The sequence below is a fragment of the Nelumbo lutea genome, chromosome 2 (genome assembly GCF_056320005.1).
Source record: "Nelumbo lutea isolate HS-2025 chromosome 2, American lotus-T2T, whole genome shotgun sequence".
Classification (NCBI taxonomy): domain Eukaryota; kingdom Viridiplantae; phylum Streptophyta; class Magnoliopsida; order Proteales; family Nelumbonaceae; genus Nelumbo; species Nelumbo lutea.
Genome location: NC_142685.1, coordinates 70,958,535 through 71,020,380, shown reverse-complemented (window position 1 = coordinate 71,020,380; position 61,846 = coordinate 70,958,535). Strand labels below are relative to the sequence as shown.

At 35.3% G+C, this 61,846-nt stretch overlaps 3 protein-coding genes, 1 long non-coding RNA gene and 2 other non-coding genes across 8 annotated transcripts; 3 read left to right on the top strand and 3 right to left on the bottom strand.

Annotated features, from left to right (window-relative positions):
* Positions 1 to 2,363: 2,363 nt before the first annotated feature.
* On the bottom strand, positions 2,364 to 8,643 carry LOC148871457 (uncharacterized). Of its 3 annotated transcripts, none has more exons than XM_088971040.1 (9): positions 8,321 to 8,643; positions 7,967 to 8,167; positions 7,709 to 7,862; positions 7,397 to 7,473; positions 6,798 to 6,846; positions 6,639 to 6,700; positions 6,402 to 6,517; positions 3,507 to 3,612; positions 2,364 to 2,785 (listed from the first exon to the last, which is right to left on the bottom strand). In XM_088971040.1, the coding sequence occupies exons 1-9, from the start codon at positions 8,433 to 8,435 to the stop codon at positions 2,691 to 2,693; spliced, it is 975 nt and encodes a 324-aa protein (XP_088827166.1). In that variant the 5' UTR covers positions 8,436 to 8,643; the 3' UTR covers positions 2,364 to 2,690. The 3 variants fall into 3 exon arrangements, with proteins under 3 accessions (XP_088827166.1, XP_088827167.1, XP_088827168.1); XM_088971041.1 differs by having other exon boundaries at positions 7,709 to 7,859; positions 8,321 to 8,527; XM_088971042.1 differs by having other exon boundaries at positions 7,967 to 8,206; positions 8,321 to 8,460.
* Positions 8,588 to 8,660, top strand: TRNAR-CCU (transfer RNA arginine (anticodon CCU)). The gene has a single exon. It is a non-coding gene; the product is annotated as a tRNA-Arg (tRNA).
* A 21,568-nt stretch (positions 8,661 to 30,228) lies between these two features.
* On the top strand, positions 30,229 to 30,935 carry LOC148871455 (histone H3.2). The gene has a single exon (XM_088971272.1). It carries the CDS (start codon positions 30,339 to 30,341, stop codon positions 30,747 to 30,749), a length of 411 nt encoding a protein of 136 aa, XP_088827398.1. The 5' UTR covers positions 30,229 to 30,338; the 3' UTR covers positions 30,750 to 30,935.
* Positions 30,936 to 31,663: 728 nt separating this feature from the next.
* TRNAL-AAG (transfer RNA leucine (anticodon AAG)) lies at positions 31,664 to 31,744 on the top strand. The gene has a single exon. It is a non-coding gene; the product is annotated as a tRNA-Leu (tRNA).
* Positions 31,745 to 51,317: 19,573 nt separating this feature from the next.
* LOC148871453 (Pmr5/Cas1p GDSL/SGNH-like acyl-esterase family protein) lies at positions 51,318 to 53,131 on the bottom strand. The gene has a single exon (XM_088973254.1). It carries the CDS (start codon positions 52,798 to 52,800, stop codon positions 51,709 to 51,711), a length of 1,092 nt encoding a protein of 363 aa, XP_088829380.1. The 5' UTR covers positions 52,801 to 53,131; the 3' UTR covers positions 51,318 to 51,708.
* Positions 53,132 to 56,695: 3,564 nt separating this feature from the next.
* Positions 56,696 to 57,814, bottom strand: LOC148871452 (uncharacterized). The gene is made up of 2 exons (XR_016106776.1): positions 57,469 to 57,814; positions 56,696 to 57,147 (listed from the first exon to the last, which is right to left on the bottom strand). It is a non-coding gene; the product is annotated as an uncharacterized LOC148871452 (long non-coding RNA).
* Positions 57,815 to 61,846: the final 4,032 nt, after the last annotated feature.

Here is a 61,846-nt window from a genome sequence, read left to right as displayed (position 1 = left end):
GAGTTCGCTTCGATGCTTAAGTCAGTAACTTGCGAGCTGATGGTAGCTTAGAAAGCAAGAGAGCTAGTGAGCATAGATTACGCGTACCTTTCACCCCCAGGGAGTGGAGCCTTTATATAGTGGAGTCCTCGCAGGTTTTGCAAAGTGGTTCCGGGGTCCTCATTACAATGAGGTCCGTTTCCGAGTTGATTGAGGATAACGCTGCTAGCATATAAGATTTATTGCTTCTGCCCGAATCGGACGGGGGAGATAATGTTAGCTGTTACGATGCATGATCCCATAAGGCGTGAAATCTGGTGGCGACATCTTCGGGGTTGCCATGCTGAGGTCGGTCAATATTACCCGAGCTAGTGCCACTGGATTGAGTCTGAATCACCTACCAACAAAATAAATTCCAACAGCCTACAAAACATGATTTCACTCCGCACATCTCATATATGGTGGGTCCTAGTCTCATGATGAGATGTGCGGTGTTAGATCAAGTTGGTAGAAAGTTAGAACGTGTTTTGTTGTCAAAAGATCCCAACTCTATTGGATTTGCATGAATTCATAGAATCCAAATCCCACTCTGATTCTGGATCTATTACCTACAAACTATGTTTTAAAAAATGACCCAAAAACGGAATCATTCTGGCCACCGGTTTCTGGGTTGACGATCCGACCATCTGGTTCAAACAGATGGCTTGTTCTAACAAACAAATTAAAAAAAATAAAAAATAATTAAAAACAAAAAAGGGTCAAAACTGTTGAATAGGTCGCAGTTCGACCGTCTGGGTCAATGGGTTGTTGACTTTTCAACTGTTTTTTGCCAAAGATAAGGTTTGGGGTAAAACAGAACCGGTTGCCTGGACAGTTCCTGGGCCAAACGGTCCAACCATCCGAATCAATAGCAGTTCAAAAACCATGCCTACAAAATCCTACCCACAGAACACCATTGTGTATTGGAAACATCTCACCATGAATGACAAGGGAGATATTCCCCATGCGTAACTGTAATGTCACGTGGGTAGGGATGCTGGAACAGCCTATGGGTAGCAGATCCGTGCCCTCCAAAGCCAACCTCCCCCCCTTACCCGGTTTCTCTCTTTATAAGATAAGCCCAAGACCTTCCTCCATTTCTTCACAAACCACACATCAATAAAAGTTCTGAAAACTCAGAAAACACAAATCCTCTTTAATCACGATTTTGTTTGCTCTCTCTCTCTCTCTCTCTCTCTCTCTCTCTCTCTCTCACACACACACACACACACATTATTGCTGAAGCAGGTGAAATTGGAGAAGGAATTGAAACTGAGGCCCGAAACACAATATTGAAAATTTGAAGAATAGTGGAGGAGAAAAGCAGTTTCAAACTTTCAATTCAGATAGGAAATATGGAATTTCAATTTCAATTCAGCAGTCTTGCTTTTTTAACCTGCTTTGACTTAAGCACTAAGTTGCTTAAGTCGATAAGTTCATCAATCAAATAGTCATCGAATAGTTGTCTAATTATTAATAAGACATAGGTTGACTCAACAAGTATTGGTTACAACTCTATTGTAATAATGCTACAAGAAACAGGGGAAAAGAAGACCAAGTAACTTAGCTAGCTGCAGCATTATATTCTGAAGAAAAAAGAAACCGATACTATTTAAGGCAAGCAAGTAACTTCAGAAATCTCCAATTAGGATACTAATCAACTACAGTGGTTCAATATTACCATCTACAGAATATCTGTAATAATTTTTGCATAGCCTTCAATATCCAAGTTGAAGGCCATTTTTTATCCTTCAAGAAAGGAGTGGCCTGGAGCTGTCGATGGGTCAGGTCTCTTGACAGAACCAAACCAATCAAACCGATTGTGTCAGTTCTGGATCTATTGTTTTATCCTGATTAATAATTGGGTTGGGACTTGGGACCAGCTTTTGCTGCTTCGAACCAACTTTGGACCCCAAACAATCATATGATGAATAAAATCTAAAGATAAAGATAGCCTAGCTTTTTTGTAGTTTTGTGATATTTTATATCTAAAAGGGTAAATTTTATAAAAGGTATATAAGATCATTATGGTTAAAAATCATATTTAATCAGCATATAAACAGTTTAGTATTTTACTGTCAATTTATTAAGGTTATATTATCAAAAATTAAGTTCCAAGTTATTATTATCATTGGTAATTATAGATGTCAATTGTCAAGTATAATCAGGTCTAATCGGCTCAAACCTGATGGTCTGATTATAGTCCCAATTAATGATCATAATGGGACTGGTACACCATGTCCCAAACCAGACCCAACCCATTGATAGCCCTACTACTTTTATGAACTCAACAATACTCTGTCAACAACACTATTTATCTCATCTTGTTTACAAAGCAAGTCAGATTGGTTGAAACAGAACTTCTGAAGCTCATATACTGCAATTCGATCCCAAGGTTACATTCAATACATACTTTGATAAAGTGACCTTGTCATTGGAAACAAAAGGAAAATTAAAAAAAAAATGTAGTTATCTTTAATACCAAATACAAACTAATCCTTCCAAATGACTATATACATAAAAAAAATAACAGAATTTCTTTCCATTTGTTTCCATGTTTCATATGCTAATTGAAAGTAGTGAGGAAACCCCAATGAAAAAGTTTATTGTACATTACCACAGATACCTTCATTCATTTCAGTTACAGGAAAATCTTACACCGTATACATCACCTACAATACACGATATGCAATTGAACCATCTACAGTCTCCACAACTAACCGATTCATGCGTAACAACAGCAAGAGATAAGATCTTCCTTTTGGCCCTGAAACAAACACGCAAAAATACCAGCTTGAGTTACTAATCCATCAACCCAGTAAAAACTGATCTAGCAATGAACTCAACCACTGATGACTGGTTTTGATTCTTAAGGCCTCATCCAGCAATAAACTCAACTACTATTCCATCGTCACTGCACCACCAAACCCAACAACTTATGATATACCCTTGACAAGACCAGTAACACAAGAACTGATCCAGCAATCAACTCAACCATTGCTGGCTGGTTTTGATTCTTGAGAGGCCTCATCCAGCAATAAACTCAACTACCAGTCCATCATCAACACACGCCTAAAACCAATAATTTATGATATACCATTAATGACTAGAACAGTACACCAAAGGCACCAGGGATAAAAATGACAAAAACTTTTGGTTCACTAGTATCCCTTGGAGGGCCAAGCCAAATGGCAGCCTGGGCACAAGATCCTTAGTCATATCATGTCTAAATCTTAGCTCAGATAGGTTCATAGGCAGCCAATGTAACATGTGTATTACAAATTCAATGTGCATATTAAATCTAGGATATAGATACTAGAAACAGATCATGATCTGAAGGCCGGCTAGTATGCATAAAACAATCACAAACTCCCTTTCTCCTTTCCCACTCTAAATTTGTGGACCAATGTCTGAAACTTTAAAAACAATTTTTACAGTCACAGAAGTATATGATAGAATCTAAGTTTCAAATGCAATGAAATACAGACCTAACCCCATGGATGCAAGTTCATCTTGGTGGAATAAGTTGTCTGCATTTGATTTCTCATGTTTTGTTAGGGTTGAGTTCATCTTCATAACGGCTACATGCAGATCCTGAAAAGATAACATTTAGAATGTTGTAATCAACATAAAAAATCAAGGAACTGGTTTTACACAATTCAGAAATATAAGAATTTGAGCACATAAGAAATTGTCTTGGGTGTTGAGTACAAGCCGATTTGAATGTGTTTTAATAATGCAACAGTAAGCACCAATTATGCATTATGTTAAGAAAAACCGTGGTTTTCTAAAATCAGAATATCCGAGAGAAAAGTTCTTGGTTCAATCTACACTGGTTTCAGTCCTAGGGTAAGGGAAAAAGAGAATAGAAGGAGAACAGAAAGAGAATAGAATGAGAGAAATAGAAGAGAAACAACTTGGTTCAGCTGGAGAGCACAATAGACATAACACCAATTAATAAAACAAGGTAGAAGGACTAAAATACCCCTTAATTGCCGACTAACAAAAAGCAACTTAATTTCCACAGATGTTTACAGAAAACTATGAAGTGAAATATGGTTAAAATATGTATATAGGATAAAAGGAGCACAATTTTAACCCACAAAACCCCTGTCAGAAAGTGAAAACCCTACCGACCACATACTTTGGCATGCAAATGAATTTCCACCAAAAAAACACTAATCACATATTTAGAATGAAAATATAGTATTTTAGTATAAAACCATAAATATACTTGTTTCTAACCATCTAATATCATCATCATTATCTAACCCTTGTCTGAACTATATGGGGTCGGCAGTCGGCTACAAGGATCCCGTTTTGCCATTCCATTCTGTTCAGTGCCATATCAGCCATTAAATTATGGGCACTTAAATCATTTATTATTAGTTTATTACTTCCAAGTTCCACCCAAATCCTTTTTGGTCCACCCCTAGCTCTTCTAGCATCTTCAACTTTTAACAAATCTTTTTGTTTTTTTTCTAATAGGTGCTATAGATGGTCTTCTATGTACATGACCAAACCATTTCAATATTCTTTCTCTCATTTTATCGCCTATTGAAGATACTACTAGGTTCCTTAGTATGGCTTCATGTCTAACCCTGCCCTTTCTAGCTTTACCACTTATCCACCTAGGCATTGGCATTTTTGCCACACTCATTTTTTTTGGACATGATGTTTCTTAACCACCCAACACTCAGATCCATACAACATAGCTGCCCTTACAACTATTTTATAAGATATTCCTTTTGGCTATGTTTGGTTTGAAAGAAAAGGTAAGGAAGGTAAAGGTAGGGAAACATGTACCCCTCCATTTTGCCCATCCTGCTCTAATTCTATGGGTGGCATCCTCCTCGATCTCTCCTTTATTATGAATTACTGAACCTAGGTAACAGATTAGGTCACATTGAGATATCCCTTGGTCTCCAATCCTAAGTGTAACCTAGTTTGCACTCCTATTATTATTAAATTTACATTGATTATATTCTCTTTTAGTCCTATACTCCAACTTATTTTAAAACCTCTTGTTTCTAATGCAATTATCCATAAACCTAATTTTGTATTTAGTCCACTAATTTCATCAATTAACTATGTCGTCAGCAAATATCAAGCACCATGGGACCTCCTCTTGTATATGTTTAGTCAATCAATCTAAGATCAGATATGAAAATCAGAATGAATTGTAGTCAGCTAGTATTATTTTCCCTAGAACCTAATGTTTGAATATCCAACTTGCTAAATTGGAAAATCTGAGATATACCATAGACCTACATATGGAACCTCTCCAGTCCTAGCAACCAACCACTGGCCTACTTGCATACCAAGAAGAAGAGAAAAAAGTGAGAGAAGTTGTTACTCCACCATCTAGCCATTTTTCTGAAATTTATTATAAAGATTAGGTATCAACCTCTTGGCCCTCTTCCTTAAGCAAATAAAACATCCACCTGGCTCGAGAGTAGGGGGAAGGAGAGCATTCCCTCAGAAGCAGGTGGCAACACCAACAGTTGAAGAATGCAGAGTCACTTCGGGATATTAAAATCTTCTTAACAACCCTCAGTTACTTTTATCAACTTACAATAGTTTGTGCAAACATATTGCAATTGATTTCATCAATGTTTTAAAAGGCATGGGAGGCCTCCAGGCGAGGCGCTTCCAAAACGCCCTGAGACGTACGCCTCTTGAGCTTTTTTCATGAGGCTTGCTAGAGGCGTACGCCTCTTGCGCCTCATGCACACCTGATTTGAAAATACTTGAAAAAAAAAAGAAAAAAAGAAAAAAAGGAAAGGAAAGGAAAGGAAAAGAAAAGGAAAGGAAAGGAAAAGAAAGAGAAGAAAAAAAGAGAAAAGAAAAGGGAAGGAAAGGGAAGGGAAGAAAAGATAAGGGGAAAGAAAATGGTTTGCCCCCTACCCCTTCGGCTGGGGGGCTTCGCCCCCCAGACCCCCCCACCCCCTTTTCAATGCATCTTTATTCTTCTTAATATAAAAGATTCTTATTAAAAATAAATAAAAAATGAGATCCCCCCTTCCTCTTCATCCTCCTCCTAACCCCCCTCCTCTTAGGAAGGCTTACGCCTCCTTGCGTTCTCAATTACGCCTCACGCCTCTAGGTAGTGGAACGCCTCGCATCACGCCTCTAGATAGTGGAACACCTCGCATCACGCCTCCACATTTTAAAACATTGGATTTGATTGATCATTGAATGAAATGGAACTTAGTTAAGTTGTAGCAAAAAGTTGTTATCATCTTGCAAGTGAATATATTGAATCATTGATAGAATTCCATCATTGGTAAAGTTTCAAGTGTCCTCTTACATTAACATGAATTTCCTTTTGTTTACATATGCATAAAAACCATGAAATATAAAAGACAAGGGTAAATTCATACCTCCCATGATGCCAAACTTTTCATGTAGGAAGGAAGACATTCGTAGTCATCCTTAGAAATATTTATTGAAGTTCTGGTTGCACTTCCCGCTGACTTAGGGTCATCTTTGTCTCGTCCTGCGTGTGATCATGGATGAGAAGGTTGACCATTCAACTTTGTAGATATCAATGAAGTGATGAACCTAATAGGTAAAGAGAAATTTCACTTGACAAACAAGTAGAGTTAAGTGATCCATACCTCCTGTAGTGCTCAAGATATTTGCACAAGTTTCATATGGCTTCTTTGTTCCATGTACTTCACTGCCATCATAACGTGAAAGATGATGATGAAAAAACAGAAAGAATATAAAGGAACCACAAAGTCATTGTGATGCCCAGAATAACTAATGAAATTTACCTCATTTGGTCATGAAAAGATACCTCTGAGATGGAACTCTTACCATTAGCTGCAAAGGGTATCAAGAATAGGATTAAATACCAGAAATAATGGCATCAATTGCTGACAAGAGAAGGTAAAATTAATTGAAATGGTTCAGATCCTTCAGACACATGTGATGAGGACCAGCAAATGCATCTATTTGGAGGGATATTGATCCAAATTGAAGGTATAAAGAAGACAGGGGAAGAACATCAAAAAGTATGGAAGACTCATCCTTCAACAGAAAATATAACATCAGCGATAGTGGAATCAAGGAATAGGGTGTGTGCAGTCAAGCCACTTGGGAATTACATGAGGGGTGATGATTAAAATGGAAATTATGATAAGACAATATCTGGTGGTAGATATTATAATTTTAAGGGGAAAAAAGAGTTAGTCGGAGAAACTACTTGAGCTGAAGGAAGCATGGCCTCCAATAAATAGCTCAAATGATTACTAGTCTAAATCATAACCATGGGATCACAACACACAAGTCCAATTTAAGTTTGCATACTAAAACAGCACATAAGGAATGCCTGATATAAAAAGTTGGAACATGGTAAATTATGCCTACCGACCTTCATAAGCCAATGTAGCAAGACAGACATCAGAAAGCCCTAGATTTTGTAAACTCAAAGACTCCTCAACTTCAAATCTTACAAATGTCAAGGAACACACAAAAGTTTCATGGTGCACTATCATGCACATTTGGAAGATCTCTGCATTATTGACTAAATAAAATGCCACACTGATGTATTGCATAACATAATCGATCAACTCAATTGATTACTATGAGTTGATGGGAGCCTTCTTTTTTAGCTACTGGTTATACAATGTTGAAATTTGTGAACAGTAAGAAAGTTAGTCAACAATTAGAGCAAGAAGGATACAAGGGGTCCTCTCCAAGCCTCTTCATAATGGACCCTGCAGCAGAAACTGGTCCACAAGAAAAGGAAGATAGATCCTTGGAATTCAATAACTTGGAGTCCAAACCAACAGGAGTAGATAGTCCCGAAACCTCATCTTCGTCATCAATCTCCACTTCTAATGCAAATAAAACGGAAATTTCAAAGTTCAAACTAGGTGGCGGGTAGAAACAAAAGAACATGATAACCCAAATGAATTAATTAGGGTTTTATGTGGTCTACCAGGAACATATCCGAAGCTTCTGAAACGGTCTTCGACTTCAATGAGATCGCTCTGATTCTTCTTGTAAACTTCGTTGCAGTGACCCAATAGCTCTTCGAATGATACCGTTCCAAATGCCATCGACTCGAGCAAGTTGAGGTCCTTGCTTGCAGACGAAACCCGGCGGTTGAGGCACTGTATGAAGGTGGACGATGCCGATTCTAAAGGGGAAATTCAGAAGAGACAGTGACTGTGTGACACTACTCAGGAACGAATGACATAAATGAACCCCTAAGACATACGTGTTCGATAAAAAAAAAAAAAGAGAACACAATAACAATCAAAAGAAAAAGAAAAAAAACAAAGCAACGAACCGAGAGGGATGGGTCGTCTTTCAAGAGAGTCCTTGAGAGCGTTGCTACTAGTTTCGAGGTGTTTGCAGAATGAAGATAGAGTTTTGCAGAAGGTAGATATGGAATCTTCCGCCATTGTTCTCTGTATCAATTCTTTCCCGGAATAGTCTCTTGCTAGCTAAAAGTACTCCCCTGCAGGCTGCAGCTCAGTGTTCTCTTCAAAATTTCAAGGGAGGGGCGGGAAGTAATCATATCTATATTTGAAAATGGAATATCTAAACATATGAAGCGCCTGTAGCTCAGTGGATAGAGCGTCTGTTTCCTAAGCAGAAAGTCGTAGGTTCGACCCCTACCTGGCGCGTTGATTACGTATATTTTCAAAAACATTTATTAAAATTCATAAGTGGGTGGGTTTTTGATCAATCAAAGACCATTCATTAATTTTTAGAGAAAATTTTGGATAGGTATCTTGTAATTTACGCAATCAAACTTTAAAATATGACAATCTAATAGTAGAACTTTCATTTTGTGAAAATCTAATACTCGGCATTAATCAGCCATTAAGTGGCATGCAAAAAGGCAAAAATGCCCTTCAATCTACCATTTCCCCGCCTTTCAGTTGCATAGGCATGTTCTCTCTGGTAACAAATTCTCTAGCTAGATTCCCGACAAAATTTGGCCTAATCTCAACAACTTGGTTCAATTCGAATTGTCGTCAAACAAATTCAACGGATCGATCCCAATGGTGATTTGAAATCACTTTTTCGGGACTCTAAACCTCTCCTTCAATCATTTCTCCGCCCACTCATAACGAATTTGATTTTATTCAGACTGAGAAGGATGTCATCGCCACTACAACTCTATTCGTTGGGGAACCGGGACGATGTGTAGCGGTTATTCGTACGATAGAATTGTGGCAGCAAAAAGCATCGGGCTGTTGTCCAACTTCTATTCGTTGGGGTGGAATTGGGCACGATGTGCAATTCTAATTGCTACAACTGTGTTCGTTGGGGTGTCATCACCACCATCAACCACCGCACATTTTTTGTCGGTTCAGATATGCAGCGGTGACGACACTCCTCTCAGCGAAAAACAGTTGCAGCTCTATTTGTTGGGGTGTCGTCGCCGCCATCCACCACCGCATGTTTCTTGCCGGTTTAGATCTGTAGCGGCGACAGCACCCTTCTCAGTGAAAAACCGTTGTAATTCTGTTCGGTGGGGTGTCGTCGCCGCCATCCACTGTTGGATTTTAATCTCATAAGAGATTAAATCCAATGGGTTTGATTGGTCAATTACATGAGAAATTGCACCTGCACACTTGGTTGAAAAATCAGTTTTTCTCTTACAAAAAAAAAAAAAAAAAACCCAGTTTTGAACTTGTCCCACATTGGATAATTACAAGGTTTGTTTTCAGTATTTCAATAGAAGTTGATTTACACTCCTTAGAATTAGTAGAGGAGAGTATGGGGATTCGATACCACGCCGCACGCACGTGTGCGTGCGCGCGTGTGTGTGGCGCAATGAGGCGCTTTAGAGGCGCACTTTGCTCACACCCGCGTGGCTCGCGATGGGCAACTCTGGTTTTGGTGCATTGATGACCATTGATCACCGTTGATGAGATCAACGGTCACGATTCGATCGGGTGTGATCAAGAGGCACAATTCAAAGTTAACAGTCACCAACTGTTAACAAGTTTTTAAATAGTCACAATGTTTGAAATTGTGACTGTTCAAGGTGCATTCTCTAAACCAGCACCTACCTTTTCTTCATACCTCTTCACAAATTATTTAAGGAGCATGAATCAGACTCCAAAACACACAATTTCGAAATTCACTATCTCTCTCTCTCTCTCAGTCCGGTCTGCTACAGTCTCATAGAAGATTTCTTTGGAGACTCTTCAACTTTGTTGGTTGTAAATTCTCGCCCAAAGCTTTGTTGTATCCTAGGAGCGAATTTGCCTGTAACCCAACAGCAAACTCAGTAAAAATGAGTGGGGACAAATAACGTTCTAAAGACAATGTCTTCAAACGCGCCTCAGAGCTTCTCCTCCCAAGTTACAGCGACTCCATCTTCTCCAACAATTTTTAGAACGTTATTATGCAATGGAGGCGGAAGCAAGCATGACTTCGATCAATATGATGAACCAAGATCTTGTTCGACTAGACTAGTTTGATGGAGCAAATTTCAGCCGATGGCAAGACAAGATGATCTTCTTTCTGACCACACTGAATCTATACTATCTGTTGAACCCGAATCTGCAATCACTTCCTGAACCCACTGACAAAGACTCTGAGAAACTAAAGAATGAAAGAGCAAAACGGGAAGAGGACTCACTTCTGTGCCGAGGACACATACTGAATGCCTTATCAGACCGGCTCTACAACTTCTACAAGGAACTTACATCTCCAAAAGAGATCTGGAAGGCCTTGGAATTCAAATACAAGGTGCAAGAAGCAGGTACGAATAAGTATCTTATTGCAGAATACTTTGACTTCACCATGAACGACCATAAACCTATACTGGAGCAAGTTCATGAACTACAGGTGATAGTCAATAAAATTCGATTCCTTAACATCATCCTTCCTGAATCTTTCCAAGTGGGAGCAATCATTGCCAAACTTCCACCCTCTTGGAAGGATTACAGGAAGAAACTTCTGCACAAGGCTGAAGAACTTATCTTGGAGCAAATTCAGCAACACCTTCGTATTGAAGAAGAATCTCGAATTAGAGACAGTAGGAATAAGACCCTGACCGGTATGCTGAATTCTAAGGTAAATTTTGTGGAAAACGGATCAAAGAAGACTAACCCTACATTACAAGTAAAGAAGAATGATGGGAACTTCAAAAAGAGCAACAATAAGAAATGATCCTGCTATGTTTGTGGAAAGAATGGGCATTATGCCCGAGTCTGCCAACATCGGAAAGGCGGAACCAAGTCTACAAACATGGTAGAAGACAATCTCATGGCCATGATTACTAAAGTCAACATGGAAGAATCGTCTTCTGGATGGTGGTTTGATTCAGGTGCCACAGTCCATGTTTGTAAGGACAAGTCCTTATTCAAGACATATGAAGAAGTGACTGATGGCCAGGAGGTACAGATGGGAAACCAAACATGTGCCAAAGTTGCTGGAAAAGGCAACGTAAAGTTGAACTTCACCTCCAAAAAGACACTGACTCTCCTGAATGTTCTCCATGTTCCTGACATTAGAAAGAACTTGGTCTCAGTAAATCTTGTTTGTAAGAGGGTATTCAAAGTTGTCTTTGAATCCGATAAACTAATCATATCCAAGAATGGGATGTTTGTTGGAAAGAGATATGGTTGTAGTGGTATGTTCAAATTAAGTATTAATGAAGGAAAAGTTCTTGCTTATATTGTTGATTCTTTCTCTTTATGGCATGATAGATTAGTACACTTGAATTTTAAATCCATAAAGAACATGAGCAAACTAGGTGTAATTGCTTACAGTAATGAATCAACTGAAAAATGTGAAATGTGTGTAAAATCTAAAATGGCTAAGAAACATTTCCCTAGTGTTGAGAGAAATTCTCAACTTCTAGAACTAATCCATTCTGACATCTGAGAACTCAATGGTGTATTAATTAGAGGAGGCAAGAGATACTTCATAAGATTTATAGATAACTTTTCTAGGTACACCTATGTCTACCTTATGAGAACTAAGGATGAATCCTTTGACATGTTTAAACTATATAAGACTGAAGTTGAAAATCAACTAGAAAAGAAAATTAAAATCCTTAGAAATGATAGGGGTGTTGAATATTTTAAAAATGAGTTTAATTCTTTCTGTGAAGAGTTTGAAATAATACCTCAGTGTTCTGCTCCCTATACCCCTCAGTAGAATGGCCTGGCTGAAAGGAAAAATAGAATATTTACAGAAATGATAAACTGCATGTTGTTAAAAGCTAATGCACCCTTAAACCTGTGTGGGGAAGTACTCCTAATAGCCTGCCATTTACATAACAGAATTGTTTCTAGAGTTAATAACAAATGCCCATATGAATTATGGACAGGAAGAAAACCTAATTTAGCATATCTAAAAGTGTGGGGGTGCTTAGCATATTATAGAGTTTCAGATCCTAAAAGAACCAAATTAGGACTCGAAGCTAAGAAAAGTATGTTTGTCTTATTTGTTCACCAAACGGATGTTAAAATGACTTTATTAAATGGTGATTTAAATGAAGAGGTTTACATGGAACAACTAGAAGGATTTGTTCTTCTTGGAAACGAGACCTGAACAGTGGCATGAGAAATTTAATTCACTATATGGATTAAAACAAGCACCTAAACAGTGGCATGAGAAATTTGATTCTTGCATTCTAGCTTTTGGTTTTAAACATAATAGTGATGATAGATGCATCTACTCAAAATTCACTAAAAATTATGGAGTAATTGTGTGTTTTTATGTGGATGATATGTTTATTGTGGGTACAAATATGGTTGGCATAAATGAAACTAAAAACTACTTATCCTCTGTTTTCAAGATGAAAGATTTAGGAGAAATAGATACCCCCTTGGGAATAAAAATTAAAAATCATAGTAGGGGTTATGCATTAAGCCAATCACATTATATTGGGAAAGTACTTGAGAAATTTAAGCATTTAGGGTTTAAAGAATATAGCACGCCATATAATTCTACTATAAAACTAGTAGAAAATACCGGTAGAGCAATTGCACAATTTGAGTATGCTAGTGCAGTAGGGAGCTTGATGTATGCTATGCTTTGTACCAGACCTGATATTGCATTTGCAGTAAGTAACTCAGTCGGTTTACAAATAATCCCGGTGTAAAGCATTGGAGGCAATTGGGAGAGTTCTTGAGTATCTCAAGAGAACCTTGGAACTTGGCTTGTTTTATTGTGATTATCCAGTTGTACTAGAAGGGTACACTGATGCAAGTTGGATTACCGGTAATGGAGATAACAAGTCCACATCTGGATGGACTTTTGTCCTTGGTGGGGGTGCGATCTCTTGGGCATCTAGGAGACAAATTTGTATATCTCATTCGACCATGGAATCTGAATTCATAGCCTTAGCGGCTGTTGGAAAAGAGGCTGAATGGATTAAGAATTTATTATTGGATATAAAACTTTGGCCTAGTCCTATGCCTCCAATTTCCATTTACTATGATAGTGAAGCAACTTTGTCAAGGGCCTACAGTGGTACCTACAATGGTAAGTCCAGACATATAAGTCTGAGACATGAATTTGTTAATCAACTGATTCAAGATGGAGTCATCACTATAACCTATGTGAGGTCAAGTAAAAACTTGGCTGATCTTCTTGCCAAGGGTTTAGCCAGAGAATTGGTAAGAATGACAACCAAAGAAATGGAATTAAAACCCTTTACTTAGTCCCTGTAATCGTAACCCAACATGAACTGAAAAGCCATCAGTATTGGGTTTAATGGGTAACAACAAGTTACAGCAATGTGACTGTTAGCACTAACATTGAGAAATTTCCCATCACAACATAAACAGTGTTGTCCGTTATGATGAGAGGTTGAGATAAACTCTTAATGAAATTCTGAAATGTGTCAAATTACGGAGCATATAGTGGAACTTCACCTATGTGGTTTGGGTTTGCTCTTGGAATTGTTCATGAAACCAGGAAAGAAGCACATGGCCATAACAGTGCTGAGCAAAATTTGAAACTCTTGTAGAGACTGATCATTTTTATGTGTATAGGTGTCTCCGGTTTGTTTTGAGAGTAGTTGATTTAATGTCTTATCACTAATAACTTTGACAAAGCTATGAGATAACTATACTAACAAGAGGTTTAAGTTGATAAACACCTTTTGTATGCATAATTGTGTCATAGTAGTTTGGATTGAGAGAGAACTATGTAATTGATCAATCAATGTGGGGGATTGTTGGATTTTTAATCTCATAAGAGATTAAATCCAATGGTTTGATTGGTCAATTACATGAGAAATTGCACCTGCACACTTGGTTGAAAAATCAGTTTTTCTCTTACAAAAAAAAAAAAAAACCCAGTTTTGAACTTGTCCCACATTGGATAATTACAAGGTTTATTTTCAGTATTTCAATAGGAGCTGATTTACACTCCTTAGAATTAGTAGAGGAGAGTATGGGGATTCGATATCGCGCAACGTGCACGCATGCGTGTGCGCGTGTGTGTGTGGCGCAATGAGGCGCTTTAGAGGCGTACTTCGCACGCACCCGCGTGGCTCACGATGGGCAACTCTGGTTTTGGTGCATTGATGACCATTGATCACCGTTGATTCGATCGGGTGTGATCAAGAGGCACAATTCAAAGTTAACAGTCACCAACTGTTAATAACTTTTAAAACAGTCACAATGTTTGAAATTATGACTGTTCAAGGTGCCTTCTCTAAACCAGCACCTACATTTTTCTCATACCTCTTCACAAATTATTTAAGGAGCATGAATCAGATTCCAAAACACACAATTTCGAAATTCACTACCTCTCTCTTTCTCAGTCCAGTATGCTATAGTCTCACAGAAGGTTTCTTTGGAGACTCTTCAACTTTGCTGGTTGCAGATTCTCGCCCAAGGCTCTGTTGTATCCTAGGAATGAATTTGCCTGTAACCCAATAGCAAACTCAGTAAAACTAAGTGGGAGCAAATAACGTTCTAAAGACAGTGTCTTCAGATACGCCTCAGAGCTTCTCCTCCTAAGTTACAGCGACCCCATCTTCTCCAACATCCACCATCGCATGTTTTTCGTCGGTTCAGATGTAGCGACGACGACACCCCTCTCAATGAAAAACTGCTGCAACTCTGTTCGTTGGGGTGCCGTCACTGCCATCCACCACCGCAAGTTTTTTGTTGGTTCAGATCTACAGCAGCGGCAGCACCCCTCTCAGCAAAAAACTGCTACAACTCTATTCGTTGGGGTGCAGTCGCCGCCATCCACCACTGCACGTTTTTCACCGGTTCAGATATGTAGTGGCGACGACACCCCTCTCAGCGAAAAACTGTTGCAACTCTGTTCGTTGGGGCAAAAAACATTTGGCTAGTTGGGGTGGAATCGGGCATGACTCTATTCATTTTCTTAATAAAGAAGATGACGAACAATGTCTAAGGGCAATTTTGACATTTTTAAATGTCTTAAATCGCACATGAAGATCACATGATATACATAATTGATGGTCTATTGACAATAGGTACTAAATTGTTGCAAAATGAAAGTTCAAGTACGAGATTGTGGTGTTTTAAACTTCGGGTACTAAATTGGCACTTGGCCTAAAGTATAGGGTACCTATGGGGAATTTTCCCTAAAATATAATTGCTTAACATATTTATGATACCGGTTGATTGGTCATAAGTTTTTTAGATATGATGTCTTTTCAATGTTATAATCAAACACAACCCACTTGTCACCCTTGCTCTCCTTCAAATTTGATGCAAAATCTTTATTCTAATTTTCCCACTTTTTAAATTTTTTATTTTTTTAAATCACTTAATTGACGAATCAACCAATGTCAATCCTCTTCCAATATTTGAGAATTTTACAACCACTTTGCTCCTAAAATTTCTCCTATTATTTGTTTTCTTGTATTAACTAGTGGGGACCCGTGTGATGCACGGGATTTATTAAGGAAAAGTGAAACAATGAAAATTGATAATTGTATTAATAATTTTAGTAATTTGTTATAAAATATAATTTATTAATTATATTAATAATTTCTAACAAAAATAATAAAATACTATTAATTTCTTAATAAATAATTATTCTTTCATATTATCCGTTAGTATTCTATTTTATCTGTTTTTACTTCATTAATAAATAAATTAGTCCATATATTAACTTTTTTAATCATAATTAAATTAATCTCATCTAAGCTAAAGGTTTAAGACTTTAGGTTAGGGTTTGGTTGATCCTTAACCTAACCCAACCCCTTAAGTTGCACCTCTAAGAGAAATGTGAAATTTGTAATTAGACTAAACCAAATCTAAGCACAACCCATGCATGCATTATTTTGGGGTTTTTAACTATTTTTAATAAAAAATATTAATATTGAACCTGAAGTAGCTATGGGGGTTGAGCTACCCGCAATGTGTAACATAATAAACCAAAATCATAAAATATCTCAAGCCAAGTTTTGATAGTGTATTAACAATTTTATAGGTTGCATAGCCCAACCCTGCCCACACTCTAAGCATAATTATATTAATTAATAATATAATTTGTCAAAATTACTAAATTACTAAATAATGGCATTAATAAAATAAAGATTAATTATTTTAAACAACATAATATTCCTTCCTTAGAATAGTTGTTAGTTTCCATTATTTCACTTTTCGTTGACAAATTCCATGCTAGGGTCCTTGCTAGTAAAACATAAACTAACAAATTTCTTAATCAGTGTTTAAATTTTTTATTTTTATTAGTGTTCATTAAGTTTGATTTTTAAGTGAAATTGAAACGCTTTTATTTAGAACTTTAAGGAAACCAAATAAATAAATGGTAGTTAGAAAGGATATCCATGCACTACATGTCTTATTATGTATAGGGCATATTCGGATCCGATCCGACCCGAAGATCTGGTCAAATCTCATATATGGTGATTCAAATTTGAATCCATTAAGGAAAGTTAGATATCCAAATCGGATCCAATCTTTAATAGGTTTAGGTTAAACAATAAAACATAAAACAACAAATTTCTTAATTAGTATTTATTAATTTTGATTTTAAAAGAAATTGAAACATTTTTCATTAACATTTGAAGGAAACCAAATTTCTTAAATTTTATTAACTATTATAAGATAAATCTATTTTTTATTTTTACTAAGTTCTATTAATAATTATTATAATATTTTAAAAACAGGATTGGAATTGAAATAGAATTGGAATCAGAATCGGAACTAGAATTGCCTATTCATATTTGGTTTAGTTGGGAACCAGAATTGGATTTTGATTTGATTGTTGTTATTTTGTTATTACTTCAATACTTTATTAGTTTGTGCATTTAATTTTCTTATTAGTTTATTAATATTTTGTTAATTTATACTATTATTAATTTAATCATATTATATCAATATTGGCATTATTACTTAATTATTATATTAATTTTAATTATATTATATTATTACCAAATTATTATTATATTATTAATAATATTATTATTTTACATTGTATAAATAAAATATATGACATTATTATATTTAAAACTTCATATCTTTATCTTTTGTTATTAATTTATTAATATTTTATTATAGTACTATTATTTTATTACTATTTTACTAATATTTTCTTAATAGATTCTAAATATTTTATTAATACTTTTGTCATGAGTCTCCTTAAAACTCTTGAATGGGAATTCCATTCTCTAGGGAAGCCTAAAATACCCAAATGTTCCCCCCCTTGTTTCTTTAATAAATTGCATTATTGCTCTATTAAATAAGAATTCCATTCCCTGTGGACCTAATAAACTATCCAACTTCTCTGTATCTCTCATTAACACACTCTTAATTCTCTCTCTCTCTCTCTCTCTCTCTCTCTCTCTCTCTCTCTCCATTAACACAATCTTAATTCTCTCTCTCTTTAATAATATAATATATTGATAATAGTGTAAAGCTTTATTGATGACATGATAATAGTGTATATCTCTATTGATGACAATGACTACTTTTATATTTTTAAAACAAAATAAAATAAGAAAATGCAAAAAAAAATGGAGAAAATAGATAAATTGCCTCTCTCATAGGAGAGACATGTTGACATGGACCGTCCAATTTTATTATATACTAGCAGGGACCCGCGTGATGCACGGGCTTTGTTGAGCGAAAGTGAACTAATGGAAATATATAATAATAAATACATTTCTTCTATTTTCCATTGTAACACTATAAACTAATATCATCATAGGCAAGGATAATAATGTTTAAATTATATAATTTATAATTGATACAAAAAAACAGATGTATTTTAAATACACTATGAACTAATTACATTTACTTCTTGAAAATTTTTGATAATTAGTACATATTTTCAAAAAGTGATTTTAATGGTTATATTATTTAATTTCTAGTAATTTATCATATTTATTGGAAATCATGTTAATACATTTTGGTAATTTCTTGGATAATTTTTGGTAATTATGATAAAATTATTGGTACTTTACTTTTGGTTATTTTCTTGGCTAATTTTTGTTCATTAATGTAACTTTCTGCTATTTATAGCTTAAATTATATTTAAATATAATTCATTATAATTATAGTTTAAAATTTAAATATATTACTTATAGTTTTAAATATAATTTAAATAATATTTAAAATTCAGTTTAAGATATAACTTATATTGATTAACAATTTAAAAAATGCTTAATTAATGAAATAATAAAAAATATTAATATTTTTAATAAATACAAAATTATAATAAACATTGTTAATTAATAATATTGTAATTATTGAAAATAGTATAAGATACGGTTAATTATTAATATTGTAATTATTAAAAGTACTACTAATAAAAATACATTAATTTTAATTAATTAGAATACTATAATTATTAAAAGTACTATATTAATTAAAAAACAGTTAATTAGTAAATTCAATATTTTAATAAATACTTTTAATTAATTAATAATATTGCATCAATTAAAAGTACATTTAATATTGTTAATTAATAAAATACTGTAATTATTTAATTACTATTAATTAATAAATACTATAATCGTTAGTATTGATTTTTAATAAATTATAATTTACATTATATTAATTAATAAATACATTATTTTTAATAAACACAGTTAATACTATTTATTATGAAAAATATAGTAAGTTTTATTAATTTTGTAAATTTTAAATTACAGTAATTATTATTACTACTCCTACCCTCCCTCTCTCTCTCTTAAATGTCTTTTTTAAATGTAATAATGGTATGCATTAAAATAAGAGGCCTTAGAAAACCCAAAGGTCACTATCTCTAATAGTGTGCATCATTATTAATCTAATCAACATAAGCAATGATTACTTTTCAATATTTTTAAAACAAAAGAAAATACGAAAAATGCAAAAAATTGAGAAAACAGATAGGTAGCTTCTCTCAAAAAGCAATTTTAATTGTTATATTTTTTAATTTTTGGTAATTTATCATATTTATTGGAAATCATGTTAATACATTTCTAGTTATTTCTTGGATAATTGTTTGTAATTATGACAAAATTATTAGTACTTTATTTTTGGTTATTTTATTGACTAATTTTTGTTCATTAAATGTATTTTCTACTATTTTTAGCTTAAAGTATATTTAAATAAATAATTTAAATATAATTAATTTTAGTTACAGTTTAAAATTTAATTATATTACTTATAGTTTCAAATATAATTTAAATTATAACTTACTTTAAATAACAATTTAAAAACTGTTATTTAATGAATTAACAAAAAATATTAATATTATTTAATGAATACAATATTTTAATAAACAATGTTAATTAATAAATATTGTAATTAATAAAAATGAAATTATTGAAAATATTGTAAAATATGCTTAATTATTAATACTATAATTATTAAAAATAATGTTAATAAAAATTACTTTATTTTTAATAAATATTGTTAATTAACTAAAATACCATAATTATTAAAAATGTTGTAATTATTAAAAGTACTATATAAATTAAAATTACTATTAATTAATAAATTTAGTACTTTAATAAATATTTTTGATTAATTAATAATATTGTAAAATTAATAATATTGTATTAATTAAATGTATAGTTAATGTTGTTAATTAATAAATAATGTAGTTATATAATTACTATTAATTAATAAATGCTATAACAGTTAATACTATTAATTAATAATTACATTATTTTTAATAAATATGGTTAATACTGCTAATTTTTAAAAATATTGTAATTATTATTAATACTGTAAATTTTAAAATACAGTAATTATTATTACTACTCCCTCTCTCTCTCTCTCTCTCTCAAATGTCTTTTATAAATGTAATAACAACATGCATGCCTTGGAAACCAAAGGTGTCTCTCTAATAATGTGCAGCTTTATTAATCTAATCATGATAATCAATGATTACTTTTTTATATTTTTAGAACAAAAGAAAATAAGAAAATAAAAAAAATTGAGAAAATAATTAAATAGCTTATCTCAAAAGAGAGACATGTTGACATGGACCATCCAATTATATACATACATACATATATATACTAGCGGGGACTCATGCGATGCACGGGAAATATGAAAGAATTAATTTTATTTACTATTACTTAATATTAAATTAATAATAAAATTTTGTTGTTAATTAACTAAAAGTATTCAAATTTATTGTTAGCATTTAAAGTTTTAATAATTATATTTTTTTCATTTAATGTTGATTTACATAAAATAATTTTTGTTAATTTAGTATGAATAAATATTTTTAATAAATTTAGTTTTATTAATAATTTTTAGTAATTTTAATAATTGTTATTATTATTTTTATTTTTAAATGAAATTTTGGTTAACTTTAAATAAATAAAAATAATTACAAAATTAACATTTTTATTAATTTCACTAATAATTAACAATTATATAGGAATGACAACAGGGTGGGTTCAGGGCGGGGCACCCCATCCTTATCCTTGCCCCATAGTCAAGACACTCTACTCCATCCCCACTTCGTCCCCAATTTCAGGCGGGTTCAGGGCAAGGCAACCACTCCCAATGTTGGGCGAGTTTAGGGGCAAGGCACCCAACTCCTCATCAAGAATGGGAAATCTTCAAATTTCCCCACCCTGTCCCTAGTATTGGGCGTGTTCAAGTAGAGGTGTAAATCGGGTCGTGTTGGGCTAGCATGACACGACCCACATGTGGCCCACACAAAGTGTGGATCGTGCTGTGCTAACCCAAGAGGTGTCCTAGGTTGTGCCTTCCTCCTCTGGGATAATTTGGGGGTCGGTTTGGCATGACCCACAGCTCGATCCCACACGGACCCGTGTCGTGCCATGGGTTGGGCTAGTCCATGGGCCAAGCCTTGGGTCAGGCCAGGCCACGGACCGGGGCAAGTTATGAGAGGTTCATTTAAAAACGAATGAAAAAGATGTTTAAATTTTTATTTCACATGATTTTTGATGTATACAATTAGACCCTTTATATATATATATATATATATATATATATATATATATATATATATATATATATATATATATATATATATATATATATATATATTATAACATAAGTACTTTTTTATATATATGTAATAGTATTGGGCCAAACTAATTTGAGAAAGCTCGAGCTCGAGCCCACGAGCCTGCAATTTTGTCCAAGCATGAAAAATATTCTTCTTAAATTATTAATAAATATCAATTTACTATTAGGAAATATAAATTAGTATTAATTTTTACTAAATTAATATAATATTAGTTTATAAAAGTATACTAAAAATAAAACATTTTATGTATAGATCAAGCTTCAGGCTTTATACAAGGGTTGGGCTTGGGCTCAAGATCTAGGCCTGATGGTTGGGCCAAGCTCAGCCTCGGGCTTGCACATTTTCTATTGATAAAGAGGCCCGCGTTAATTATAAAACTATGATTTTTTACAAATTAAAATTTATATTTAATTCTAGTCTAGTCTAGTATATATATATATATATATATATATATATATATATATATATATATATATATATATATATAATTTGTTATTTATATAATAATATTTACCATATATGCATATAGGTTTCAAGTTGAGCTTATTAGGGATTATTTATCTTGGGCCCTATCCATTAAAGTCATCATTGGACTCTAAAAGTTTGATATCCAATTAGACTTCGAATACGATTATCCCTGATAATGTGTGGGCATGGTGCATATCTCAACTAAAACTATCTCAAAAGGAAATAATTGCTTGAGCCTACAAATTTATAGATCTAATAGTTGCTTAAGTTATAAATGATTTGTTACCTTTTATTAATTATTAAAATATTGTAATTATTAAATTATTGTATTTATTTAAAATAAATTAATTTCTTGAAAGTATCATATTTTCATAAATATTGCTAATTTCTTGGACAAAACTAATTAAATATAATTTTTTGGTAATTAAATATAACTTTTTGGTAATTAAACGTAAAATTATACTATTTATATCTTAGATTATAATTATTTTTAATTTCAATTTAAAAATAACTATTGTTAATTATATTACTATTAATAATTAAAATGCATTATTTTTTCATTATTATTCAGTATTTTTTGCAATAAAATACAATTAAATAAAACTTTTTAATTATTTTTAGTACTTTAATTAAGCTTTAGGTTATTTTAGAATTTTCGGATTTTTAATTAAATTTTGGTGTTTTTTTTACTATTATTCAGTAACTTTTGCATATGAGTATTTTTCAATAATTTACAATATTTTCAGCATTTACTTTTGCATATTAGTCACTACAAAATTAATTTGCATTTGCTTTCAGTAAAAATAAATTAAATAACTAAACAAATACCATAGTTATTAAAAAATACAGCTAAATTTCAATATTTTTCAATAGTTTCTGGCTTGTGTAATTTTTAATAATTTTTGGTGTTTTTTAATAATAAAATTCTATTAATTGTACATTTTAATTATTTTTAGGAAATACCCTTATTCTTATAAAATATTGTTAATTTTCAGTATTTTAATTATGTTTATGTTTTTTAGAATTTTCTTGATTTTTAATTAATTGTTGTTATTTTTTCATTATTATTCAGTAAATTTTGCATATGAGTAATTTAGCAATAAAATACTAGTAATAAAACATGCTCTACATTTTAAATTTTCATTAATTTATCATTTTTAATGAGTTCATTATGCACAATAAAGGTCTCAAGTCATAAAAATTATTAATTAATTAAAAATACATTAATACAAAGTTATTAAAACTATCATTAATTGTTGGTATTTTTATATTTAAATTTCTTATTTTTAATTAGTTGTTAGTATTTTTTCATTATTATTCAGAAATTTTTGCAATTAAATATTGTTAATAAATCGGCTTCTACATTTTAAATTTTCATTAATTTTTATCATTTTTAATGAGTTCATAATGTAGAATAAAGGTCTTATCTCATAAGTTATCTAATAATATTATTATAAGTTTAAAACTATCAATTAATATTTTTAGATTTAAATTTCTTATTTTTATTAGAATTTATTAAGTTTGATTTTTAAGTGGAATTGAAACACATTTTTAATATGTACTAAGTTTTGTTAATATTTAATTTTAGTGAAAGTTTAGTGGATTTTTAAATTAATAATTTTTTGTTTATTTAACCTCAACCTATTAATATTATTTGATTTATATTATCATTATTCTCTTTCTCTCTCAAATGTAATGATAGCATGCATTAAAATAAGGCCTTGGAAAACCCAAAGGTCTCTCTAATAGTGTGCTTATTAATTTAATCAAGATAAACAATGATTACTGTTTTATATTAATAAAACAAAATAAGAAAAAGGCAAAAAATGGAGAAAATAGATAAATAGCTTCTCTCAAAGGAGAGACATGCTGACATGGACAAACCAATTTTAATATATATATATATCCCATATTTAAAAAAGTGTTTAAGTATTAAATCTTTTTTGTAGGAAAAAAATTTATGTAATAAGCGCTTGTAGCTCAGTGGATAGAGCGTATGTTTCCTAAGTAGAAAGTGTAGGTTCAACCCCTACTTGGTGCGTTGATTAAATATTTGTTTCCAGAAACAAAAAAGTTTTAATACTTGTTTTTACATTTTTTTCCTAATACTGATTAATGAAAAGCCACGTGATTGGTTATCAATTTTGTGATGCCAGATGATTTATATATACATGGAAAATTTATGAAAACACATGATATTGGAAGGGTTTTGACCAATCAAAGCCCTTTGATAAAATAAAACATAATTGGTTAACATGAAAACACATATCATTTCGATTTCGATATTGTAATTGAACCCAGTCCACATGTTACCCTTGCTCTCCTTCAATATTTGATGCAAAATCTTTATTCTAATTTTCTTAACTTCCAATATTTAAGGAAATTTACAACCACTTTTTTCATAAAATTTCTCCCACCATCAGTTTTCTCATATTAATTAAAAAATTATATCCCACATTTTTAAAAAAGTGTAAAAACATGTATTGAGTATTAAAACAAAATTTTTAGGAAAAAAATTTAATGTTACAAGCACATGTGGTGAATAGAGCGTTTGTTTTCTAAGTAGAAAGTCATAGGTTCGACTCCTACCTCACGCATTTAATAGATTTTATTTTCCAAAAAAAGTTTTAATACTTGCTTCTACAATTTTTCTCTCATGATACTGGTTGATGTATATGTATATATATATGACAAATCTATGAAAACACATGATATTGGAAGGGTTTTGATCAATCAAAGCCCCCCTGTGAATTTTGATAAAATAAAATATAATTGGTTAACATGTTTATGATATTGGTTGATTGGTCATAAGTTTTTCATATATGACATCTTTTCAATATTGTAATCAAACCCAGTCCACATGTCACCCTTGCTCTCTTTCAAAATCTAATGCAAAATCTTTATTCTAATTTTCTCACTTTTTAAATTTTTTTATTTTTTAAATCACTTAATTGGGGAATCAACTGATGCCAATCCTCTTCCAAATTTGAGGAAATTTACAACCACTTTGCTCCTCAAATTTCTCCCACTATTTATTTTATTGTATTAATTAAAAAATCATATCCCACATTTTAAAAAAGTGTAAAAACAAGTATTAAGTATTAAAACCTTTTTCTTGAAAAAAAAAAGTTATGTAACAGGCGCCTATAACTTAGTGGATAGAGCGTTTGTTTCCTAAGCAGAAAGTAGGTTTGATCGCTACTTGGTGCATTCATTAATTTTTTTTAGGAAAAAAAGGTTTCAATAGTTAATACTTGTTTTTACAATTTTTCTCATGATATTGGTTTGTGATGTATTTATACATGGAAAATCTATGAAAATACATGATATTGGAAAGGTTTTGACCAATCAAAGTCCACCCGTGAATTTGCACCAGGTAGGGGCCGCACCTACGACTTTCTGCTTAGGAAACAAATGCTCTATCCACTGTGCTACATGCGGAAAAAAATCGATGAAAGGCCATGTGATTGATTACCAATTTTGTGATGCCATTTGATTTATATATACATGGAACATCTATGAAAATGGTATTGGAAGAGCTTCGACCAATCAAAGCCCACCCATGAAATTTGATAAAATATATTGTAATCAAACCTAGTCCATATGTGATCCTTGCTCTCCTTCAAAATTTGATGCAAAATCTCTATTCTAATTTTATCAATTTTTAAACTTTTTTATTTTTTTTAAATCATGTAATTGAGGAATCAACCAATGCCAACCCTCTTCCAACAATATTTAAGGAAATTTACAACCACTTTGCTACTAAAATTTCTCCCACTATTTGTTTCCTCTTATTAATTAAAAAAATTATATCCCATATTTAAAAAAAAATTGTAAAAACAAGTATTAAGTATTAAAATCTTTTTTTGAAAAAAAAAAATAGATGCACCAAATGGGGTCGAACATACGACTTTCTGCTTAGGAAACATACACTCTATCCATTGAGCTACATGCCAAAAAAAGGTTGATGAAAAGCCATGTGATTGGTTACCAGTTTGTGATACCAGCTAATTTATATATACATGGAAAATCTATGAAAGCACATGGTATCGGAAGAGCTTTGACCAATCAAAGCTCACCCGTGAATTTTGATAGATAGCACATAATTGGTTAACATGTTTATGATACTAGTTGATTGGTCACAAGTTTTTCAGATATGATGTCTTTTTGATACTGTAATCAAAACCAATCCACATGTGACCCTTGCTCTCCTTCAAAATTTGATGCAAAATCTTTATTCTAATTTTCTCAACTTCTATTTTTTTAAATCACTTAATTGAGGAATCAAACAATGCCAACCCTCTTCCAATATTTGAGGAATTTTTCAACCACTTTGCTCGTAAAATTTCTCTCATTATCTATTTTCTTGTATTAATTAAAAAATTATATCCCACATTTTTTTCCTAAAATTCCATATCCATTCCACTCATGAAACATTCTCCATCATGTCTCTTTTTCTTCTCCATTTTTTGATCTTTTAACATTTTTTTACAAACCTTCTCCACTCATGAAACCTTCTCCATCATACTTTTTTTCTCCATCATGTCTCATGAAACCTGCTCTGGCTTATGATCATTATAGGGTTGAGTGTAAGGGAAGCACTTACACCCAAATACTCATAGAGAGACAATTCGAGTTATTGTTAACAAGATGGGTCCTTGGACTTTTGTAGTTAAGAACCTTTTAAAGTAATCTATGGATGAGAAATACTGTAGTTTGAAATGCTTCAGTCAAAAAACATGGTGGTATAGATGCTTTGGCCATCAAAGTTATCCAAATTCAACAATATGATGTTTTCTCTCACCAGATCCATTTTGTTGTGGAGTGTAGAGGCATGAGAGTCGATGGACAATACCATGTGAAGAAAAGAATCAAGTTTCTTATATTCAAATCCACCATTAGTTTTTAATATCTTTAACTTGTGATTTAGTAGAATCTTAACTTGTGTCTTAAAAGAGATAAATATAAAAGGAACCTCACTTTTATAAGTAAGAGGGAATGCCCAGGTGAACCGACTAAAAGAATCAATCAAACTCATACAATAATGATAACTAGAATGAGAACATACAAAGGTTGGTTCCCATAAATCAAAATAAACTAGTGGTGGTTTTACATGTCACCGAGGTGACTCTTATCCTATGAGGTGACAGCAGGATGGTGAATTCCAAGCTAAAGGCAAGGTCACAAGTCCACCTAAATGTGCCACGTGTCTGGTAGTTCGGAGGTTGGACTTACTCTCATCACTAGGTACTATTGAAAATTCTAGGTTATGCTCCCCATCCTAAGTCAGACTAAGTTGCAAAATCTTCAACCATAAAGAAATCAGCCCTTGATCCTTCTTAATTTGTCTCTTTGGGCATTTAGGCCCAGACCCCAATAACCTCGTAGAACTGCACCCCAATTAGATACCTAAATCACTCGAATTACTCAAAATTTGTTATGATTGAATTTTACTTAAAATGTGTTCTAATTGTGTAAAAAGAGACTCAAGATTATGTTGAACCCTAAACTCGACATATCTTCATTGCCCCTTGGACTGCCAAACACACCTACATGCACTCCATGTAACTAAACATTATTCCATCATTTAAGTTAGTCAACATCGATGAACTCTCTATTTTCCATCGCCTACTTGCACTACTAGATCCTGGCTCTGACCCTAAGGATCTATGATAATTCACTTCTCGATAATTCCTCTGATATTCCATTTATCCTTTAAGGGTTGGGTGAATCCACTCCTCACATCATTGGTTGTCCACTTTCAACCATGACCTGTGATTATGCATTGGTCTAGAGGCACAATAAGCATTTGTATCTCTTGGAAACAAGATACCAGAATTGCATCTACGAGAACTATGACCTACCTTTCCACAAATGAAGCTAAAACTAAACGAATTCTCATATCTATAGCAAGCCCAAACCATTGGAATAACAAAATAACCAACTTTCAAACAAAGATAATTTCCTAGAGCTTCAACAACTCTACACCCTAAGAAAGAAGGCCCAATTTGTTGACTCTCCCCAAGGTAACTAACATAAAAGGAAGGTTATGGCCTTGCGGTTCTAGAACTTCATTTTTTCCCTTCTTGCCACTTAGTCAACAACAATGGTTGAATGAGATGATTATTATCCCTCACATTATCATAACCTTCTTGATATCAAAACCTAAATCTATAGTAACCCCTTTGTAATGGTTGAATGAGATGACTATTCTCATTTACGCCCCAACTACACTACCATACAAGCTATTTGTAATGCCATGCATGTTAGAAGGGTTAGGATCCATCATATGGATGGCTGAACCATGTTAGATGGCTGGGCGAAATTTAAAAAAAATCATAATCCTTAAGGGAATTGAGTTCCCTATGTTTTAAAAAGCTGTGTTTTTCCAGATCGATCTTGCACTGAATCGGACCAGATTTGAAACGAAGCAAAGAAGGAGATTTGAAACCAAACAAACTGGACCAAATTTGATACCACAAACACAGATCCCAAGGTGGAAGTTCATGCTCAAATCAGTCCTAAAACCAATTTCCATTGAAGATGGCATAGTGTGTACTTGAAGCTAGTTCAACCACACAATTTTCTAGAGAACTGAGACCCAACTGCTTGGATCGAACTGAGGATGATGAGCCTGATATTTCCTGAAATTTTCTTGCAAAAATCAGAGAAAAACTGATCTAAATTAGTCATTGAAAGCTGATGTCGAACTGGGAAAAAACTGGGAGACAAAAGGGTGCAAAGAGAACTATAAACTGCAAAAATATGAAGTTGTCATGGATTGGTCCGCCCCCTCCTCTTTTATAATCTCTTATGGAGCTATCTCCTAATTTAATTAGGAGATAATCCATATCTAAATTAGATTTGGAATCTAATTAGAGATATACCTTATCTTCTTATAAGATTAGGTGCTTCATACTTAGATTCGCCCCTTGTCAATGTGACAGCTTAATTAATCATATTAATTATGGGCCTTAGGCCCATCAGCTATAAGGCTCACGACTTAAGGGTGTTGCATGGCCAACTTAGGCCTAATTTGTATGGTGTGGGGCCCCACAATGACCTCACATAAATCCACATGGGTTCGGCCCAACCTCTATGAAAAGGCTTGGCTGAATTCATTGTTAAACACAGTGAACCCTTGAGCATATCACTATGGCTTAATATGGGCCCAACATTTACACTTAAATGATCATTGAATTCAACCATCATATGAAAACACAACGATAATGAACTTAAGTAAAATAAAGTCCATCAGTTAATCAACCCTTAATGGTCTCTTATAGTTAACCTCTCGACTCATAATAATCAATCATTTCTACAGTGAATGACCCTTCCCCTGGCTGCAAGGTACATTGTCACACTTTTTACTTATAAGTTCATCACTTCTTAGAAGTTTCCTTTTGCACCGGGGTCGCACCAAATCAACGCGACCTCGTTTCATCCATTTTGGGAACTCGCATCCCACATGTTTTCCTTCCCATCCCTTCGAACAAGCACTTGAAAAACATAATCTTATGGGAATATTCCCATTTCCCCTTTCTCCATGTAGCAACCAAAAATATCGGGTATTTTATCATTTTTTTCTTTATATTTTCGTTAATTTAACTTAAGGGTAAATGTGATAATTCATCTTTTCCATTAGGGTTTAACGAAAATGCCAATTGTAGGAAAACTTAAGGGTACCTACAAAAAATAAGGACATACTTAGTCAATTTCATAAAACTCAGGGGTGGTTTAAAAGATTTACCCTCTTTTAAATTTTCCCAATAATAAGTAGGGATATTCTCAATAAAAGCTGAGATTTGCATGTGGGGCATTTTTGGGGCGCGTTCTACTGGCGGCAGATGTGAACTCGATGTTTCCCTTCTACATTGTGAATGATAATACCCAAAGTTCCTATGGAAAATGTGATTAACATGTTAATATTTAATTTGGATTTCTTGTGATTAATTAGAAATAAAAACATTATTTAATGTGATTAAACTATTAATCCGAATCTGTTGTGAGCTTTTTGTTTCTTTTTTCTGTGGTATTAGAATTTTTTACAACAAATATTATTATTGTTATTTGATTATTACGATATCCGAAAACCCGAATCGGCTCGAAATTGACAGCACAGTCAGCACTAGAGCAGGTCCCAAGCTCCGGATCACAATCCGTGTTCTCCAAAGGAAATAAATCTTGACCGCCAGTTCCATTTCAAATCCAACGGTCTGAAGCACTTTTGCCACATTCACAAAAATTTAAAATTTTCACTTCGCGCCTATATAACGATGCCCTTGTGCGATCCTCTGCATCACTCATTTCTCTCTCTCTCTCTCTCTCTCTCCCAAATTTCAATCTCTTACAAAGTCCTTAATTCCTTCACATCTCTCTTTCTCTTCCTCCGTTTTTCCTAGGAAATGGCAAGAACCAAGCAAACTGCAAGGAAATCTACCGGAGGTAAGGCCCCCAGGAAGCAACTGGCGACGAAGGCGGCCAGGAAGTCGGCTCCGGCGACCGGTGGAGTGAAGAAACCCCACAGGTTCAGACCTGGGACGGTGGCTCTGAGAGAAATCAGGAAGTATCAGAAGAGTACCGAGCTTTTGATTCGAAAGCTTCCATTCCAGAGGCTCGTTCGCGAGATCGCTCAGGACTTCAAGACCGACCTCAGGTTCCAGAGCAGCGCGGTTGCTGCCTTGCAGGAGGCCGCCGAGGCTTATCTGGTTGGGTTGTTTGAAGACACCAATCTCTGTGCTATTCACGCAAAGAGGGTAACTATTATGCCCAAGGACATTCAGCTTGCACGGAGAATCAGAGGAGAGAGGGCTTGATCTATTCTTTAGTCTCTTTCTCTCTAACATCCGCCTTTTCATTCTGTTCTGTACCAAGTATTTGTTCAGTTGTCTCTCTTAGGCGCACAGGGCATGTTTCAATCAATGTTTGGTTCATGTTCAAGTTGTAAAACCCTGATTTGATGTAAGTTTTCCTTTTGGCAATGAAACCCAATTAAGATAAAATGAGAAGTGTCTGGTTTTCGTTCATAGGGAAAGGGGTTTATTAGGACCCTGGCTGGAGCGTGAAACCTCAACAATAGATAATTAAAGCAGAACCCCAGAATTTCCATGGTGCGTGATGATAAGAAGCTGTAGGGTTTTTTTTTTTTTTTTGTTGTTGTTGTTGTCTGTGTAACTGGAATCTGGAGCCAAGCTGATTTACTAATTGGAAGCCAAGATGGGGCAAATGAATAGGAAGCATCATCTCAGCCAAATGCTCGAGTCTCTGTAAAGCTTTACAATCAAGGGTTCCATTTCAAGATCCATCTTTTACTGTTCTGGAGTTCACAGGCTTCAAGTGTGGATTGTATACTCTTTGTCGTGGGTCTTGTTTACTTTCTCGTCAAACACAAACTCCATTGCACTTTGCAGAGATTCAACGTTAAAGTTCAATGCTGGGGAGGGGAATTCAGTTGGGTCAAGTGTTTTGTTTTCCCCTTAAATGGGGATGGGATGTCGTGGTTGGATCATCGCATCACAAGGATTGGAGTATTGATTTCTGATCTTTCAGACGAATCCAAGGATATAGACGATTTGGTTTGGACGGGGTTCGTCGATCGCAGACGCTGGAGATGCACATATTTTACTGAATTTGCATCGTCCGGTCGATGGGTTGTTCTTGTTTGTCGAAATCTGCAGAATCAATGTTTATAGTATTAGATATATATATTGAAATCTATGCAACTACGCAAGTTGAGATGGCCGAGTTGGTCTAAGGCGCCAGATTAAGGTTCTGGTCCGAAAGGGCGTGGGTTCAAATCCCACTCTCAACAAACGAAATTTCCATTTTCAAAGAGCCCATGCTGCAAGGATTGTGGGCCCAATCTCAAAGTGAATTTTTTGGTTAAATTACAAAAACCCCCTGTATTAGCACAAGATGTTAGAATATACTTACATGCAGCAGTCATCTAATCTAGAAATCAATTTCATGGTTTTGTGGCTGTAATTTATCACAAATTTTGTGGTTGTAATTTTATCCCACCTGATTTGGCACATTTGCTTTGTATATGTTTGGCATGGATGCTTAAATACATCACTGTTTTTTTAGAAATGGTACTGCTGATGTTTGAGTGGGAAGCATCATTTTGTAAGAGAACAATGTATTTTTTTTTTGTTTAGAAACATTGTTGACAGGTATTATGTTTTTTTGGAGAAACAACACTTTATGTTTGATATACCGGTGTTCTATATCTATTTTCAGCACTGATATCCATTATAGGAAGTTCATGTCACTGTCACAGCATGCCCTTGTTGAAAGCAACGAGTTCCAATGTGAGAAAACGTCAAATTTAGCATTGCTTCAAACCATACATTCTTAATTTCCAAGGCGTAGCTTGAAACATCTCTTTTTTCATGGAAAAATGGTTCTATACATATTGAGGTTTCCTAGAATACTATTTTTTCCAATGTAGTACTGATTTTGGAGCAATGTCATCAATGCCAAACATACACTTTTATCTATGAGTGTTGCTATAAGTCATTGCTTCCTCCAAGAAAAAAAGAAATAAATAAAAAAAGTAGAACTCTAAAATGTAAATGTACAATGGATCCTTTGAAATTTCAGGTGGGAATAATGGAGTTTTAAGTAAGATGGGTCATAAAGCATTTTGGCATGCTTCGTTTTGAATTTAGGTGCCGGGAAGGAAGGTGGTGGTGAAAAATGAGAATGAACGTGAGTGAGAGCGTGAGAGACTAAGGCCATGGAGGAAAACATGTGGAAGGAGCAAGAAATGGAGGCGTGATCAGGCTTCCTTGCCCATCAGAAGCTTGCATTTGCTTTAAAATAAAGGGAAAATTCCCGATCAGTACCCTGTATTATGGCTCAAGTGACAATTTGATCTCCAAACTTTAAAATGTGACAATCTAGTACCCAATCTTTCACAATGTGACAATCTAGTATCCAAACTTTCAAAATGTGATAATCTAGTACTTGCCGTTGATCAATCCATTAATCAGCCGTTAAGTAACATTTGAAAAGTCAAAAAATACCTTTCAAATGCCATTCAATTCTCTTTATCAACCATCCAAACATTGACAATAAAATGAATAGTTCCAAATTCTAGATTCTTTTAAACAATCACTAACTTTTTTGAATAGAAGAGGCTAGGATTTAGGCTATTCATTTTTTTGTCAACATTTGAATGGTTGATAAAGAGAATTAGATGGCATTCGAATGTCATTTTTGACTTTTCAAATGTCAATTAACGGCTGATTAATGGATTGGTTAACCACATGTACTGGATTGTCACATTTTGAAAGTTTGGATATTGGATTGTCACATTGTGAAATATTGGGTACTGAATTATCACATTTTAAAGTTCGGGGACCAAATCATCACTTGAGCCAAAATACAGGATATTGATCGAGAATTTTCCCTTTAATTTAAGACAAAGGCAAGAAATAATGTTTCTGGGCATTCTGTTTCAAATCATATACCTTTATGGGAGTTTCTCTGGTTTCCGGTGGTGGCTAATGCCAATTATAAGGATGAACATAAAGTCTAACGTTAAACATTCATTGTATGGATTTTATCAAATAGGGGCTAATAGAATAAATTTATGCTAATCAAATCCGATATGATTAATGTCTCACCACCAACCAAGAGATATATAGCCTGTTTGAGCTCAACGCCTTCGCACCACCTTTTCTTTGACGGAACACCCATCAAAGAATTCAATGACTCAAAATCTATTAGAGTTCCATTCCGACAAGAACACTGGTGAACCAACAGAAGTATTTCCCCGTGAGAAGCGAAGTATTTTGAGATGGTTAAGTTTTAAAAGAAAGGATAACAAAAAGAAAATAGAGAAAGCTTATTAGGGTATTTTAAGAATTTAATGCTTTGTGTCATTTGGCCTAACGGCAGAAGAGTTATTTGTTGCAGCATAAAAGTTCAGGGGGTCTTTTGCCTCAGATTAAAGTAGAGGATGTCTTTATCACTGACCTCATAATATAGGGAGTCTTTATAATTTACCATTTTTTTTTCATTATAATGAAATGTAGCCACCCCTCAAATTTAGGCGTTTATTCATTGTTACGCTGTTAGGCGTTTATTCATTATAATGAAATGAAGCTTTCACAAACGGTTAGGCGTTTATTCACTGTTACACTGAAGTGGCACCTAGTGGAACCCAGTTGTCATAAACGATTGCAATTATTGCATTTTTCAGTTTTATCAACAAATAAAGTACAAACATTTATTCAATAAACATAAACGGTATCAAACACACATAATTGTTGTGTATTGTAGTGTGTTCACAAGGATGATATTAACAAACTTTCTCCATCAACGTGTGGCTTTTCACATGGCCAGTGGATTCATCCCAAACCGAAGGCCTATGCCTGTGGCCACCCATTCCAACATTTTATGTATTGACAAGCACACTTTAATCCAATTTGACCTACTTTCCCCCTCCATTAAATAGTGATTTATCCATATGAGAAAAAGGAATCATTTATTAGAGTGGAAATTAAATACAGATTTGAAGAATTTACTGTACTGGGCCTGGGCTTTTGGGTTAGATGCCTAGGCCCATTAACAATTTCTCAACCCGACCTTGTCCAAGTTGCATAAGGAAAAATATTGTAGACTTGAACCATTCAACGTAGAAACCGGCCACCATTCAACGTAGAAAAATATGCGTTAACCATAAAATGATTAAATTATTTTCTTTATAAATAAAATACCAAAAATATTAAGATACGAGATCTGTATAATGACAAAAGAGGAATTTGAGAGAAAATAGAGAGGCAAAATTGAGATCGACTTAAGAGAGAGAGTTGGGGAGAAAGAGAGACGACTATGATGTTATAGCAGCAAGTGGTGCCATCACCACCACGTCCTCTTTATTCTTCTTCTTGGTTCTCAGTTATTTTTATCAAGGTTTTTGAATCGCTGTTGACCTGGATGGTTGGACCGTTCAGCCTAGGAACCATTTAGGTAATCAGTTCCGTTTTATCATAAACTCGGTTTTTGGTCAAAAACCATTGAAAAAGTCAATAACCTATTGCTTCGGGTGGTCAATCTATCGACCTGTTCAATGATTTTTGACTGTTTTTTATTTTTAATTATTATTTTATTATTTTTTTAATTTATTTATCAGAACAGGCCATCCGTTCAAACTGAACAATTGAACCTTAATCCCAAAAACCGGTAGCCAAAACAATTCCATTTTTAAATTGCTTTTTAAAATGTTGATTCTTACCAATTGAGTGATGGCTCGATTGGCATATTAGCTGGATAAGCCCAGCAGAAACGCGGATTCAAATCCTGCTATTATCATCTTCGTTAAAAAGAAAAATGGTTCTCAGTAGCTATTTTTTCTTTAAACTAAAAGAAAACTTTTGTAGGGTCAGTTTTTAAAACCTTGTGGATTTGTTTCACTTACCTGACCAAACATTATTTCTGACAAAGGAACATGACTAAATGCATTTAACTGGATAAATATGTTCTCCGCTAGAAAATGGGGCAAATATGTTATTTAAATGTTTGATTACATTTATTCTATTTTTTATTTTTTATTTTTTTTACTTTCTAGGATCTCTCCCATTGTCCATTAGTTTAGATGGTCCTACACCTATTTGCACTCAGATCTATATAATATCAATTTAAATGTTTTTTACATGCATTAACCACTCATGTAATATTACCAAATTTTATCGTAATATTTGAAAAAAATATTCAAAAAGATTTAGTATTTGACGATTGACGTTAATAATCTTAACAAAAAATGATGATGCCGTGGTTTTAAACATGCTAAAATTTTTAATTTGCCCATGAATGATAATATTGGAGTATCTATAGATAAAAAAAAGGGAGACCTTATGAAGCATGGTTTTTAAAATCGGACCGAACCGGATGGTCTGACCGAAAAGGGGTATTTGGCATGGAGAAGACTCTTGGGATTTGGACTAATCCGTCAGGGGTATTTTCGTCATTCTAAGCAGCCCAATGTGGATTTGGGCCATAGTATCTTGTTCTTCTAGCTTAGTAGTGCTTGTCTTTCAATTTTCAGTTTATTTGCATTAATAGATAGAAAGTTATTGTGTTTCTTGATGCACAAGACAGAGTGACACTTTTTGTAACTATGGTGAACAGTGTTCCGGGCCACACAAGTCATTCTCTTCCTTTTGAAGTTAATAAACGTGGTTTTTAAAAATGAACCGGTGACTGAACCGGTCAGGGGTCTGATTACTAGTTCGAACGGTCCGATCGTTCGATCGGCCCGTTCTGACAAAAAAATAAAAAAGTTTAAAAAATTGGAGAACGGTCAAAACCGTTTGAGCGGTTAACCGGCCGGTTCAGCGGTTTGTTGACCAAAATCAACGGTTTTGGTGGAAAAGGCGGTTTTGGAGAAAAATGGAACTAGTAAGGTGATTGGTTCCCGGTTTTTCTAGTCTGACCGTTCGTTTTGGTCTGATTATGAAAGCAATGCTAATAAATGAATGGAGATTTCTTAAGAGCTCTCTTGCTATATGGAGTGATTTCTACAAACCCTAGAGTGATTCTAGGACCCCTTGGAGTGATTCCTTGGGATTTCTCTATTCTCTTTTTTTTCTACCCTTTCTATTCTCTCTTTCTCTCTCTTTTTGTCTTGTGTTAGTTTGTTCCAGCCCTATTGCATTAGGAAGGAAGAAAGGAGAGGCCATCTAACGCAATGTTTTAAAAACTGACTTGGAGTCCAAACCGTTTTTACCTACAGGTTGCGGGTCGCCGGATCGACTATTCGGGTTGGCTAAGTCAGATTGTGCCACATTAGCAATACGTGAATACATACATACATACATACATACATACATACATACATACATACGTACGTACATACGTACAATGCATGTATAGGTATGTATAAACATGTATTTCATTAATAAATAATGTATAATTATGTTCTACATGTAATATATATAATTTTATATTTAATTTATATTTTTAATTCTGTTAAATTTTTTATTTGTAAAAAACATTAAAAATTGTTATTTGAGGAAAAAATGGTTTTTTTTTTGGAAAAATAGAGGAGCAAGGCGCTTGACGAATAGATCTCGAAAAGTTATCCAAAATAAAAAAAAAATAATCTCAATTGGACATTGGAGTGCAAAGTTATGGGCTCTTCAAAGTTTGCATACACAGTTAGTGTGCAACCAACGACCTTATCACTGGGTCAAATGGGTCAATGATTCAAACATTAACCAAGTTGGGTGGTTTTTCACCAAGCCAATAGTTTTTAACCAACTGGGTTTTACTAAAATTAGACCCAAAATCTTGACCATGACAATTTGAGCAGTTCAATCGGCCAGGTCAACAACAAGTTGAAAACACTGATCTAATGTGGCCCTTTAATTATTTATGAGTAAATAATTATAAAAAATTATCATTTATTCCCTATATTTATTAGAGTTTTACTAGATATTGCCAAAACTTAGCTAAAATTAGTATAGCTTAGCTGTAATAAACACAAATTACTAAAAAATACCAAAATTTACTAGAATTTACCAAAATTTACTATAAATTAGTAGAAACTAGTTGTAATTAACAAAAATTATCTGTAAATTATCAAATGATATAAAACATTTAAAGAAAATTATCAGAAATGACTAGAAATTTCTTTAATTATCAGAAGTTAATTGTAAATGATAAAAAACTACTAGAAATAAAAAATACCAAAATTAACTAGATTTCACCATAATTAACAATGAATTGCCAAACTTTACCCGAAATGATCTATAATTATTAGTAATTAAGTATTAGTAAATAATCAAAATATGCCAATAGTTGCCATAATTAGCAATGCTTTTGTAGTAATTATAATTTCTAAATCTTTTCAGCAAGTTTTGAATTGGTTCTGATTCAATTTTGATTAACAAAGCTCGTGCATCGCACTAGGTCCCACTTACAACTAATTAGTTATGTTAATTTTGATAATATATAATCTCTACCCAATTATTAAGTGATTAAGTATCTTAGTCCTTGATCTGTTAGCTTTATATTTTTTACTAATTATAATTATAAGGATGGCAATTTTTTCCACAAAAATGGGGACATGCCCCATTTCGCCCTGAACGGGGCAAGTTTTCTTTGATCTTAAATGGGGAAAATATTTTTACTCCAAATCAGGGATGGGGTGGGGATAGGGTTTACATATAATTCCGTGAACCCAATGGTAAATTAGTAAAATATCCTTAGATTTAATATTGATTTTCAAAATCTCTCTGTACTTTCCTCAAATTCATATAATCATTGGATCCATAATTCCATTTATAAAGTACTCCAATTTGTCATAATTAAATTCTTAAAATACCTCCAAATTTCCATAATCCCATTTGTAAAATAACCACAAATTAGATTATTTTTAGGTGGTTGCCTCGGGGCAAGGAAAATTCAAGGATTCCCGTCCTTGTGGAAGAAAGCGCCTTTCCTTGAACTCGCCCCAACATCGGGTACATGGCATGGAAAATTCGAGGATCCCCCGTCCCTAATAGGGAGTGGTTGCCTTGCCCTGCACCTATTTGACACTAGGAACGGGGCAAGGAAAATTTGATGATTCCTCATCCTTGATGGGAAGTGGGTGCCTTGCCCTAAACCCGCCTGACAACGAGGATGAGGTAAGGAAAATTCAAAGATTCCCCGTCCTTGATGGAGAGTGGTTCCTTGCCTTAAACCCACCTGACATTGAGGATGGGGTAGGGAAAATTTGAGGACTCCTCGTCCCTGACGGGGAGTGGGTGCCTTGCCTTGAACCAACTTAGCATTGAGGATGAGGTGAGAAAAAAATGAGGATTCCCCATCCTGACAATGAGTGGGTGCCTTGGCCTAAACCCACCCAACACTGGGGACGAGGTGGGGAAAAATCCAAGGATTCCTTGTCCTTGACAAGGAGTGGGCGCCTTGCCTTGAACCCACTCGACACTAAGGATGGGGTGGGGAAAATTCAAGGATTCCCTGTCCCTGATGAAGAGTGGGTGCCTTGCCCTGAACCCACTCGACACTAGGGATGGGGTAGGGAAAATTCGAGGATTCCCTATCCTTGACGAGGAGTGGGTGCCTTGGCTTGAACCCGTCTGGCATAGAGGGTGTGGTGGGGAGAATTCGAAGATTTTCCATCCCTAACGGGAACTGGGTGCCTTGCCTTAAACCCACTTGACACCGGGGATGATCATTTGAGGCAGGGAAAATTCGAGGATTCCCCGTCCCTAACAAGGAGTGGGTGCCTTTCCTTGAACCCACCCAACACTAGGGATGGCGTAGAGAGTCTTGAGTAGGGGCGAGGACAGGGATGGGGTGCTCCTCTCCGAACCTGCCCCATTGCCATTCTTATATAATTGTTAAATATTAGTGAAATTAATAAAAATGTTAGCTTTTGTAATTACTTTTATTTATTTAAAGTCAACCAAATTTTCATTTAAAAATAATGAAAGTAATAACAAATATTAAAATTACTATAAATGATTTATAAAATTAAGTTTATTAAAAATAATTATTTATATTAAATTAACAATAATTATTTTTTATAAGTCAACATTAAATAAAAATATGCAATTATTAAAATTTTAAATATTAACAATAACTTTGAATATTTGTAGTTAATTAACAACAGATTTTGATTATTAATTTATCAACTAATTAATAGTAAATAAAATTATTCAATCTTTCAGATTTTTCTGTGCATCGCAAGGATTCCCACTAGTTCAACCAAAAAATTGGATTTCTAATGATCGGCACCATTTGGATAAACTTTGACTTTTGAACTTTTCAAAGCACATAGTACAAATCCAAATTTCAGTTTTCTACTTGCGACTTTGGCCATGGAACCTGCTTGGTAAATATTACTTCTAAAGTATGTTTTTCTAAGCAAAAACACAAATTAGTGTTTGGTGACATCAATTTGATTTTGGACTTTTATAGACACGTCACGCCATGATATTGAGTAAACTAGTGAAAATAGGGGTTTAACATGGGAAAATTGATACAGTCGAATAGAATTCAATCAGGTAAACAATTGAGTTAAAATAACCATTTAGTCGAAATAGATTCAAACGATACAACCGTTAAGTGGGATTAAAATAGATAGTATATATATCGATTAGGGTTTAAGAAAAACACATCATTGCATGGGGTCAAATGGAGGAAAGGGGAGTACATGATGCCATACTTGTGACTGGCCGTCCATATGTCATGCTTAGCAAATAAGGTCAATCTACGAGAGTTTAGGGCTGATCATTGGTGCTTGGTTTCTTAGTCAATAGTGGAGAGTTGAGAGCGAGATTCTATAGTGAGACTCATTTTGCTCAAAAAGCATAAGTCCAAAGCTCAAAGTTATTTATTTATTTATTTATTTTTATTTTTTGGTATTTTGGTCCTTAACTGATTTATAGCTTTCTTTGGTTTCCAAAAGTAGGCGCTACCAAGTACAAAAAGCAAACTTATGGATTTTTGGAATTTTGAAAGTTGTAAGTCAAAAGTAAAAGTTTATCCAAACGGTTTATTTTAATTTAAGGGAAATTGTCTAAAATTCACTATCTTTTCAGCATTTCTCTTAAATTCACAACTTTTCAAAATGTTTAAAACTCACATTATCACTAACTTCACATTAAATAGACTAATATTTGTTAATATATTATCATTTTACCCTTCATAGAAAAATATAAAATATACACATATATATTTTAATATTTTAACTAAAAATAAAATGAAAAAAAGGAAAATGTGTATTTTTAAATTATAGAAATTAAAAAACAAAATCAGAAAATAAAAATTATAGAAAAAACACAGAAGTTATAGAAAAACACAAAAACTATAAATAAATAACAAAAATACAAGAAAATTTATAGATTGTAGAAAATAGAAAAATGTAAAAAAAAACAGAAATTATAAAAAAATATTATAAATTATAACTAAACACTAAAAAATGCAAAAAAAGAAAAAAAAAAATTAAAAACTAAAAAGGACAAAAAAATTCAAAAAATGTAAAGATCGGATAAAAACAGAAATTGCAAATATATAAAAATAGAAATTACACCTAGAACTTTGAATAACTAGAGAATTTAGACTGTTCAAGCGTCAATTGCAACTCATCTCAGAGAACCTTCCTTGTCCAATTCCACAACCAAATTTCTTGGGAAATAGATAAAACATAACGTCAAGGTATCAATTACTGCGCACCAGCATTCAGAATTACGGTGGTCGTCAATGCCGAAAATAATCAATTCTCGCCTACTATCCCCACTCAATATGCCAAATTCTCGAGACAAGCAAGCTCTCGAGATGAATGGGATGTCTGAAACTCTCACCAAACACCGGGAAACAATAGATTCCACCCAGCTGGAAATTCGCCGATAAAACTAAGCATGCGAAGGCTTTAGAAACCAAGAAAAATAGACAAAAACGAAAGACGGTTGTTGCAATCGGAAAAATGAAGATGAAAAAACCGAGAAAATAGATTAAAAAAAGCGATAGTAGTGAATGTCGGTTGCCGCAAAAATCATGTACCATTTCAGACGAGAAAAACACATTCAACTTCGAACGCTTCTCGTTCTTTGAAGAAAAAACACTGAAATCCTTCGCCAGGCCGGGATGTATTACTAGAGAGCTACTGAGATTCAGCATCTGGTTGATAGTGATAGCTTCTCGGCCAGTTCGCACGGTTATTACAGTCGATGCCTGATGGAGAGAGAGAGAAACCCTAAATGAATCGTTTTTTTCTTTTTTCTAATTCGCCGATCAGGGGCAATTTGGTCATGAGAATTGTATTTATGCTGATGTGAACAACTTCTGTTAGTAAATATTAAGGGTGGTTTAACCAAAGGTGGGTTTTGGAAAATAAAATTCACTCACATGACGAGTTTTAATTTAAGAGAAATATCCAAAAGTCATGGTGAATTTTAGACAATTTCCCTCAATTTAATAAGTAGTTTCTTTAAAGCGGTTCAATCAACCTTTGGAATTTTCAAATGGACCCTTAGTCCTTAGACCCATGACCTACCCCTCACTCATTAGAACAGTAGACTGGTCGACATACACTAGCTTCTTCCAAGCAGCTCAATCATTGGGTTAACTCAGGCCACAACCACTATCTTATATTCCACCAGTTATTCAAATTTGGATTAGCTGAATGCTTTAGCTGTTCAACAGGCTTAGGAATCAATGATGAAGTTTTATGGATTCCATTGTAAAAGATGCAGACCCCATATATTTAATACTGGCATGACGTGGGTTCCACGACCAACTGAACAGCTAAAGAGTTCAGCTAAACCTTGCTCTCAGAAATTGGGTGTCCAAATTAGAATGCCACATTTTGAGTTTCATGGCGGATCCATGATTCTCTCTAAGCATTCCATGATTATTTTCGAGTCTTCCCCAATCCAATCTTGTCTATAACCACTTTGATTTGACAATGTGCACTTCGTTAGCTGCCCCCATACTTATGTTTACAGAGGTTATATACCAAGAAATTTGGCTTTCATTTCAAGAATTTTACATAAAAGATCCCTAGCTATGCAGCCTATGGCAGCACATTGCCCATTTTGATGTCTCAATGCATCAAAGTTGATTTTACTTTTCTTTGTTTAGGTGCTTTTTCATCTGATGTGGTTCCTTTATATTTATGGTTAAGGTTGGGCTTCTTATTGATAGTCAAGAATTAAATTCGAAATAGTATAGCACCAGCCTTTTCCATCATAGTTCAAAGTATTGATACCTCTATATAAATTTTGTGTATCAAGTGTTTCCTCTCATCAAAACTCATTATTTTTTGAATGTTTTGGTCTGACAATTTGACATAAGACTTGTTACATCCCATATTAGAGTTTTAAAAAGTTGAAATCTATAGTCTTTACATTATAGTGGTCTGAAAACTGCTAAAACATGCCCGTGTTGATACTTTGAACCTTGTTTTCAATATTTTGCGTTAAATTATCGCAAACTTAATTGCTTTGATTTTTGAAAAAACAGCAAAATTTTCCAATATTTTTTCTATCTGATTCCCCATTTTTTGGACATTTCAAAATTTTGTTGATTTCTTTTCATTCATGAAGCCCTTTTCCATACAAAGCTAATGCACAAAGATGCTGATTTGCAGTGAAAATTTCTTTAGGATCTGCTCTTATTAGTTTATCCTCCTTGTTTTCTATTGGAACTGATAGAGTGAGGATTTCATTTACTCTCTCTTAGTACCAATTTTTGGGTGCTGTTCGTATTCCTTCATTTTGCTTTTGATCTGACAGGTCAATCACTTTAGGCTGTGTATGGTTGCACCCGAGTAAATGCCGTTGAGTGTACATTTTGATTTACTTTTGCTTTAGATTTAGCCTTTTCTTTACTTTTTGTGAAAAGTAAAAAAGGAAGTAAAATGATGCGATCCCACCTTATATGCAATAAATTGGAGCTATGAGGTAGGAAGCAAGATCCTTACCAAAACAGAAAACAAAAAGGTAAGAAGAAAGGTAATGTGTGATTCCCACTTTATACCATACATAAGTGAGGTGGGAATGCAGGAGGGTGTTGAAAATTTTGACTTAAGGTTTTGAGATGCAAAACTTACTGTTAGTGAGTGCAAACAAGACAAATGTACAAATTTTGTATAAAAAAGGAGTACAAATCATAATCACAACACAAACAAATAGATGCAAAACTGAACTGGGTGCAAAATTTGTATGTAGTTTGGAATCTTCAGATTTGCACTACGACCAAATATAGCCTTACAGTTTAGGCTCAGTTTGGAAGGAGTACAAATACAAAATTGTAGAGTGCAAAACTATGTATTGTATATTATTTTGTATGAATTTGTACTGTACATATTTGTATTTGTACTCCTTCCAAACTGAGCCTTAGGTCTTCCATTAACCCGTCTCTGTCTTTTTCTATCATATTCTTTAATAGGGCATTATCAACGCAATCATCTGCCTAAAAGTGATTCAACCGCGTTTGTTTTGATAATAATTAATATCAGAAAAACTTGTAACCAATGAACTGATACCATAAAAGTGGTAACCAATCGGAGATTATTTATGGTTTAAGAAAATGGGATAGCATTTAGGGAGGGGGGGGGGGTTGATTGGTCAAAGCCCTTCCAGCAGCATAGATTTTCCCTTATCTTACTGGAATCCGGATTTGTTCAACAAAGCACTCCTCACATCCACCTCACATCACGTTGCAACTGTGCATTGGGAACATCTACAATCCAGATAAATCTCTTACAGTTTCAAGGCTTAAAAAACATCTGAAAAGTGTGTTATCAGTGATCACGTTGCAGAAAAAAGGATGAATTACAGAAGAATTGGTTTCAGGTGCTAACTAGTGTCACAAGTATAATTGCATCGATCACAAAAAAGTAGTATCCAATGCGACATGAAAATGGAAAAGAACCTCCATATTTATATTGAAAGCCTGACTGATGCACAGTTCAATAAGGTTGATTATTCATTTGGTGTATGCAATTAAGCATGGCCAGTGGCATTAGACTCTGTGGGCAAGCATATTGTGCTAATCAAAACCATATGCCAGGTGATTATCTTTAAAGATCATGGTTTGTTCTATTCATTTGTTCATTATTTCTGCTTCTACCTTTTCATTTCCACAACCCCAATTTTGAGCTCTCAGGCCAAGATGAAGCTACAGCCAAGGTGGCAGGGACTATTTTGCGGTGGTTGATACCTGTGATATTTTCATTCATTATATCCTTCACCTGCCAGAGCCTTGGTGCAACGGTTGGGTTGCTCCATTGTGATGTGGGTGACTAGGGTTCAAATCTTGGAAACAGCACCTCTGTATGTGCATGGATAAGGCTGCGTACATCTGTCCCTCCCCAGACCCTGCATTGGCAAGAGCCTTGTGCACTGGGCTGCCCCTTTTATGTCCCCCTTCACCTGCCAAATGTATCCCTAAGCACAAAGCAGATTGCATACTTGGCAGCATTTTCATTTACAATCCAAATCTTTCTGTATAAGTTGAGAATCCCTGGTATTGCTAGCCAACTTTGAATTGTTGACAGGTTTGAAGGTTAATCTAAACAAAAGTCAGCAGATTGGTGTGGGGGAACAAGTAGGGAGGAGCTGGAGTAATTGGCTACTGTGTTTGATTGCAAATTGGGAAGTTACCTTTCCTCTATTTGGGCTTACCAGTGGGGAGCAAGGCGTCTGCAGCTGAGAGTTGGAGGCCAATTGTGGATAGGATGGAAAAAAACGCTGGAGAGGTGGAAGGCTAAATATCTCTTTGGGTGGGGGGGTGGGGGGGCAGGACTACCCTCATTAGAATTGTTCTCTTGAGTTTGCCAACATACTACCTGTCTTTACTGAAAATCCCAGTCAAGGAGGCTGAGAAAATTGAAAAACCAGAGGGACTTTCAATGGGATGGTGTGGGGGGTCCTAAGAAATTTCATCTAGTAAAATGGGGAAAAGTGTGAAATAAGTAGGTGGGTTGGTAGTAAGATAAGGCTGTTTAACAAAGCCTTATTGGGTGGCGTGAAGATTTTGGTCAGGGAGGGAAAGGGACTCTCTTTGGAGAAGGGTGGTAGTTGGGAAGTATGGGGTGGTCAGTGATTTAAAAGGACTCTTTGGAGAAGGTTGGTAGTTGGGAAGTATGGGGTGGACCGGGTGGGAGTCGAGGGAGGTTTCAGATTCTTATGGAGTGTCTGGAAAGGGATTATGACTTTTAGCCAGATGCTTAGAAACCCAGTGAGTTTTAAGGTGGGAGATGGGTCATGGGTAAGATTTTGGGAGGATGATTGGTGTGGGGAAGGGAGATCATATGAGCTATGTCCAAGACTATCAAATTTCAGTTATTGCCTTGACAACAAAGGTGTCAGCTTCTTTATCAGATAGCATGTGGTGGAAAGAATCTAGAAATTGCAAGTTCACAGTATGGTGCCCCAAGTTTAAAAGACCCTTGATAGACCAAGAAGAAGAGTGCATTCAGCTCCTGGAAAAGCTACAACAGACAAAGGTGTCAGCTTCTTTATCAGATAGCATGTGGTGGAAAGAATCTAGAGATTGCAAGTTCACAGTAAAATCCTTTTACTAGGCACTAGTCAAAGATGATTTGGAGGCAGATCAGGTTAAAACAGTATGGGGGAACCTGGTGCCACCCAGAGTAGAGGCTTTTGCATGGCTGGTAGCCTTGGACAGCATCCTAACCTTGGACCATTTGAACAAATAGGGGCATCAGCTTGGCAAGTTACTGCTATTTATGTGGCTCAGCAGAGGAATCACTTCACCACTTGTTCTATTCTTGCAAGATTGCAAACTTCGTGTGGAATTTCTACTTGTCCCTTTTAGGTGCAATTACTTTCCAATCTAGGTCTTCAGCTGAACTGTTCTCTTCTTGGCCAAAGATCAATGGGAGCAGAAAAGCAAGAATAGTCTGGAGTTGCATTCCTTTGCTGTGTGTTGGGTCATTTGGAACGAGAGGATCAGGAGACTATTTGAAGACAAATCCAAAAATATCAAGGTGTTGGTGGCCTCAGTAGGTCATTTTGTCTCGGATTAGGTTCTAGTGCTCCAAGTTTGATCTGATTAGTAGATCATATTTGGGGGAGAATTTTTGGAATGTACTTGAAATCCAGAATTGTAACAGTTATTAGTATGTTTTTGATTGGTTTTTAGTTGTTGTGTTTTATGGAGGTGCCATCTTGTCACCTCCTTTTTGTAATCTTTTGTCTATTAATAAAATTTTTATTGTTATTCTTCAAAAAAAAAAAAAAAAAAAAAGACCAAGCCTAAAAGCCTTACCAACATCCACCAGCTTATCTGCAATCTTCGTTGAGTAAACAGTTGTGTTTATTTGGTGAGTCTCATCTAAACAAACTTCATCCTCACCTACATCAAACTTCCATCATCATTTGATGAAGAAAATTCATTCTGATTCTTTCCAATCTTAGTCTTAGTTTGTGGCCTTATTTTGTATGCTCTCTCCTTGTTAATACACTTTGGGCCTCGAACCAACCTGTCCTTTTTCTTTGGTTCTTCCCCCTTCCTCTAACCCTGTCAAATAACAAATAGAATAGAAAATCAAGGAGAGAAAATAAGAAGAAATAGAGAGAACATCGAGATTTAATGTGGTTCGACTCAATAGCCTACATCCACGGGAAGAGAGGAAAAATATCCACTATGAGAATAAGAGATACATGGCTTTACTCTCACTCTCTCTCCACTCACTCTCTTCAAATCCTAACCTCACACACTCACTAGCTTAAATAAGCAAAGGACCAGATTATATTAGAATTACACATAAGCCACTCTTTCTCCCATAAATATACATGGGTCCCATAACTTATCAATATTACAAATATACCCCTACAACATCAACCACCCAAATACAACCAATTACAATATATCTCTCAACACACCCCCTCAAACTTAAGGTGGGAAAAACCAGCTTGACTTTGCAAGTAAGGACGTTGAAGCAACTTCAATGAAAATAAGTTTACTATTGAGGTAACAGCCTTAAACCTTGAGATGTTGAAGGGACTTGAAGCAAGAATTCACCAATACACCACAAATTATCACATCACTACACTTTTCTTGAACATCGAATGAGCTTTACACGTTCACCAACAATCCGTCAATACACCACAGACTGCCACATCACTGCACTGTTTTCGAATACCATGGGAGCTTCACACACTCATCAATAAAGTTTTCACAACAGCACAAACCATCACTAATCATCACCACACACTTCACACACTCATTAACAAAGTTATCACACCACCACAAACCATTACCAACTCACAAACATCCACAACTTGAGGCATCAAACCTCTTTTTCAACTCCCAAAACCATCACCTACTCACAAACAACCACAACTCGAGGCATTAAAGCCTCTTTTCCAAGTCACAAAAACACCACCAACTCACAAAAATACTACAGCCTGAGGCACTGATATTTATATTTCAAAGTTGTTAACAATACCCTATTGCTAGTAGTCAACTACTACACGAAGAGATTTCGTAGTAGTCGACTACTAGCAGTATCCTATTCCTTGTAGTTGATTACTACACGAAGAGATTTCGTAGTAGTCGGCTACTACCTATACTAAACATGAAATAGTAGCAACCTGAACACCTCCACAACTTACAAAATCACTTATCACACCACTATTAAACTTTTCACAGCATCAATCACTAACCTAGAAATATTTATGTCACAACATTCCCTCATGGATTTGATCCACTAGAGGGATACACACCTCACTGTTCATCTTCCAAAAAGAAACCCTAGATAGATCGACTATGAAAGGAAACCCTACTAAACCTTCTTCACATCTCCTACTCTATCTTCAATTGATGCACCCAAAAATTAGCAACCCTTGAGAGATTCATGAGTGAGCATGGAGCAAACACATATTACAGGGCAACCCGCTTTGATACCATGCCAAATAACAAAAAATAGAATAGCAAATCAAGGAGATAGGGCATGAAGCCGTGAACAATATCAACACCGTAGAGTGCTTCTTCCTCTTCTCTCAATGCATCTAGCTATGTTAGGGTTTTGAGGGAAAGTAACTGGTCGCATTTGAATAGAATATTTGATGTTTTGATCGATTTTGAATTTGGTTGGTAGTTTTGAATATCCGAGGGATATTTAATTGAATTCGAATCATCTGCTTTGTAATCGAATTTGAATTCAAATTTGAATAGACTGATTTGATTTGAATTTGCTCCATTTATAGGCCTACTCCATGTCCCCTCTCTTTTCATATAGATACTTCTCCCAATCTCTTACCTCAACCCCTTTCCCCTCTTCAGCAACTGTATCAATTCCCACTAGTCTTCTCTTCCTATTATAAACTCTCTCCTACTTATCACCCCTTCACTATTAGTAGGATGACTTCTCTTCCTCTCACCAGTCATCCACTCTTCTTCCCAACCCTTTGATCCACCTTCGATTGAGCCTCATACACCTCCTCCAGAGTCAACTCAATATGGGTTCTTACCTCATCTTCAAGCTCACCACCCCTAACCACTCCTCTGCAATATCGTCCTACGTCTGAAGCTTTGTTTCCTACACCTCCCTTTCTCTTCCTTGAACTCCACCTTCTTGTCAATTTCACGCTCTGCTGGTCACTTCTCTACTTCCTCTGCTCCGCTGAACTTCTAATGTCTTCTTACCTCCCTCAAACCTAGCAATCACCTAGACCGAATCCTCTTGAGTTCTTGAAATTCCTTCCTTCAAAATTTTTGAAAGACCCCTCCTAATTGGCTTTTTACTAATTATACCCTTACCTCTCATAACCCTCATCCCATTCGACCAAAGGCCAAAACTGATATTGTCTATCCCTCCATTATTTTTGTGTCTTTGTGGGACCCACACATGAATTCGATTCTCCACTATCTCCCCCACCATTTATTGTTCACCTCCCCTTATTCCCATACACGTCTCTTGATATACCTTACTCCCCTTCTCCTTCACCTCCACACGTCCACCCCTATTAATTCCCACATCCTCCAAGACATCAAAATTCCATTTTTGTCCTTCTCACTCCCCATCTCATCTCCTTCTTCTTCCTTTGGCCGACTATTCGTCTTCCCATCGCCTGCTTTGTTGCCCTAGTTCCCGCTCTCACTCTCTTCCTTCCTCTCTCCCCACCCCTTTCTCTCCACATATTCTCCTGAATTGAACTTAGGGTTGTAGTGTTGTACCATCTTCCCCTTCTACCACGAGTCTCAACTCATATCTTTCCCCTACAAACTGTAATATCATCTATTCAAGATCTCTAAAACATCCCCCATCTCTACCAACAGTTTGGCCATGTCCAATCTATCCCATGTTCTATTTTATCATTGAATTTCAAGAACCTCCCACATTGCTTCCCTATCTCCTCAAACATGCTAATGCTCCAAGCACATAGTTTTGGGATCCCCACCAAGGCAATCCACATTGCCCTTCTCCTCCTACTTCACTCAGTGCACCTGCCACAGGGAACCACCACCCAAGTTTGGGGTTCCTCTCCATCCTCTATCATGCTTCCAACACCTTTTCTGCTCGTTCTTTGCTATGAAGCATGAAGAGGAATAAACCTCCATTCAGCTTACTAACCCTCATGACTTTGTTGCTTCCCCAAGCTTCAACCTTATCCACCTCCAAATCAAGACCCATGAATCTTCCAACCAAACTCGCTCTCAACACCATCATTCTTTCCTCCATCCTCCTAACTCTCCTTAGGTCAACTCGTATCATCTCCATTATCCTCCAACCACCCTTATAACACCATATAATAGACTCTAGATCCTTCAACCACCCCACTACCACCTTAGAATCTCCTTCAATCATTAAATTCTCCACACTTAACTCATTTCCAATTTGGATTCATTGTATGGCAGCGGGCAATTCAGCCCTAAGAGAATCTCCTACTCCTACCGTCCTGAGAACATTATTGTAACATTTCCATCATTATCTCTCACGAAAAGGAAATGTTTTAGCATTAGTATTGATACAATCTCATATGTAAATCCATTTAGACTGCAAATATGCAATAAAATAATGATACAAAACATTTAGTTTACAATCTTTGTTTAGAAAATATAGGAAAGGAAGGCTGGATAGGCTAGGATTTAGAGTAAGCCTTTGTTTCTCAGCAAAATAGTGCAGCCCTGACTATTCAGTGAGTCCCTTGTTTGTAACAACTCCATACCAGCACACCACTGATCGGAGGAAAACTTAAGAGAACACCTACACCCTTCTTTTATTATATGCATTATTTCTCTTTACATATCAACCAACAATGTAGTATAAAAAATGCTTAAAGCAATTAGCACCAATGTATCCAAATAAAAACATATTAATACTATTTTAAATAATTATATACAAATATAAACAAATAAAATACTGCACCATGAGTATCAACTAGTTAGTGAAGTGGTCAGTATGACCCTTGATTGACTAGTAGGTTGAGTAGGTACTCTGATAATACTGATATAAAATTATTAATATTACTTGTAAGATTTCCTGGAAGGTAAATTACTGATCTCTAGTGAAGCATCTAGGCATTGAAAGTACTGCTCTGGAAATCCCTGGCAGAGAACTTTTCATCAGGCACAGGTCACCTGAAAAGGCTAAGATGGCATCTGTTGCTTACATGGAAGGTTCCCAAGAAGCAGCTCTAGTTTAGTCATATACAAGAGCCTACTCCAATTAAATGACACATGGGCATAGTTGTACTCATACACAAATGGATACCTGCTAAGGTTTCCTGATCAGTTGATTTTTGAGGATAAAAAAACCCTAAGTGGGCTAAATGCATTTGTAATCATGAATCCATACTGCAGAAGAGCACCTGGCTATTAAGGTGCCTCTAGCTGACAAGATCACAATAGTTACATTAGAATTGCAGAAAATATATGCTATGCTGCACAAATTGAACTTCTTAAACTGTTCAACTCAAAAATTAATTTTTTAACATCCAAACTCTTCTCCAAAATACAGATGACAAGGTATGAGTAGATATTCGTACATATTAACAGAGGGGAAATTAGAAAAAAAAAAGGAAAGGAACCTCCCCTCACCCCATAAAAAGGCTATTATGAAAAAAGAAACAAAGTCAATACCAACTTAATCTGAATGTGGGGAAAAGACGGGTAAAAGAAAAAGTACAAGACTAGATGGGAAACTCTGACCTCTTGTAAGGATCATGCAGATAAAATATTTTGAATTTCTTTGTTTGCCACATGTGTACTTCAAATATAGTTGCTTGTATTTGTCAATAAAGGGTTTAAAAATTGAAGAAACCAAAAATACCCCTATCCCTTTCAAAGCTGTTGCTGAGATTCAATAAGCAATGCATTGAGCATGATGTGAATTGCAGCTTCATAAACAGCTCCATCATAATGCATTCCATCAACAGTACACAGAGCCCCACAGTTCCTGCTCAAAGACTGGATATCCAGAAGCAGGAGTGGACCGCCAGACTGCCGCAAAAGTTTACTTTCATAGAGTTCACTATTATAAGCATCATACATCACACTGCTCATCTTCTCCCTCTTCTCCTCTGTATTTAACATTGAGCTTACCAGAGTTGGCATTCCAAGCCAAAACATATGGGGTGATCGGATGGAAATAGAACCTGTAACAGGCCCATCCATTCCAAAATCTGGAGAAATAGGCAAAAGCGAGACCAACGATCTCCTCATCAATCTTAGAGAAACACCATAATCCATTGCATCCGTGATGTGTAACATATGCCACAGACCAGACCCCATTACCAATACATCAGGATACTGCCGATTATGCTTAAATTCCATAAGCAATTCAGTCAGATTCCTAGTGTAAGGTGCCCAAATAAAATCCAATCTCACTCCAATTCCTTTAATCAAGGCTTTATAGTCACTGTGTCGTTTAAACAGGTCACCTCTGATAGATTCTATCTCCTCCGGATGCAAAACTAAATTCAACAACGACAGAACAACCAGTCGTGCTTGTGAGTCCCCAGCTACAACAATCCAGGATCCATTAAGCAGATCCGAGGCATCAGAACGACCCAATTTTTGAAACCCACAAGCAGTTACAGGCGTAGACTGGGCCCAACTCCATGATTCTTCATAATTCGAAGAGTTTGAAGAGAATTCACTAACCCTAACCGGTTGTACATCCCAAACAATCTCATGAAGAAAAGAAACACAGGAATCTCGATTCTCTAGCACAACAGAAGCTGACAAAGAAGAAACCAGATCGGAAATCGAAGGGAAGTAAGGTGTGAGATGAACACCTACCGCAAGGGTGATGAAGAGAGCTCCACTGAAGAAGAGCATCTTGTTGCGACTGAGATGCCACCCCGCCATTCCCATTGGAACAAAGAGGACGATAGACGCCGCCATGACGCCGAATTGGAGGGCGCCCAGCATTCCTCTGGTTCTCAGATCGCAGACAACCGCTTCATACTCAACAATTACAAACAGAATCAGAGAACACAACTACATCGAACCACGGGTCAGATTCTGCCATACCGTGGATCTATTGGGATGTCTTGGATAGAATTAAGCTGATCTCTTCTCTTTTTGTTAAAGTATCCTTATATAAACAGGAGATGTAATGGAGCAGCGAGTAGTTCAGATGGCTAAAGGAATTTCTTCTAAGTTTGTTTGGTGGAGAGTGCTGCCAGTGTCGCCTTTGTATAAGAATCCTGAGGCTTAAGCCTCAAGTTCAGTGAGGCGCACGCCTAATGTAAATATAAATAGTTTGTAAAAATGAAAATGAAATGAGAAATATATGATAAGATTGTTGGTGTTAAGGTTGCGTTTGGATAAGTTTCAGGGCATGTGCTTTTTAAAGCACAAAAACACAGCTCCATTTTTAGGGTCTGTTTGAGATTCCCGCAAGCAAAAACTCATCATGCATTCTGAAGAGACATGGGATCCAGCTGCACATTGAGAATCTCCATATGAATTTAACATAATTCATGAAAGATATTCCCAATATGCGGCCGGATGCTATGTCAGTTGAACTTTTGTTTGCTAGAAATTTAGACTCTCATTTTGGAGGGGGCTTTAGTGCTTTACGGTTGATTGAGCTACTTGGAAAGTTGAATTCTCGGGAGCCTATCCTACAACACTAAAAGCGGCTATATAAAAGGACTCCCAAACAAGAACTTAGGGTTCATGTTTTGAAGTAGGGTGCCTTGCGTTGCATTTAAGGGGCTGATAAGAATACAAGAACGCATTAAATAAGCAGTTTTAGGCCTTGTTTGAGGAATAAGTACTTGTTAAAAGAAGTACTTATTTTGTAAGTATTTCTTAGTTAACAATCCATAAGGCTATTTGGTAACCCGTTTTTCAAATCACTTATTATGTTTTTAAGCACTTATTGGGGTGAGAATGTTTGGTAAGCTACTTTTTCAATTAGTGCTTATATTTACACAAACAACAATTTTAACGCTCACTTCACTCAATACATATATACAATGTTTTTCACATGTTATATTATACATTTCAACTAAGAGCCCACGTGGACCTCCACGTGGACTGTCATGTGGATCCAAATAATAATAATAATAATAATAATAATAATAATAATAATAATAATAATAATAATAATAATAATAATAACTAATATTAACAAATAACGAATAATATTGATAAATAACAAAATACTACCAAAAAGTGCTTTTACTACACATATTTCACAAATTACTTCCACAAAGCACTTTCAAGGTGTAGTTCACACAAAATACTTCTAGAAAGTACATTCAAGGTGCAATTTACACAAAATATTTCCAAAAAGTGCTTTTAAAGCACAATTTTCACAAAATACTTCTGGAAAGTGTTTTTAAAGCGTAGTTTACACAAAATACTTCCAAAAAGTACTTTTTAGGCGCAATTTATACAATACTTCTAGGAAGTACTTTTAAGGCGCAATTTACATAAAATACTTCTAGAAAGTACTTTTAAGGCGCAATTTTCACAAAATACTCCTAGAAAGTACTTTTAAGGCGTACTTTTCACAAAATACTTCCAGAAAGCATTTTTAAGGCATGATTTACACAATACTTCTAGGAAGTGCTTTCAAGGTGCAGTTTATACAAAATACTTCTAGAAAGTACTTTTAAGGTGCAAATTTCACAAAATACTTTCAAAAAGTACTTTTAAGGCACAATTTTCACAAAATACTTCCAAAAAGTGCTTTTGAGGCATAGTTTTCAAAATATTTTTAGAAGATGTAATTTAAGATCAGTTTTCACAAACAAATTCCCTATCCATATTTGTTTAATGTGCCCTAAAATAACATAAAAGTGCAGACATTTGTAAAATTGCATATCATTTGGACATGTACAATATGCCCAATGTAATAAGTTCAACTAGTAAAACACACATGGATACTCCGTACACATAGGTTAATTTGGATGCATCGTTCCAACTAGAAGGCCTAGCAGTTGAAGAATTATGAAAAGTTATAAAACGACTAAATTGACAATCTACTTCTTCGTATGTTTTAAATGAGCAAAACACTGCACCATTGTACCGATGGACTTGCAAGTTGCATTCGGCCCCAGGTATCGTATATAACTGGGCAACGACCAATGAACACTATGTGGTATTTCTTACCAGCCATTAATGAATTGTAATGAGAGAATATATACTATCAACTACTAGATTAACATAAAGTATCAAAAACACAAAGTTCCAACATACAATAAAGTTAAATATATCTACATTCGATGCATAAAGTTTATCAAATCTAGAGAAAAACAAAAACCAAGACCACCAACATTGGTTATGTTGACCTACACCTCCTTAATGGTGGTCGAGTTTGGTCAGCATATATTGCATCTGTAAGTTGTTGCCTAAGCAACAAAATTTCTTGTTGTTGATCCACATCGCTGATAGCAACCTTATCGAAACCTTCACTATTTGTTTTAGACGGATGTTGAATTTCAATCTCTTCATCATTCTCAAACTCATTAAATAGGGTGTCTCTGTCCTAGTTGTCCCGGATGAAGTTGTGTATTGCCATGCAAGCCACAACTATCAACTGTTGTGTCTTTAATGGATAACATGGCATACACTTCAGAATAGGGAATCAAGCCTTTAACACATCGAAACTTCACTCGATGACACTTCTCAGTGAGGCATGGACATTATTGAAGTACTCTTCCTTTGTTGTAGGCTATCCTCCCCTTTGAAAACCAGGCAAGTGGTACCGTGTATTATGGTACGATGCCATGTAGCCAGTAGTGTTGGGGTACGCAAAATCAACAACATAATACTTACCTAAGAATAATAAAGAGAATATGAATATATTTTTGCACCTCATATAATACACAACAAGTTGTAATGTATGCAACCATACCTCACGGTGGATGTGGGAAATTATATTTTGGATTACGCACAGCTTTAGCAAATATGTGATAGTCATGTGTGGTTCCCTCCCATACAGCAAGAACAAATGCAAACCACATGTTGAAATCACATGCATCCATTACATTTTGTGTGCAAGGCCCTTTTCTATGCCAGTACAGTGTTTGCTTATTAGTAGGGACCCATGATGTCCCATCAATAGCTCCTATGCAATTATACAAAAAAAAAAAAAAAAACAGTAGCTTTCAGTATTAGTTATTTATGATGTAGTTTTAAAATGGGCTCATAGTGTAAAAATGCTACCTTGAAATATGGCCAGTATTTTGGATTCTGGCGGATGTGTGGAGGGACAATGTTGAAATTGGGAGGGCATATTATTGACAATGAGAGCTTGACTATTGCCATCAACATGTCATTGAAAAAGCGACTAATTGTCTTGCCAGAATGTTAGAACTGCTCTTGCATCATCGGATTCCTCTCATTATGTCCAACATTATGAAGGAAAATGGCTAGTTGTTCCTCCATCGAAATATCTCGATTGTTTGCAATGAAGCCATGCTCTTTCAGGGTATTGCACAGTCGTATAAATACGTCTTTGTCCATACGACAAAGTTCATACAATCGATCATTGTGCCCTTCAAGGAGAGACTTTGTGTGCACTGCTCCCGTACAGTACATGATGTGTTTGGGTTCTTTGTGAATCAAAGTATCATAATAAGACTCACTCACCATAGAGACAACATTCACAATGCACTCATGCTCATCATCGGTATCCATCACCCCATTGTAAGAGAAGCTACTATCAGAATCAGACTGTGTATCTGATACTACCTCAGTTTCCATTTCAATTTCCTTATTAATAGCCATCTCTTAAACTATCATGCAATTTAGTAAAGACAAACAAAATTAATAATCAATGAATGAAGACATAAATGCAGAAAATATAAAAAACACACATTTAATTAACATTAAAATATAAATCAAGTCCAACGATAATAATCCTACGAAATACTAGTCAAAATGAAGAATACTCAACTTCTCCAATCTATGTGACAAAAATAAACTTAAACACAAATTGATGCAAACAAGTTTCACACACTATTGGGACGCTCATACAACTCTTGAATCATCTTCAATCGTAATGCAGGAGACCCAATTGCAATAAACAAGTCACGTAATTCACCCTTCATGAATTGGAGACTAGCATCATTCCGTAGAACTTAGTCTCTTGTCCTGGCCAATTTTATGGGTAGTTGATAGCTCAAATGTAGATGCAATTCTATCCATACACTTGCCAATTCGCATAGCACCCAATGTCTTCTTTTTCTTGGTAGAGTTGCTACTCTCCCCTATGTCTCTACTGACAGCTCTATATGCGTTTGGGATCCTTCTAGCATCCTGCATTGTTTTAGATGCATACATTGGTGTCTCTAGTTCATGTTATAATTCCTCATCCATCTAGTCATCATCTAGAGTCAGTCGGGTTAAGGGCACCACCTTTGGTAGTGTACCCTCATTTGGTGCCCAACTATTGTAGCCGTGGGCAACTTTGCCACCAAATATGATGTCCAAATCTATCGCATGGGGAAGACCCTTGTATCTAAATTGAGCCGCATAAGGGTATGTTTATCACACAAGTACAGAACTATGTAAGGTTCTACATAACAAAATGATTAACTTACATGTTTATTATGTTAAAAATGCTAAATTACACCATACCTTTAGATAGTCATTCCAAAAGTCATCTCCAGTGGTGAATGTTTCATTCACTAGATCCCAACTCGATTCGGTAAAAGTTGACTGTTTATGGAATATCTTCCACTCATTCTTTACTGCATCCCAGTGGTTCTTCATTTATTTATGGGTGTAGTTTTTCTTTGTTATCCTATTGAAATCTTGAATCACATTTGCCCATCCTTGTCTATCCAATGTGGAATTGGTTTGGTGGTCGGCAATGCCTTGTTGCAAGCATACATCCACCCAAGTTTTATGTAGTTCAGGAGTCGACGTAGCCTGAGAACTCCCCCCATTTCTCCCTTGACTACTAGCCACAAGAATAATATACCTGAATCCAAGTATATGAATTATGTTAGTATTGACAACTATGTGAATTTGTTTATTCTTATTCAAACCAAGTTTTGAATTTAGGCTTGAGCATGGAATAGGCTTGGACTAGCATTTGCTTGGTCTTTATGGCCAAGGTAGAATTGGACTTGGGTTTGAGATGAGTTTGGGCCTAAGGTGGGCTTCTAGGCCCAATGATTGCTTTCAATGGCACTCTTGTAATTAGTAAAAAATTGAAGGTGACAAATAATGACATTCTTGTAATTAGTAAAGAACTTAAAGTGACAAATAATGATATTCTTGTAATTAGCAAATGCTCATGAACATCCACATGCACCATTGGTGCCAAAACAACAAAGTATTTCATGTGAGCTCATAGAGCCCTCACATGCAGAGATTCCATTTGAAGCAAAATGAGTGCTCTTTCCGTACCCATTTTACTTATAAAACTTTTATTGAACACTTAAAAAATGCTTCTTTTGGCTCAAAATTTCTTTCCACAGCCTAAAAGGTTAAAAGCAAAAGCTTATCCAAATAGAATCTTACTTAATCACCAATCAAATCAGCATACCTAAAAGTCTCTTTTAGTATCTCTTTCAAATGCAAAAATATTTCTTAATTTCTTTCTTATTCATAATTATCAAATAAAAAAAGTTTTGATCCTTGAAATTGGATGCAATACTCCACATCTCACTCTACCACATCTATGTATGCTCATACTAGTTGACACCTATGCGATGCACGAGCTTTGTGAGGAGAAATTGAAATGAAGGAATTTTATGATTTAAATCTTTTAATCAAATTAAGATTTTTTATTCATTGGTTTTAATAACTAACAAGGTCATTTAGGAAATTCTCAATGGGTTTATTATCATCAAAACACATAAGGTCAGCAAGCCCTACATCCTAGCCCAAGCAATTCTCATAGTAAAGCAAAAGAAAAAAAAAGTGGAGCTATATTGCTTCTAGTGTAACCGTTGATTTAGGGGCATCTTTTGATGGAGGTAAGGAGATTCTTTAAGTTTTAGAATAGAAGAACAAGGGGTGTTTGATAGGTGAGAGCTCAAACTTAAAACAATAGAGGAAGGAAAGCATGGAGGTGAAAGAAAAGGGGAAGGATCTCCAATGGGCTCTCTAGGTTATAGGTCTTCCCTTAATGGTCCTTTTCTATGCCCTAGGGGTTTCTCCCCTCCTCTATTTATAGTTAGAGCAAATGGTAAACTTTAGGGATTTTAGGGAAAATATCTAAGAGTAAAAGAGTTTGGGTAGGTGTGGGACAAGGCTAGTTTGGGAATTAAAAAGGGAGAGCGGGGGAAACTTTATAAAGATCTTAATCTTAGGATTAGGACCTTATCAATGGGTGATTTAGGAGTTGTGCGAGAGGAAAAATGATTTTCCTAAGAGGTGTTGCCATGTGGTGGTCTGTGGACCTATTGGGGGTGGGGGGGTGGGTGGGTTTAGGCAAGCGAAGATACGAGGATATAAACTATGATAAGTGAAGTTATAAGTAAGGGGCAAAGAGTTTCTAGGCTGGACTTAGGTGAGGAAAGTTCATAGCTATCTAAGATTCATGGTATCAAGGATAAAACTTTGATCAAGTGTAGCTAAGGCTTTGTTGGTTCAATGAGGAGTGATCTTAGGTTGGCGCTAAGGAGCGACCCATCTTAGTTGAGTATTAGTTGGCAAGAAGGTTTACAAGTGGAGGGTGAGGTGCGATCTTGAGTTCGGTTTTTGAGGAAGTTAGGGGGTGGTGAGATGGGTAGGATTGTGTAGGAAATTCAAATGTGTGGGTTGTATCTACAATGGGAGGCTAAGTGTGATGGGTACTATTGTGATCAAGGGTAAATGTGATGAACATTGGGAGATCGAATTAAGTAGGAATTGAGTTTGTGATAGGGTGTGCTCAATTTCGTGGAAAGTTGAGGTTAATTTTAAGGCCACATTAATGTGACAAGGCGAGGTTAGGTTTGTGAGATCAGTTCAAAAGGTTGAGTGTAGTGAAATCGAGTTGGCTTGTGTGAGATTGGTGGGGTTAGGGTTACAAGGTTGATGTGGTTGCGAGGTGAGCAAGTGGATGAAGAGGTTGAGTTGCGAGGTCTAGGTTGTGGTCAAATATGTTGTTACAAGGTAGAGGTTGGGATATGATGGGTTGGTTTTAAGGTCTTGGTGCATTGATTGGATCAAGGTGCAATGAGGCGGCACTAGGCTTATGGAATTACTTCATAAGAAAAGAAGTTGAGGGAAAGGGTATCAGAGCCATTTCAAAATATGCAGAAAAGGTTTTAGTTATCAATTCAACGATAGTACTGGACATTTAAGAAGACACATTCAGGCCATGAGTATGACAACCTCAGAGGATAGGTGTGATTTGGGATGTCCAGTTTTTCCAAGGTCGGAAGAGCTAGAGTTCGATGAAATGGAGAAACTGGAAAGAGGGGAAACGACAATTTTTCCTACAGCATTTCCAATGGATTTTAAGACCTTTGTACTCTAGGCATGTAACAGTATCCCACAGACATCTAACAACCAGACAAATCTCATTTTCTTGACATCGTTTCCCAAACAAGACGACCATCTACTAAAAACAATTTCTGGGTTCCTTCTCCTTGTCCCTTCCCTTACTAGGGCCTCTTCTATGTCTTCTCTCCACCTTAAGGTGAAGAGAAATAGAGACGCCCCCAACCTTCAAACACAAGAGAAACTGAGGTCTCTCCACTAAGCACTTGCCCAATCCTCCACCTCTCTAACATCAGGGTCCAAGTGCACAAATCTACCTACTAAGCATCTTTTTAGAAATTCCAATCTTTCTTCCGTCTTGCCTACTTCCCAGTGATTTAAAAGGTGCGCCTCATGCGCCTTGCGAGGCGCATTCCAAACTAGGCGGCTCGCATGGGTCAAGGCGGCCAGACTTTAGAAAGGTGCTCGCCTCTATGCCTAAGGCATGTGCCTCAGGCCAAACACTAGGCGGCCAGACTTTAGAGGGTTTATTCAATTAAAATCGAATTGAATAAATCTAAAATTTTTAAACTAAAATTTTAAATGAAAAATCAAACCAAATTTTTTTTTCGATTTTTTGTTATTTTGGTTAAAACTGAATTTCATCACTATATATATTTTAATATATAGTATACATATTATATATGTATTATATACTAGTAGGGACCTGTACGATGCACATGAAAATATGAAAGCTTTAATAATTTTATTTTTCATTTAATATTGATTTATAAAAAAATAATTATTGTGAATTGAATATGAATAATAAATAAAAATAATTTTTAATACTTTTTATTCTTTTTTATTATTTTTAAATGAAGTTTTGATTAACATTAAATAAATACAAATAATTATAAAAGCTAACATTTGTATTAATTCCACTAATAATTAACAATTATATAGGAATGACAATGAGGTGGATTCAGGGCAGGGCACCCCATCCCTTTTCCTGCCCCTTAGTCAAGACACTCTACCCCATCCCCGCCCCGTCCCCAGTGTCACACGGGTTTAAGGCAAGGTAACCACTCCTTAATGTTGGGCGAGTTTAGGGGCAAGGCACCTCACTCCTCATCAAGGATGGAGAATCATCGAATTTCCCTGCCCCGTCCCTAGTATTGGGTGGGTTCAAGTAGAGGTGTAAATTGGGTCGAGTTGGGTTGACATGACATAACCCGCATGTGGCCCGCACAAAGTGCGAGTCATGTCGTGTTGACCCACAAGGTGTCCTGGGTCGTGCCTCCCTCCTCTAGGATAATTTGAGGGGTTGGTTTGGCACGACCCATGGCCCGAGCCCGCATGGGCCCATGCCATGCCATGGGTCGGGCCATGCCGCACACCAAGCAAAGCATAAGGCAAGGCACCCACTCCCCGACCGGATAGAGAACCGTTCTGGGGTCGAACGGTTCGACTGTTCAGTCCAAACGGATGACCCGCTCTGACAAAAAAAGTAAAAAATTAGAAAAACAAAAAATGGCCAAAAACTATTGTTTGGGTTGATGGTTCACTAACCAAATAAACGATTTTTGGACAAAAAGTG

Coding starts and splice junctions, on each gene's coding strand:
- LOC148871457 (XM_088971040.1), bottom strand. CDS start 8,435: ATGGCGGAAGATTCCATATCTACCTTCTGCAAAACTCTATCTTCATTC. Junction 7,474..7,708: donor AGGCTTGGAGAGGACCCCTT/GTATCCTTCTTG, acceptor GACATTTGTAAG/ATTTGAAGTTGAGGAGTCTT. Junction 3,613..6,401: donor AAAGTTTGGCATCATGGGAG/GTATGAATTTAC, acceptor TTATCTTTTCAG/GATCTGCATGTAGCCGTTAT.
- LOC148871453 (XM_088973254.1), bottom strand. CDS start 52,800: ATGCTGGGCGCCCTCCAATTCGGCGTCATGGCGGCGTCTATCGTCCTC.
- LOC148871455 (XM_088971272.1), top strand. CDS start 30,339: ATGGCAAGAACCAAGCAAACTGCAAGGAAATCTACCGGAGGTAAGGCC.